General features: G+C 40.5%; 1 protein-coding gene across 1 annotated transcript; it reads right to left on the bottom strand.

Moving 5' to 3' along the window:
- Positions 1–21,485: 21,485 nt before the first annotated feature.
- kitlga (kit ligand a) lies at positions 21,486–50,630 on the bottom strand. The gene is made up of 11 exons (XM_046394282.1): positions 50,561–50,630; positions 50,287–50,406; positions 32,576–32,686; positions 32,002–32,058; positions 31,329–31,481; positions 30,538–30,718; positions 27,919–27,972; positions 26,732–26,829; positions 26,394–26,503; positions 25,246–25,310; positions 21,486–25,126 (listed from the first exon to the last, which is right to left on the bottom strand). The coding sequence occupies exons 2-10, from the start codon at positions 50,299–50,301 to the stop codon at positions 25,280–25,282; spliced, it is 810 nt and encodes a 269-aa protein (XP_046250238.1). The 5' UTR covers positions 50,302–50,406; positions 50,561–50,630; the 3' UTR covers positions 21,486–25,126; positions 25,246–25,279.
- Between the last annotated feature and the right edge of the window lie 8,787 nt (positions 50,631–59,417).

Raw genomic sequence — 59,417 nt, 5'->3', positions numbered from 1 at the left:
TTGCCATTCACACAGCTTGTGTGACTGATTTAGAGCAAAAAACATCAGAGCTTTATTCAGCATTTATTATTTATGGCAGAAAGTAAGAATTTAACTCCTGATATAAATCGCAGGGTACAAAACAACACAGAGGGCTGTGGTTGCTTTGAAATGAAATGAAAGATCAAAATAAGCTGGATCCAAGATTCAAGCAGCTTGAATTTTCAGTGTTGTGGCTTGTGGAAATTTCAAACAGGATACCGGGTCTGCAGTGGAACCATTTGAGAATAAATTCCCCAGGCATCTGCTGCACTGCGGACATTGACACTAATTGTCCAAACAGCTTAATGTTGTTGGAGAGGAAACAGGAATACAAAAGATTTCAATAATCATATTTTGATTTATGTAGCAGTTGTGAAAAAAGCAAAAGCAAGTAGCACCATGAGGAAAATTAAGGTTCAGACTGCAGTTGTTCCAACCACTTTTGTCTTTAATATGGACTTGGAAACGGTTATTAAATTTTCACCTGCTGTTTTTCAGTGTTTGCACGTAGGAAACACTACTAGAAACAATTATTATGTCTAAACCAATGCTACATAAACGCTGCTATGCACTAATTTAGCTAAAAAGTATCTCCTTTTCTGCACACCTGTTCTTAACGTACATACATGGCTAAAGTATATGGACACTTGAACATCACTGAGGTCGGCCATTGATGACATACAACTTCAAGTCTGACAGCTTTACACCCATTATTTAAAGCAAAACATTTGATTTTACTCACATCCTCTTTGGAACAACATGCCAGGTCAGTTTTAAATCATCAACCGTCAATCATCTCTCTCAATTCCTGACATTTACCAAACCTTTGCAGCAGCAGATGAAATCTGGGATGGTCTGAAACAAAAGAAAAAGTCTAGTAAGCAAATAATCTGCTGGATAGACTATCCAGGATAAGATTTTTAAAAAAGCACTTTTTCAATCTCTTTCAACCTGAAACTTTTTTTCCTTAGTTGCCCAAGACACAAAACAAAAATAAGATTGCTGTTTGATTGTCATTACATTCGAAATGTGGGTTGGATTATTCATTGTGTTTCATGGAGTAAGCAACAGAGATCAGTGCTACAGAGGGATCCTCAAAGAGTTTTGTGATGGAGAATGGAGAGAAAACTTCTGCATGTCTTATCACATCCTTACTAACCAGTTTGGTGTGCTTAAATATACTGGGAAGAAATTTGTTTGCCTTGTTTGCAAAGTCCTGGTTTCAGTTGTCACATCAGAGTGCCCACACAGGAGGAGACACGACTTTATAAACTGGTTTGAAACAGAGCACCACATTACACGAATGATGGTATGCATGTTCCTGATCTGCTGGAGACTGAACAGAAGAACTTCTCCAACCGCAACTGAAGAAATATATGGGAGGAGTATTTGTCTTATCTAACAACTGATCTAGAAAACAAAAAAATATGTCTACTAATAATAATGTCAAACTATTGCTTTAAAGTTCAGATATAAGAAAGATAAAGTCCCTGTAAGCAACAGGCTTATGAACTGGAAAGGGGCCCTTTGTACGAGACTGTCTCTGATGAGACAGGAAAAATACAGCCGTTAAACACCAGAGACCAGAGTTGAAGTGGAGGTTGTTAAAGCTGAGCTTCAGCAGCAGAATCTCTCAACTGGCTTGCTTTTTCTGTGTAGGTTTGCCAGTCAATAAAAAATGTTTTGGCCATTGAGGAACTCACCTTATTTCATAATGAAAGAACCCAGGCCACCCAGACAACATCATGAGGTGAATACATGCTGTGCACAGTAAAATAGTCCAAGATTAATGTTTCCTTTCTCATATCAAGCAGGAGACATTCAAAAGAATGGAAAGAAGAATCTCCAAACACAGTAAATATGGTGTTATTTATGTAGTTCTGTACCAAAAATTTTACTGCAACAGAACAGTGCAAGTCAGTGAAATACAAAACACTGAAATTGAGAAGAGGCAGTTTTAGAGGTTTAAGCATTCCAGAAAATAAGCACCTCTCATACCTGCAGGCGCATTGCTCCAAAGGGGCCCAGGTCATAAATGTTTCAGCACTTCAGAAGTTGGCTTTAGAGCGCCTGCAGACTTAAGACTGTTTTGTCTGTTTAATACAATTCACTTGTAATTATACAAAATAGCCTTGTCTGGTTTAATGTAAATATGTGTTGCCTCTGAACATTGCTGTCAGGATGTACAGCAGCCTATAAAAATCTAAGTGCCTTACTTTGACAAATACAACATGTATTTATTACATCAAACATGGCTGCCTAGTAAGAATAACAAACTAATAACAATAAGACCTGCAATAAAAATCTCCTAAGTTAATTGTCGGATTCCATAAATAAAAATTGGTTGACTGATTGGTTGATTTCATAAAGAATACAGACAAAATTGTTGGCCACATACTGACAGCAGCCATTTGACAGCCGGTAAACTTTCTTAATACTGTTTCAGGCTCTAAGGATAGAGTCCATGTTATACAACCCCCTGAGGCAAACTGTGGTTTGTGACATGGGTTACATAAATAAAACTGACTTGACTACGGCTCAGTGCAACACGATCACGTCAAAACACAAACCTCATCAAATATCAGTCCGTTTCAGTGCATTAAAATGGCCCAAATCCTGAACAGAAAAATGGGCACAAAATTGTGGCTGTCAAACCAAGTTCTGCCCAAAAACCTGAAAATCTCTAACATGCACGTGGTTAAAAAAAAAGTCTGATTCATACGAATAAAAAAAGAAAAGAAAAAGAAAAAAAAGATGAAACTGAAACAGGTGATTGTTACTAGTTAGCTTTCTGTGGTGGTGTGAAAAGGACGTACTTAAAGATACCATAATATTTATCCATCCCCATACTTGGATGGAGTGGGGCTGACATGCTCTCGATCCCTTGATGCCTCAGGGAGTTACTCACTACTGTCAACACAATCTGCTATCAAAATATTTTTTTGGCTATGCAGGAAAACTGTTTGCACAGTTAATTAATCCCCAGTGATATTATTTAACTAACCAAACAACAAGTTACTCGCTTCCACCATTCACCTGCGGTTTTCTGTAGAACTGCTCAGTTGTTTTCTTTAAAAATCACATTAGCTTTGATCCTATGGACACATTTGAGTTGAAGATTTCAGTTTGTGTTCAGATTGCTCACATGTGACAAGTGACAGGAAGAAAATTATTTTCCTGAAGAGCTGAGAGGCTCTTCAGGAAGTCCAGTCTGGACATCTGACTTTCCATCTTTCTCTTTAAAGATGAAGTCAGATGATGCCAAACCTTTTACAGAAGAGCCTCAGCACTAAGTTTCAGGTGAATGTTTTTTGAAAGAAAGAAAAGTTTTATATGAACTTGAATGAATAAAAAAAATTACAACTGTTTCAAAATGGAAGACCCACATGTACACAGGACACAAGGCATAAAATGAATAGACAAAAGTTAATTAAACTTGCTAAAAGGATACAGAAGCATGCAAACTGAAGGTGACTTGAAGTCTAAGTGTGAAACAGTCCAAACAGAAAATAATTCGAATCCTTTCTTCCTAAAAAGGGTTAAAAAAAAAAAAAGTTAAACAAAGAAAACAACCAACATGAGGAGATTCACGAGAAGCAGGATAAAGAAAAGCATGTAACAAACCACAGACAAACTGACACAAAGGGGAGACACAGCACACCTTATATACACAAGGAAGATTAAACAGGTGAAAACAATCAGGGCGGGGCAGACAATCAAATTCAGAGGGAAAGCAGACAAACATGGGGGATGTAAAGGTAAACCACAAAACTTTTACCTCACACTCACAAGTCACAATGAGACCAAATTCCTGGATCACCATCAGGGCAAACAGCTGATAGTGGAGGAGGTTAAGTACACACAGTCTGACAGCAGTAATTTAATAATATGTGTGTGTGCAAGAGGAGGACATCTGAAAACACTCCTCCCTACCTCAAAAAGTGGAGCAAGATGTGCCAAGTAGAGATATACGTGCATATTTTTACATATGCATTTCATTTTCCGCCAGCATCATGAATAAAAGCAATTTCTTGGTTGGAAATCAAATGCAGAAACAGTTTTTTTTTTGTTTGCTTGTTTTAAAAGCTGCAGAAGTCAAATCATGAAGATTCAAACTAACAACAACTAACAACTGTGACAGAATCTGCTTTTCAGTGGGAGCTACTCAGTCTGTCTCGGCTCTCACTTTACTTTAGATAAACTGATATTCAGGTGAAGCAGCACAAACCTCAGATTTTTTACCTTCCTGTGAAAAAGGATTCAGATGATTCTAATATTTCTGGCTGGACAGTGGCTGCGATGTCTAGTAATTCATTACCGTTTCAATTCATCAAAATCATACACACACAAAGTTCGAAAGAGTGTGACTCATCCATTCATTTTCTATACCACTTACCTGGCAGGTTTGTGGGACCTGGAGCCTATCCCAGCTGACTACAGGCAAGAGGCAGGGTTCACCCAGACACACAACCACACACTCTCACCTAGCAGCAATGTAGAGTAGCCAATTAACCCAACATGCATGTTTTTGCATTTGTGGAAGGAAGCCAGAGTACCCGGAGAAAACCCACACAGAAAGGTCCAGACTGGGATTCGAACCTGGAACCCTCTTGCAATGAGGTGACAGTGCTAACCACTGCACCACTGTGCCGCCCTGAGTGTGAATCATCACTCACCAATTCAATCAATCAGATACTGGATAACACATCATTTACATTTGCAGCTGCATGCCTGCATGCTGGGTGGTGGCTCAGAGCTGTCACCAACCAGAGCTGAACCAGAGCTCAGCTCTCGCTTGACTAAAGCAGTGATAAAATAAAGTGTTTCCTGTATATGAATTCCAGACGTGAACGTGTTGACACAGGTCCAATGTTGCAGAGATGCTTGTTTGTCAGAACGTTTGTATTTCTTGTCCAAGAAACAAATCAGAAAACATCCGCTGCCTCCTCAGCTACTGTAAATCTGTTTAACTGCAGAAACTAAATGGACACATTCATTCATTCATGTTTCAAAAAACATTTTCTTTTATGCTCCAATTATCAAGACGATTACTGAACAATGTTTTTGTCTTGGACTAAACAATTGCTTTATTTCTTTAGTTCCTGTTTGTGCTGACTGTAGACCAAAGTAGGTCATAGAATTTTGATAAATTCATGCCCAAGGAACAGGCACACTGAAATATCTGGTTTTGATTGGGACCGTTTCTTCTACAATTGTCCTGTGAACAGCAACACTTAAACACATTTTGCTCATGAAGCATTATAAGATGTTATAAATCTTTTGCTAAACGGCAGTGACCTGCTGAGCACTTAATTGTTTTTTTTTTCCTGGCTCATCACTAAACAATTCAATCAACCAATAACTGGGTGACATGTTTTCTATTTGTCCTTGCATGCTGGATGGTGCACCAAAGCTCAGATTCAAGATTCAAGAGTCTTTCTTGTCATTATGCGAGCATAACAAAATTTTGTAATTTCCCTCCATACTGTATGTTAGTTCCACCAGGCTGCCATGTGTCCAGTGTTGCACGAAGTCTAAGACACAGCACTGTGGTTCGTGCAGGGAGAAGCCAGGTGAAGACGTGTCATAATCAACATCTGCCTGAAGCTGCTCTCACACACTGACTTACTGATTTAATAATTTATTTTACCTGTCGGACCACAGGCTGAAGGAAATGACACCTTGAGTTTACCAAGAACGGTGAGATGTCACCGTTTGGTAGATCTGGTTTCTCAAAGATGCTAGCAAAGCCACACAGTGCAAACAATAAGCACAGCAGACCAGTCAGACCACTGTGTTTGTATCTCTCGAGCACCTGTGACTGGTTAACAGTCAAACACATATGTATATGTGTATATATGCATATATATTTCCTTGATTATTTAGCATTCACACTTGTGTACATTACTCTCATTGAAAAACACTGGAATGTTGCAAATGTGTGCAAAATGTTTAATCTTCTCAGACACAGATTCCCTCTGTGTCTGTCCAAATGACACATTATGCATGAGACAAACTGTGTCATAGAGAACATAATTTCATTCCAACCGTGAAGCTCAGGCTCTGCTGTTGGAAACTGCCAGCAGTCACTGCAGTAACTTAAAGCAGGCCTGTGCTTCATGTTCCTCTTGATTCCAGCTGTTCATTACCTCCTGTGGCTCATCCCTGCCAAATGATGCAAGATTTATTCCTTAATTTGAAAACTGAGCGAGGCAAAAAGTGTTTCTAATGCGCGTCGCTTCGATCGTGCTTTGAGACTTGGCTGGACAGCATCAGAGGTATTTGTTCTTTTTACAGAAGGAGACAATTACACCTGCTCAGATACTGTGAATGTGTTGAAGAGAAGAAACAATTAAAGAAAGAAGATTTACTGGTACTTTTTGTTTTTTACACTTCATTCATCTAAAGAATTACTTTGCAATGTTTTTTTGTCTTGAGCTAAACAATTGCTTCACCTGCTTGCCTACTGTTTGTATTTACTGTAGACAAAAGAAGCTCATGGATCTTTGATTGATTCATGCCCCAGGCACAGTCACATTACTGTTCTGTCTCCAGCACCGCCAAAAGACACTGTGGGAGTTTGAAGGAAGCACTTCAGGCATGTTCTCGATCCTTTGATGCCTCAGGCAATTACTCATTACTGTCAACACGATCTGTTATCAAAAACATTTTTTTTGTTTGCACAGTTAATTAATCCCCAGTGATGATATTTAACTAACCAAACAACTGCAAGTTACTCGCTTCCACCATTTATCTGCTGTGTTCTGTAACTGCTCAGTTGTTTCTTTAAAAATCACATTAACTTTCCTCCTATGAACACATTTGAGTTAATGAGGAAGATTTCAGTTTGTGTGCAAGATGTGTGCGCACATGTGACAAGTAACAGGAAGAAAATTATTTTCCTGAAGAGCTGAGAGACGAGAAACAGTCAGATGATGCCAAATTTAACAGCCGGTCTGATTTGTTTCCATCATCAGCTACAAAGTCGCCCGAAAATGCAATGAACAAGATCCTTAATGATGTTTTCTTGTTTTCGTGAATGTAATGAAATATCTACTGTGAAATAAGTCATCTCTTAAGTCCTGCAGCAGTTGTACAAAGTGTTTCATCGTGTTTAGAATTGAAAAGGGAAGCTGGAGGATTGTTTGACAGATGTCACGGTGGGCAGGTTGGTGGAGCAGAGGTGGGGCGACTCGAAAGGTGGAGGAAGTCCCACTGTGCATCAAACCAGCAGGCGGGATGCTTGGGTTGCAGTGGGTTAGCAAAGGGATGGAGGGGGTTTATTCTAAAGAAAGGTGGGGACATGGTAGGGAAAGGCGCTACTGCCTGACCAGTTTGTCTTAGATTTTTGGACAGCAAGGAAGCCCGTCTCATCACATATGAAAGCACTGACGTATTGAGAGAAGAGGACAGTCTTCAGGTTCAGAGAGTGCATGCGTTTTACACCTCGTCTACACTGACACTGCAGATAAAGCAGTGCGTCAGCGAGTGTAAGTCAACCCCAACTCATAATCAAGTTTTCACATTTTGGTCAACTGTTGATCAAAATGATCCCCTCACCGTCTGAAAAGACCAGAAGCCTCTGCATCATCAGCAGCTCCCTCTTTGATCAGGCTGTTGTGTCGGATCTTCTCACAAATATCAAATAATAAATTGCTGTATAATCTCAAAAGCAACAGTTTGCCTAGATAGTAATCAAATTGCATGGCATGTTCAGGGCCTGCCTCTGAGCGTTTTCTCGTGAGATGTATCGAGAGGAATTACAAGCTGTTTTTCATAATATAAAAATCAAAAAACAACTCGCAGGCTATAAATGATACAGCATTTATACTGAACCCTTTTTGCATGGAAGGCATAATGTTGCCGTTAACTCGCTGTTGGCTTGGCACAGCATCACCGCGGACGCTTCAGTGACAGGGATGCATTGTTTATATTTAATGGACAGAAATATCATGCATTTTTTGAAAGTCCAATGGCCCACCAACCTACCATTTTAGGCCTGTCCTGTCATTGAAAACAAGACATATATTTCATAATATCGTCTTGTCCGAGTCACGGAACGTATGTGGTTGACATTTTTTGTAACAGTTTTCATGAGAAAAATTCACTTTGGCTCTCTGAGACTTTTGTCAGGCTGTGACAGAACAAAGAATTGTTTAGGAGCGAATTCGTTATTTTGCAACTGTTTCTCTTTTCATGATTCTGAGCAAGAAAAAAAGTGTCTTTGGGCCAAACTGCCTCGCAGCCGAGCACTTTTCCCAGGGCACAGTCTTAAAGCACAGAAAATTAGTGTTGTTATTTTTGGCTCTTGTCCATATCTGTTATGCATAGCAACCCGATGTATTTTTCCAGAGAATTACACAGTAACAGGACATGTCAGGCCAATTTAAAGGCTAGCAGTTCGTTATATGTCATCGCAGCAAGCTGCACATGAAATGTCTAAAGCCAGAACAAAGGCACAAAGGAACAAAGAATTTACTGTGACCCTGCATGTATGTTTGGCACCATGTGTTCACAGTTCGTGAAAGTGAAACTCACACACACACACTCATGCACACACACACACACTGCACTACTGAGATGAGCCCCTGCAGGTGTAAAGGTCACAATCTGGCAACATCATATCTTTGGCAAATACAATTCAACAAACGGTGAAAAATTGATAGAACTTGGAACAAAACTCAACATCTGTCAGAAACTTACAATAAGAAAGGAAGAGGATCGTTCGAAGTGCACTGGTGATAGATCACTCACAAACTGACACACATGCCTTGTGTGTGTATGAGAACGCTGAAGGGCGTGACACAGCATGGATATTTGACATCCTGGGGGACTGGTTTGATTATTTAGCCATATGGGACAAGTCAGAGACTGCTGACTGTCACCTGTGTGGTGCTGCCAGGTGAAATCCAATACAAAGAAAATCAAACATGTTCTGTGTGCAGAGTGTGACACTCAAACAGAGGCCCGTTTTGTCACTAATACCTCTTTCACACTGAACAAAAAACTCACAGCCACTAACAACATGCTTTTGTCTTCAGTCGGGCAGGTTACGGTCAGCAGTCATCCTCAGGTCAAACGACTCCACAGCAGGTACCTGCGTTTGTCAGCTCCAGTTGGCGGTGACGTAAACGTCACACCAAGGAGGGCGTCCTAATGGTTGTTCTTTTTGTTCAAGGTTCTTCCTTCAAGTCCTGTGTGGAACTGAAAGTAAACAATTAGTTTAACTGATTTTCATAAGTTAAGTTATATACTGTTTTTACCTCACGGCATGCGTGTAAAGTAAGTAAACTCAACTTTCAACTGTTTTTTCCCTTAAACCTGACCAAATAAATTGAACACCAACCAAACTGTGACACCGTAGCCCAAATGACAGGACTGCGAGAAAGAAATCCTAAATAAATGAGTAAAAAGTAAAATAGAAGTAGTGGTGGTGCTGTTTCTATGCCATCTCATGTGTTCATGCTGCACCTTAACATTGTCCATGGCCTCCAAGCTGCTTTCTATGGATCCATTTTCAAGCATGTGTGTGAAAACAAATGTTGTGCTGCTAATAGGCGGGTAAAAATGGCCATCCCGTTTATTTGATTGATCAGTACCAGGATTGTTGCTATTTAAGTTTGAGGAAAGAAAAGAATAATCGTGTTACAGAGAATATCACCTTAACATTAGTTTGATCTTCTACAACAAATAAATGAACACAAATTATAATAATTAAAATAAATGCACTGTAAATCTCTTTGTACTTACCACAGAGATGAATTGACTGAATGATCAAACTGGAATAAAGATGCTGAAGTTTATGGGAAAAATAACTCCCATTCTTTTGCTGTATTTGATTTATGGTTGAAGGTTACTTGACAGAATGTGGAACTCCAGAATGAATTGTATCCTTGTGGTTTTCGACATGAGTTCACAATGTACCACATCAGTATAAGTTTTTTAAGGAGCTCTTGCCAAGACATTGCTTATTTAATCTCCAGCAGTAATCCTCTGCAGATTAAAGTGCTATGATCTCTTGATGATGGATCTCGTAGCTTTTTTCTCCTTCCTTGTGTACTGTGTGGGCCGTTTGTGCGTGACATGTTTGTAATCGACAGCTCATTCTGACTCACCCCACTGACTCACATGAATGCCTGACTTTAAAAAAATGTTTGTAGCCTCAGGTTGTGAAAGCAAAAGAGTCAATGTGACTCCTTCATTCAACAGTTGCTCTGCCGTACCAGACGTTTAACTCCCCAGAGCCAGTGCCAGAGAGGGAGCCAACGAGTGTTAGCTGCAGCAAGCAGCAAGCCTATGAACCTTTTTTTATACAATGACATGAAATATTTCAGGTTCGGTAGGCAAGGCACGGCAGTTTGGTTTAAAGTATGTTTGGCTAATTACAAAACTGAGTTAAAACAAGTGAAAATCACAAAGGTTTGAAAGTTGGGAGCGTCTGTCCTACCATCATGTCCAAACAAAAAGTGTCTGTTGCTTTGTTGGTGTTTCAAGGGCTGCGTTCTGCCATGGAGCAAAATTAAAGACAGCATTCACTTATTTGCATCTTTTGGTATATACAAAGAAATAAAGAAATGACAATGAAGTGAAAACATTCCCTTTTTTCACGAAAACCAGTATCTTCACTCAGCTTATTACATTCTGTCTCTGTTGTCTTTATAATGTTTTTTTGCCCCAGTTTTGGTTTTTTTTGTTTTTTTTTGCTCCGTCACCTGTTCTTCATGATATGTTGTGCTGAATTATGTTGCTTATTGATTGAAAAACTTAAACAACTTCAAACGGGCCAAAACTCTGTAGAGAAGCACATGTGTGAGAAACCACCATTGCTTACTTTCAGTGAGAAAATCAAACATTTTTGCCCTCTAATGGGCTGTGGAAATATTCAAGTCTTCACTTTTCTCACTGCTTTTTCCTCATAAATTCACCCGTTGGCAGACATAGGAAGACACATGGGCCTGTTGGGATGTTTTTGATGTTTCTGGATCCTTGTTATCTGTATTTGTTATGAGCGTTTTCTGCTTTGTCAGTCACACATGAAAAAATGTTAATGAGCTTCCCATACAAACTGCAGAGTCTGGACATTACATCTAAAACAAATGTTGAGAGAATTTGAGGAATTCCTTGAGAAAGAACATGTCAGGAGGGTGAGTCTGTAAAAAGTGCTTTAAATCAATCATTGCTTTTCATCAGTCCTCTCCTTCCAGTATCAACAAGTTGAACTTGGGACAATTACTAATATGAATATTTCATTACCTTCACATTAGTGTGAAACTAGTATTGATTGAAAAAGTTAGATTAATGGTATGTATATTTGCCCAACATCAGAACCTGTAGATGTGAACAAATGTGTACAAAAGCTGTGTTCAGTAAGTGGAAGTCATTTCTTGCCAAACCACGTTTCCCAAACCGCTAACTGTCTGCACACCATCCCTTCAGCTAATTCAAGTTACTGAGCTTGAACTCAGCTTGCTTGTTGGTGCCCTTTAGAAATTGTTCAGGTCAGGGGGCAGCTGTGGCCTAGAGGTTGGAGAAGCGGTGGAGTGATTAATGGGAAAAATGACCCCCCCCCCCACAGCAGCAAAAATGTCATTAATATCCACCTCCAAATTATACAATGGACAAAATAAAATAAAATAAGAGACTTGCTTATATTTTTGTCTTATAGCTAAGAGGCATCTCAGCCTAATCCTATAACTACCTTGTTCAAGTTTCTGTGGAATGCAGTCATGGATTTTCTCCAGTTACCCCTTTTGATTAATCTTTCCATAGAGCTTTGTTGCAATGCTCCAGAGGATCATCATGTTCTTTTTGGCCAACATTGGACAAGCATTCATGTATTTTTATTAGGGAGCAGAGATTCCTGCCTTGCTACTTTGACATGTGTATCGATTTCCCGAAAGGTCCTCTCTAATGATGAATGCTTACCTATGTTCATGATAAGAAGAAGGGTTGATTGGATACTGTGCTGAAACAAGATTCTGGTACAGATAATGTACCTTCTAATGTGCTCACTGTAATGTTTACCATGCCATTGCTAATTTTACAGACAATAGCATTGAAATCCAAAAATTGTTGTCACTGAATATAGTACAGTAAGTTTTACATTTAAATTTTTTCTTAAACCAATATCACAGTTGACCGAAATCAAGGTAAAACAGCATAAAAGTTGCTTGTCACAATATTTTATGCCAAAAAATGCATTTTTTATACAAAATTAGATTGTTTCAACTTCTCTGAGAAATCTGAATTGTCCATCATTTAGGCTTAATGGGTCCAAATGCTAGAATAACCATGAGCCAACTGGGAGAGTTTCATGCCCATTCATAAATTTCTCCTGTGAGTAACGTGACATTTTCCTAAGGAAAAATTAATCGTATTTTTATTTCTCGATCCAGACAAATAAATAGCCCGTCCCACCTCAGAACTTTCAACCACATATTATAACAAAATTTAGTGAACAAATTTTATTTGAGTGTACTTGGGCTGGTTAATTATCAGATGGTTGGTTTGATGCCATAGATCCTAGAAAATGAACATAATGTATATTACATAATAGATACATGTATCTTCAAGTCATTTTGCCAAATGGTGTCCTTATCTGTGATATTCATTACTTATTTTTTGTTCCACATCTGAGAAAGAACAGGTGTCTTTCATGTCATCATACTAAAAGAGGAACATAGCTTTTGTTTGCATTTTTTGTCAGTTAGCTTTCAGTAATATCATGTTTCACTTTTGAAATTGAAATTGAGACTGGATAGGGAAGTGGTGCGTTATTCAAGTCTAGATAATATGGCAACACCCATCCAACCCTTTTTTGTTAATGCATTTGCAAATAAAGTGCCTCAGCGGAGACAGTTGGTTTTGGCAGAACTCTTTAATTTCATATACTTCATACTATATTTCATATACATACACACACACACACACAATATAAATAAACCATAAACCACAACACAAAATGCACTTATGCTTCAAACTAGTGTTAAATCAAGCGAATGGGATACGCCTGTTCAGCCTGTTTCTCAGTTGGGTTTAGTTATTTTTAAAGAGTAAATAATCTTGTGCCGTGCATACTTCTATCTATTTCTGATCTATATTTAAAAAGGCACGTACGGTATCCTGGTAGTTTGCCAAGAAGTGCTTTGTAGATAAACAGAATGCAGAAAGCTATTTCCAGTTATGGACCTAAGCACGAAATGATCGAGTGCATCAAGACCTCGAAGAGTAGAGGCAGGAGAATACATATAAATTACACTGTCATAGCAGAAGAAGTTGACTGAATAATTTTCTTTTTTTATTATCTGTCTGGGTAATACATGCATATATTTCTTTAAACATATTTCTTTAAAGACACGCTAAATATTCTTTTAAGGATTTAATCAATTTATTCAGCAGTTTGTAATCAAGACAGAAACCAAGGTATTTATGATAAGAGAATACATTTTAAACTGTTGTCACATTTTTTAACCACCTGGGCAATAGGGGGCACTGTTATATATAAAATGGCATTGTATGCATACAATTGAATTTGATGAATTTGTTTTGATGAATTTTACTGTTTATAACTTTATAACTTTTTCATGTTATTCATTTAAAAGTAGAGAGGGAGAGTTGTCCTGGGATAGAACCCTGTGGCACACCTTTGTGAACACTCATAAAGCAGGACTGAAAGCAATTTTATAACCAATTTTACGTTTTTTTTCATGAAGTCCAATAGATTCAAATCAATTAGATGATCAACAATATCACAACCCTTACGTAAATCAAGAAAAATTATTAAGATTTGTGGGGGAACAAGTGTTGAGACAAAAATGTTCTTCGTTGTTTACCAGTTTTTCTAGCACTTTAGCTAAATATGATGGTTAAAGAAGCAGTTGATAATCAGTCATACATCAGTCACGTTGGATGTAGGCTGTCTTCCAAAAGTCTGAGATTCTTTTTGTTATGACAGTCACATTAAAAACATATGTTCAAAGTTGTCAGTTTTTTAAGAGTACAAAACAGGCCTTGACTTCTAACTAAACATGCTACCAGACTAAAGATGCGTGATAGTGTTAGCGCATGAATATGCTGTAGGTCTTTGTAATTCCATACACAGAAGCTAAACACAACAATAAAGCCAGTACAAAACATATTGTACAACATTATGAAAGCTCCTGTGTGGTTCATCTATCCGACTCTGACTAAAATAACAGCTCACCAGATGGTCTGATCAAACCTACGGCAGCCCTCGTGTGGGGGCGAGGCGCTGACCAATGTTCCCTTCGGAGCGGAAACACGGCTGCATAGAAACGAGATCCTCTCCAGAAATAAAAGGCTGAATTTCAGTGATTCATCCTCAAGTAGAGCTGAACAGGCCTGAAAGCAGCATTCAGGAGCCACTGAGTCACACTGTGGAGGGGGTGACCTTAGATCAGATGACGGGGGTGGACTCGTCGCATGCTCTCGCTCTGCACTGAGGTGACAGTGAACAAGAGCTCTCAAGGCCTCCTTGTCTGACCAATTCATCCACCTCCCCCTCCCCTTGGTCGTCTCCTCCCACAAAGGAGATCCATCTCCTTCTATCACTGTCTGTCTCTACAGCATTTTGTTCAGTCTCCCCATCTCTGTCTGCCTAACCATTTTATTTGCTGTGGTTATGTTACTGACCCTAATCCTGCTGCGTCTTTATTTTTGAATTTGGTGACATTTATGGTTCTCATACAGTATTGTTATGTTATGTAATATGTTTATTTACTGAAATTCATTTATTGGTAAGGGGCCATGGTGTGCAGCGATAAGATATTTTGTGTGTATCACAAGAGGATAAATTTAGTCAAAATCACACCTAATATGATGAAATTTATCCAAATTGTTTTCCAGTGTTTCACACACATTGCACTTTCTGTCTCAGCAAGTAAGAAGCAGATCAGGTGTCAATAGGTGACCTCAGTGTGGCACATTAGTCACGTCGTGCAGCTGAAACTAAAGAACTTATCAAGTTTTACTACACTGGAATTCTATCCTCGTACTTCCTTTTAAGCAAACTTGCTGGTGCCACATACAGGACATGCCAATGAGAGGAAAAATCTAAGAGGAAATTTTAGCATGATAATATCTTCGATAAAGATTGACCCAATGTAATGTTTGTAAAGAAGAAGCAACAAAATCCTCCTTTTAAATACCAAGTGTAGGCCATTCCACAAACACTGCCAGCAGCGAAAGTTGTCAAACTACAGGCAGACATGGTTGTGTTGCTGACATTACTGACTTAGTTTGCTGACTTTGGTCACAGTCTTTTTTGTGTTACTGTTTAACTGCATTTCAGCGTTCCACACGCAGATAAATATCACACAAATAAGACAACATGTAAATACATCTAACCTCACCAGTTGGCATGTTTGTTGTTTCCTGCTTTGGATCCATTCCATTCGTTCTCAGGCAGGTTGCTGCGTGTTAACAAAGAGACTGTAACTTGTGACCAATGCTTTTTCAAAGTCTCACTATAACTGTAGTGTTATTTTCACCTCCTACAGGCTGTAAATATTTATGTTATGTACATCTGTATGAAGTAACGTGAACTGTGAACTGATTAATGTGGTCAGGAAAAATTCTGTTGCCTGGTTTATTTATGGCATCTCTGACACTTAAGCTCTGGATATCAAAGTGAGTGCAAGCAGTTCAAAAGTTGAAAGCATTGCGTTGTTGCTGCCCTGCTGTGCACAAACACTCAAACATGTGAGGAATTCAGACCACACTGACATTAATTCAGTGTACTTTTTTCTTTAATGGTTGGTACAGGGGTTGTAAATCATAAAACTAATAATGTCTGTACTTCTTTTTTAGTTAGAAACTTGTATGTAGTCTATTAGCACAAAATAGTCTGTGGTGAAGTTATGCAAGTGCTTTGTTTCTAACAGACACAGATAAAACATTAACCCTGTATGGATGGGACCTCCATTCTGCATCCCTCTTGCTGCACCCCCTCCTCTCTCCTAACCTTCTATCTCTACCTGTCTCTACCTCCTGTCTCTACCTCCTGTCTCCTCCTCCAGCTCCAGTTCTTCTGAGGGGGCCTTCTCCATTTTCCTCCTGGCCAGAAAAATCAATATTGGGAGGCGGCCTGAAAGACCTTTCACAGGAGTATAACAGCACAGCCTGGCGCTCTGATAAGCCTCCTGTTACGTCCTCTCGGGACGGGGCTGGCCATGTTCGTGCTCCCCACCTGGCGGGCGGGGGGGGACGCATTCTCCTCTGGCCTCAGGGAAGGGCAAGACGTGGATCACAAGTCTATTGGTGTGGGCTATTAGTAACCTTAGAGCCCCTGACCTGTGACTAGGGTCCTGTGCTGATTCCCACACACACTCACAGACAGAGTGGGAGGGGACACGCACATAAAAGACGTTTATGATGATAAAGAGCTTTGTTATGCATTCAAGAGAGTGGATAATGCACTTTTTTAGTGTGTGCATGTTGTTGTTGTTAATGTATGCGTTAACAGTGGAGAGCAAAGAGAAGCGCATTCACAGCTCTGCTTTCATGACACCCTGTACCTGTCTTTGCCTGTAATGACTCTGCTGTGACTTGCCCTGCTAAACAAACGTGCACACATGCGCATACACACCTAGATGCACCCGAAAAAAATAATGCACATGTGTGATTAATATGCACAAATGGTGTTGTCCTGCCCATGCTGCAACATGCACAGGTTGTGGGGATTACAGAGTTACAATCACATGAGCGCAGTCATGCCGTTGCATCACTCATTCTCTCTTCTGGCATTCACTGAAATATTGGCTTTTCAAATATAACGCACCTTGAGCTGAACCTAAGTTAACCCTGTTTCAGACTAAACACACTGCAGAAATACAGTGAGATGGACTGAAGCAGTAGGTGACCAGCATATCACATGTTGTGCCTCAAATCTGGCTTTACGTAGGAAGAGAACCGACATCACATTTTGCGTCTGTGGTGGATAACTTGGACCAGTTCCAGTTATTGTGACTGACATATAACTTCCAGAAGAGAGAGAGAGAGAGAGAGAGAGAGAGAGAGAGAGAGAGAGAGAGAGAGAGGTCGTGATTAAACAAAATGAGAATAAATATGGAAAGGTTACTTCATCTGTGGACATCAACTTTGGCTAACCAATCTTTGCTGGATGAGGTAAAGTGTGTAACCACGATTCTGCCACCGTGGGAAAGAAGCCTCAGACTAGATTTAAAAACTTCATTGTACTGTGAAGTACAGAGAGATTTACCCAGCGTTGATAGGCTTAATCGGCATTGTGTGAACTCGTTTGACAAGGTCTTGAAGGTGACAAATGTCTTGTTTTGTTAATTTAGTCCAGGCTTGTTTCAATGTTTTGTAAAATTAACGTTTACTTTGGCACAAAAGAATTTAAGTGGCAGATCTCTTTTTAACCTCAGAGACTTAGATTTTTTGGACATAGTTAGCCAGACAACTTTTGGAACTACAGACCAAACCTATTTCTGTATTATCTTGTACATGCATATCAGGAACAGATAAATATTTGTGCCAGTGTTTGAACAGTGTAGACTTTTCTCGTTGTGTTTACTATTAACGAGCCCCTAAAGTTGGCAGTCAAGGCCTTCAAGCTGTTGCTGCCACTGTATAGTTGCACACATTGTTATTTCTGGACAAGGCCCGCAGTTAAATCCTTTTCCAAACTGACTCCACATGAACTGCTGTTTGTCAGATAGAGTCGTTTGTTCTGTATTATTTTTCACAACTGTTATCTAGACCAGTTGTTGGCGAAACACTGAGGCACATTTGTCTTCGCCTGAGAAAAAGCACGACTGAAACAAATTTTTCAAAAATAAAAAAACAACCTCCTTTTTGAACACATATCCAAGTTGCATTCATGGGTGCATCAGGGACGTATCTATCAAGTGCACTCGCACAAGGAGCCAGCGCACTGTGGTCCAAGTTCAGATGGCTTACAGTCACAAAAACAAGAAGAGGTCTGGTTGCTAAATGCTCTCCCTTCATGGGTTTGTGCAGCTGGGAGCCGTCTGAGGGGAGGACAGGAAAGCGGAAGCTCCTGGCTGTGAGGTGGAAACCAGGGAGATTATGAAAGTCAGTGTCGGGAGAGAGTACTCGGGGCCATGTTTATGAAAATGGGAGAACTACTTCAGCAGAGTCCAACTGGGGACTTGGGTCATTTCCTGCACTGGAGTGATGCCCTCAGTCAGCAATGAGCCATAGATATGACATGGCCTATCAAACCCTTGGGTTCTATCTGCTTGGGGGGGTTCTTACTGAGCATGTTTGTTTTTTGTTTTTCAAAACTGCCATGTCAACCTTTTCACATATTTAATGTAATTTGCCACATATTATGTGTTATCACACAAATCCTTTTTTTAGCCATGCTTCCTTGTTCTGTTTTGTTACAATCATTGCCTCCATCGTAATCTGTAATCAGTTTCCTCTTACAGCACTTGGGGAAAACCCAAACCCTAAGTCCTTCAGTGTGATTGCGGCCGGAGCATAATTATCTGAAAAGCAGTCGAGTCACTCATGGTCATAGGAGTGCCCTTTGAACCAGAACATTTGTTCTGTGCATTTCCTTAAACTGACACAGCATGACAGAACACCTCTGTGACCAGGGAAACAGCTGAGCCACATATCGTCCAAATACATGCTACTGCCTGAGGTCTTGACTTGCTTGTGTCACGTCTCAGACAGCACTTTATGTCACACCTTAGTATGCCTATTCACAGCAACACAATTGTACATTCATCGTCACATGTCTGTGGACAATGGACTTTCCACAGCTTTCCTGTTGTTTCCTGATAGCAAAGACAAAATCATAACATTTTTCAGAATGTCCTTGATGGACAGTTGATAAATCAGTTCTGTGGAAATCCAGACCACTGGATAGAAAAGACACAATTTCCTGCAATTTCATATAAACAGTATATATTTAAAGGCTTTAAATCACTTTTTGTAGCTCAACAAACTCCCACTTCGTATTTGGGTAAATGTTGTATATTTATTTTGATATTTTCATGTCGTTTGTGCTCATGGTTACTGGTTACTGAGCACAGCCAGAGGAACAGGCTTTCCATGCCTATTTGAAAATCTGCAAGAATCCAAAAGGTCTCACACAATAAAATGTGTATAAATCTGCTTCCATTTCATTTTCACGTTTGCAAAAGGGATTGACACCCCGCTAACCCCGTCATCAAACACACCGTAAGCTGTAGCCTACATCTCCTCCAGCACTGACGGAGACCACTAAGCTTATATAGCCAATGAATTTCTAACTATAGAACTAAATTTAAAAATTCTGACATTAGCATCTCCAGTGGTAGTATCAAACAAGACACTGCAGCCATTTTCTCCAAACAAAAACTTGCAGCACTGAAAGCAAAAATAATTTTTAAAAAATAATACAATCACATGGAGAGTGTATACACTATAAGCCCATACGCCTGTTTGTTGCTCTAATGTATGGCTGTGTGGCAACAACTGTGTGGTAAACCACATTTGGTTGATAAAGTAAGAAGATGGAAACAGCTGTTTTTCTGTCAGTCTATAAAACAAAGAACAAGTCTGGAACAGTCCTTGAAAAACAAACCATATGCACTCAAAATAAGCACTCTATACACACTATATACTATGCTATACTATACTATAAGCACTCAAAAGCATCAGCATTCTTCACAGCCACTGCAGGGGCGGCTTCAGCTCTATGCTGGGAGAAAAAGTTGAGTTGTTTTATTTATCTCAGCTTTATCAGAGTTTTGCAGACTGTTCTCCAAATGTGGGGAGCATGTTGAGGTGATAATTGAGATAAATGGGTTATTAATTAAATAATCAAGTATTAACTGTGTTACAGTACAGAGCTGTTGAAAAATCAAGAACGGTGTAGACCTGTTAGTTTGGAAAACATGGAGTGACTGGAGTTTGACTGGCACATCAAGTATAGACATGAGGATTGAAGGTCTGTCATTAGCGTTCTGGTTAAACTGACTCCTGTCATCAAAGTAAGCAAGGTTTTTGATGTCTTCTGCAAGAGCTTTTACTGCAGCTAACAAGCTCAAACAACACTCACTCAGAAAAGAATTTGCTGGATAATTCAGAGAGATTTATAAAGTTCATAGCATAAGCTATAATTTGTGCAGTTTGAAAACGGAAATTAGGATTATTATTAATATTATCATTATTTTTAAATTATTATTATTATTATTATAATTATAGCTCAGCCAACAGGCTGTTAGTCCAATCAAATGTAAAACTGACATTTTGCTTGTAATTGGCTCTACAACCTCTTTGAAGGCAACATATTCTCTAAGCATTAAAATATCTTGATTGTATATGAGAAAGAAGAAACATCACCATCACTAAAGTAACACAACAGTTTGATTGTGTTGAAAGTAGACCAGAACTATCGCAATCAACAGGCATTTCAGCCCTTTGATCATTACGGATATAAAATTCCTTCTTTTTTGCTCAACGGAAAAACATATTCATGAAAACTAAGATAAGTTTATGTGTTTATGTTGAACATGTCAAATGTTGTGTAAAAACCAAAACATACTTGAGGTTGTGCTGAACTGTGAGATACTGGCACCATTCTGACAGAAGGCTGAAGGCCAGTAATCCCTCTGGTGTGATTCAACAATGGTTGAAATCTATAAAAAAATCTATAAAAAATCATTCATTCCAACTGCAATCACAGCCCTCAACAGAAAAGGAATCTCTATAACCCGATAATGATTTTACTAATGGTCCTTTTAAGTAGCAAAGTGTGTGATTTTAGTTCAGGTTTATGTGATCTTAGGTCTTTGAATGTCTTGTATGTGTGCGTAGTGATGATGTTGAGTCCTGTCGAAGACAAATTTCTGTTACTTTTTGGTGTCAGACAAATAAAGATTCTATTCTATTCTATTCTATTCTATGGTCATGACTGAGGTAAGAAAAAAGGCTCTTCTGGGAGAGATGAAAGGCAAAAGATGATTTATTAGCTTTTAATTCTCAACATTTTGTCTGCATTAACTTCTCAACCTGACACATAACATATTATTCTAAGCAGTTATAGTTATCCTCGGAGCTCAGTGTGATTTAGTGAATTCAATTTGCAAAAACAGCTGAAGAAAAAAAAACTATTATCTAAAAAAGCAGTCAAGTGAAAAAAAGGTTATTCAGAGGCCTTAAATATGGAATTTCAGAAGCATTTTTAAAAATGCAAACTGTTTATGTTTTTTTTCCTCTTAATGTCAGGCTTCCACTTGTTGTTTTACATTGAAGTGGCTACGAACGTTCAGCCTGAAACCTGTAGCTTTCTTTGGGTGTGGGTAAGTGGATAATTGCACTCTTCACTCTTCAACCTAAACTATTTCACCCAAAGCCAATGTTTGCAAACTGAGTGCCTCCTGAGACTGATTCCCTGCTGATAAGCCTGCATTAAAAAGAAAAAGCTTGGTTAAAATTCCTGAAAAACAACAAACAATTAACAGTTGGATACATGTACTTTATTTATATCTCATATATGTTTCTTTACATTTATACAAAAATACAGAATACAGTAGAGATTTCACCCAGAATAGCAACTGGGCAATAATTACATTTGCTTTTTGGCACCCAGACTTATTTCCTGCCTTGAGCCATTTGATTCACCCACTGAACTGGGATGGACTGGATCACTCAAGCCCGAAAGCACTGATCAGGATGCAGCTCCGCTCACTCTCCAACCACGTAACAGCCCACAATGGAACAGTATTTAAGGGCGATCATTCTCTCAATGAATGCATGAAATTGCATCAGAAATCAGTTTCTGGCCTCCATGCATCAGACACACTGTTCGAGGCTCTCGCAAAGACAGGAAAATGGGACACCATGTTATTATTATTATTATTATTTTTCTTTTTTTGGGGAATTTTTTGTTCACAGCTTAGACCTGTTGCAGCTCATATTCGATATTTGTAGACTATATATATATATATATATATTTTTTTTTTTTTTCATTTGGGGCTAGACTAGCCTGTGTCTCTGACAGAATACTGGGCACTGCATGTAATGGTCTTCATGTAGACAAGCGAAACCCTAAAGGTGATAGAAGAGAAAGTCTCAGGTCTAATGTTCCATAGATAGTATGCTCCAATATTGTTCAAAAATGCATTTTTGAATAGAAACATTTGGCTAAAAGCTTTAAAAAGCAGTACTTTACCACACAACTAATTTCAGATATTCATAAGCACTGATGCTGTGGACTATATGAACACCAATGTGGTATACTTTTTCTAACACAGACTCAGCTCTAAAAGTGCCATTGAGAATATGGCACATGTAAGTCGCCATCAATAGGGAGAATAATAAAGAGCGTTCTTCAAAAATGCATTTTTGAATGACAAAAAAAGATCTTTCAGTTCAGCACGACAAACAATACTTTACCACACCAAAGAATACCAGCTATTGATGCTGAAAGGTACTGTTGCTTTGAACTATATGAACACCAATGTGGTATACTTTTTTCAAACACAGATTCAATTTTGCACAATATACTCTCGTCTCCTAGAAGAACATTTCCCAACATATAGTCCCAAATACACATAAAATAAGCAGAGTTACCAGTTGAAGTGTTTCCTAAAGGTTACAAAGGCTAAAATGGAATGTGCGAAATGTCACAACCACCGCAGTTTATTCTGATGATAGAGTTTTCACTTATTGAACCAGAAGACTGTCTGAATCATAACTGGGCACAGGTCAAGCCAACTAAACTGCTTTTGAGTTCATTTAAAAAACAAAGAAACAAAACACAATTTGAGAAACTGGGGATTATATCTATTGGGTTAGTGTGGTGAGATTATTCTAATCTGTAACGATCTCTCCACTTTCCGCTACCACACACAAATATAGACAGGCTTTTGACATGTATACAGGTAGAGTCAATCACACTAATCAAACAAGGCACGAAACCAAGAATGGACACGGTACAATGTAAGACCACAAACATGATAGAAATACTCCAGCTAGAGACAGAAACCGACGCTTGTGTCCTGCCACTTTGTTGTTGTCAGGGCAGCCTGATGGGAAAGGTCACAGCCAGCATGCCCTGTTCACACCCCTTCCTCTTCACTGATTGTCATTAATACTTTAGATGATGATCTTAATGCCTTATAATCCATTATTGATCTAATTTGCTTCGCGTGTGGGCAAAGCTCTGCGTGAGTCAACCCTTGTTTGGATGTTTTTAAACCCTTCTTTCCTCGCAGCTCTGATAAGATCTGTTATTGCTGAGACAGGGAGCATCTCCCAACTTATCAGAGCTGAGAGTGCACAAAGGAAAGGAGGCGGGGAGGACCACATTGATTTAACAGTGGAATGAGCCTCAGGGCTTTTGCAATTGCTGCAACAAGTGTAGATATGTGCAAGATCTCACATCAACTGTTTGGATTTTACTACCAGTAAAATGATTTCTAGCCCTTCGGATGGATTTTTGTGAATCGGAGAGAACCAACTCTAAAACCCTCCACGCTTCTTAAGAAAAAAAAAGAACAACAACTTTGAAAAGTTGCACCCATTGTATGACAGTTCAGTAAGTGAAGGAGATGACAGTGCACTTCCTTTCACAGTGTATTATGGCGCAACTTTAAGGCAAAACTGATATTTAGGTCTACATGGCATGGCCAATGTGGTGAGCTCCATAACAGTGGTATCATCTGTTTGCATTTCATTTGCATTTGGGTCTTGATAAATGCACTAACTAGCTTTGTCACATTGTGTATTACAGGTTTTATTATGCAAGCACAACACTGATACGAGACAAAGGCAAAGTCAGAAAGGACAGATAACACCACAGGAGTAAACGGTCTAAGACAGGAGGGGCTGATCTGCGAGCATAGTTTGGTCGTACAGGGAATAATAAAGATTTGATAGCTTTTTTTAATATCATGAACAACATTTGCATATTCAATCTTTTCCTGTTCACAAGTTCTCTGTTTTAGTGATTTAGTTTCTTTTCCTTTCATGGAGAAAGGACTGTTCAGAACTCTCTCCCCTGACTGTATCTGCCGTGCAAACATAAAGGTGAGATAAGTACAAAAAAGAAAGGCATTGTTGAGCTAACGTTTACTATGGGAGACCCATGGCCGTCTCTCACGTGTGTCTGACACCTTCGCATTGATTTCATTAGTTTTTTTAAAGAAAATCCTGGGTCCACGGGAGTCATCCCTGATACGCATTACCAGAATGTCACTGCAGATGTCAATGGTCGAAATGTAAGTTAGTCAAAGCAGCATATTTAGTTAATATGTGTTTTTTTTTTTCCACGCAATGCATTCACACAACCTAAATCACTCGCGTCATATACACCGAAACAACATCATAGGAACGTGTTTTTCTGGGTTTATGAAGTGTTAGTATGCAGATTAAATTTAAATGTAACTCATTAGTAGAGGTGCTCTTAAATGGTCGCATCAAACATTTCAGCGGTATCAACAGTAGCAGCTCAGGGCCGCCACAAATAAATAAATACATCATACACCCCCGTGGGTACATGCCAAACCAGACAACATGACTACACCTTGGAACTACAATGTTAAACATTATATTCATCGGGAAAACCCCAGACTAAGAGCTGTTGAGGATGTGGTTAACATGAGGGTCACCGGAGGTAGTATTTCATGCCTCAGTTCATACGAGAGATAACCAGTGTCAGTCACTCTCTGCTTTGCCGTGTGAAGATAAACTGGCTTGGCCCAAAAAACACAGGCAGACAGTAGCGACGTGTTGAGGGAGAAGCCAAGTTTTCCCCAAAGAGTTCATGATGCAGCAGGTTCTGATGGACGATTTGCTGGAGCCAGAGGATCCAGTTGGAGGAGGTGGGAGGGGTGGCGATATGGGGGCTTTTTCTCTGTTAAAATCTCACAGTTTTTTCCAAAAGCATTGGGTTATGCAGTCTTACAAGAAAGGCAAGCTTATCCATAAGGTAGCAGGAGGAGTGGTTTAACCAGAACATTCATGACAGTCGTGGATCTGCCACTGTCATTCTGGAGAGCAGTCAGAAACAGGTTTTTACCTCTGAGATCTCATTATGGAATTCGGCTTCATGTTTGTCTTTCATTATCTCTGGACAAAGACAGGAGAAAAGAGTAGAGCCCTTCGAGGGAAAAGAGTGGGCAGAGGTTTTAGAGTTCAGCATCAGGCAAGGATTCAAACGAGATTTTCTTTAGTTTCAAAACTTATAGTTCTAATTTATCGTGATGTGAAAAATCTCACCAATTACGCTGAAGAACACTGAAGGGCAGAGACGTTACACTGTTTCAATGACGTTCAGCTTGTTTCTGTGAATGGACAGACAGAAAAGTGTTAGACACCAAACTTCACACTGGCTGATGTTCAGACACTCAGCAGTTGTGTGGTTGACTTTTAACACCTCAGCATCAGAAGCTGGATGGCAAAAGGATGGTCAAAATTTAAGCATCAGAGGCTAAATAATCCTGACTGTTGGGGTCAAGCTCTAACAACACTGGATACCACCACCCCCCCTTCATTATGTCTGCTCTGCTGACTATATGCCGCCCTTTTTCAATGATGTCCAGATTTTACGCATTTGATGACATCATCAGGGTTATTTCAGGTACATCTTAAGAAGAAGAAGAAGAAGAATCAGCTTTATTGACAGTATATATATTTTTACATACACATACTGAATTTGTCTTCTGCATTTGACTCATCCTTATCTGAACACACACATGCAACACCCGGCAAATTACATGCAGTGAAACACACACAGGAGCAGTGGGCAGCATCAAGCGCCCAGGGAGCATATTGGGGGGTTAAGTGCCTTGCTCAAGGGCACATCAGCCGGCTAATGAAGGGGGGGGGGGGATTTTATCGCATTAATCACTCTACCACACCCAAATTTTTCCTGCCTGTCCAGTGGGGGAATCGAACCGTTGACCCTCCGATCACAAGCCGCTTCTCCAACCTCAACCTCCAGTGGCTTTTTAAGGATACAGGGTTGCTAATGCAGTAAAGACTTCACTGCGTGTCTCTCATTCCAGAGTGGTCCTGCTTTTAATTAAGCTGCAGCATTTCTGCTCTTTGTTGACTTTATTTTCTAAATGGTAAATGGCTCCAAAGTGCCTTACAAGGTTTATGCCGCTCATTGTTCATTTTTTATGATGATTATTTTTCTGCTCAGTTTTCATTAATCCTGCCAAAGTGCCAGCTTTTATGTCCACATTAATACATGGTTTTAAATGAATCTACACCGCAGTCCCGCATGCCCGCTGAAGAAAACTAGAGGCTCTCCCACTGTCTCGAGCCATTTGCTATGGAGCAACTTTGCACAGCCTCTTGTGAAGAGGTACTGGGTTACATAAAGTGAAAAGTTTACTGGTGAAATGCACATAAAAGCTCACTTTTCTGATATTTCAGCATCTAGTGGAGGTGCAGTCCCCTCTGTCCCCGTGAAGAGTCCACCTTCTCCAGGATTCGGCTCAGCATCCTCCTCACTCCTCCGTGATCGGACCTGTTTCAGGTTGGGAAATCATGACAAATCATGAGTTCAAGTTGAAATCACCACATCTCAGATCAACACAATCTGCACAGCATCTGGCGAAACTTGAAAGGGTGCCGCCGGCCGTCATAAATTCTATAGAACGAAGTCCTATTTCCCAACAGTAAAACAGACCGCTAACAAACATTTATATCTCGGGAAGTCAAACAGCCCAGTGTCAAGGGTCAAAGGTCGGCTCACCTTCCAAACAAGCAGAAATGCAAGGGCTAGGAGTGGAATGAACAGTAAGGAGAGAAGGCTTCGCTCAACCACCTCAGTCAGGGCGCTCGGCTCACGATCTGGGACAAGATGCAGAAAGCAAAGAAACAAAACACAACTTTCTTAATCTCACTTTAGTGTTGCTTTCACTGTCCATCTAACCTTTAAAGTCTGTATTTAAATAACGGTTAACTTTTTCTGTTTGATGATGCATGTTAAAGACCATCAGCAAAATGCAACTGCTAGTATCAACTTCTGTTGAAAAACATTTGGTGTTTCTTTGAATTATTGCTAATTATTGTTCATTAACTGATGACTTCAACAGATGGCAAAGCAACAATACATTTTCAACTGCTGCTTATAAACATGTAGGAAACTGCTGACTTTTAAGACAAGCAATTCCAGACAAGCCTTACTGATCGTCTACAGATATGTCTTAAACCATAAAAAATAATCTGCTTTGAACAATAATTTTGTATGATCCAGAATCTATAAATATTTAAAATAATTTCACTTTAAAAGTCTAACAGCTGGATGCAAGATGTCTCCTAATTCACTTAAAAGTCCACTCTCAATATGCTCTTGAGGTTCCCCATTGCACTCATGTGGTAGCGAGGTAGCTGTGATGTGCTGTAAGTGCACATCTTAAAGCAGATTTAAGTTGAGCAGACAAAACCCTCCACCTCTGGCCGATGAAAGTGAAAACAGCCTTCTAGTGTCAAACTCTCAAACACCGAAGAGGAGCAAAACGTGTGAAACACAATTTTGAGTTTTAAAGTTGTAATTAATCCATGATGACATAAATACATGACACCACACAGCCACAAAAAACTAAGATGGTCGCCCTTAGATGGCTGCTACAAACACTGCATGGTTGCAATTTTGTGTAAGCATTTAACACAGTATTGCGTGTGTGTTTGCATGCTGTATATGTGTAATAGAGAAAAACAAACAAATTACATTCTTTCTGTTCAAAGCACATGACTGTCATGTGCGAGGAATTTGCCCCGCAGAGGGTCGTTAATCAAGCAACAGCAGCTTCGGGTAATGGAGCGACTTGCTCTAGAATGTGGCAAAATACTGGAGCCAGCAAAGGCTGCCACTCTGACACACCAGCTGGACTGGTTTGACACTTGTTTTCTCAGAAATACCGAGAGTTTCAAACTTACGTGGTTTGCAGCCGGTTGCACATTCTGAGCCTTTACTGCTGGACGTGGTGGATTCTGGCGGGGGCAGAGAGAGTTACAAGAGTTAAAATGAAAGGAAGGATGAGAACTGCGGAAAAGATGTTAGCGTCATATGATGAAGACTTTTCATTGTCAGGTGCTAAAAAGTCAACTCAACACTGCCTCTTTTTTTTAACCCCCCCCCCCACACACACACACAAATGATCTGATCCCACCACTCTGGCAAAGAAAAGCCAAGCGCTTGGGAAGATTGGAAGATTGCTCTGTAATCAACACGTATACAGTCGGGTTTCGGCCCTTTTCTTCCTTTTCACATGCATTGCCTGGGGACATCTTCCCTCAGTCCAGTGACTCAGCCGTGTCTCAGTGGACCGTCTACGCACTGAGGCCGTTTTGAGTTTTTATCTTGCAAAGTTCTTGTGAAGAAATAATGGTTCCTGGATTAAAAGCTTCTCAAAATGGCCACAAGAGACCTGTCCTAAATAGAGCCTGTTCACAATAGTCCAAACAGAAGTGGAGCTGGTGACCGGAATGTTGCTGGTCTGAATCTTCTCAGAAAATTTGTGTGGGAAGTGTGACCTACATCGTCAAGCGCTATGATGCTTCCTCCAATAAAACGCTTTATGTGTCAGTTAAACATCACAAAAACACATGTGTTCTCATTCCTCATTCACGTTATCAGGCAGTGCTGTTAGTCTGGATTTCTTTGTTGAGGTTTTGAGGTTTCCACATCTGAGGTTTCACATCTGGTAGCGTAGAGAAATGTGATAGTGGCACTCAAAGCTTTGAAAATGTCTTTTTGACAACTTAACAATCTGACCAGAAATGATTTTCTGGTTACCGCAAATAATTCACAGACCTTCACGAAAACATTTTTATTGGATCTACTTTTTTTTTTGTCTATAAAATGTCAAAAACTCTTTCGGACCAACCAACAGTCCAAAACCCAAAGACTCTTCATTTACTATATTAAATGACAGGGAAGAGCAGCAAATCCTAACATTTAAGAAGCTGGAAACAGCCTGACTGAAAAAAATGACTGAAACAGAAAAACCACCAAATGTCCTTCAATCGACTAATCGTTGCAGCTATATTGACAGGGACGTCCAGAGACATCTCTCAGAAATCTCTCCATGGCTAAACTGGATCATACATACATACATTATGTCAAGTGGCTGGCAGCTATTCAGTGCTCTTATCTTTCCCTTGGAATCAGGAACCGGTTTCATTCCAAACTGGTCTACACTGTAAGACTTCAACCCACTGACTCGCAGACATTATCACCAAAAACCATAGTTCATAGACTTCTTGGAGATTGTTAATTCTCTGAGCAGTGAGATTATCATTTATGTGAAAAATAAAAAAAAATGCACCAGTCTGAGAACAAATGGGGCTCCACTCTCTCCCTCTTACCAGCCGCTTGTAAATATACTGTAGTTTGCCAAATAAAATGACCACCTCGAAACACAAATGCTTTTCTTGCCATTTTCTAGTATCCTTTGGCTTAAAGCACCACACACCAGATGAACACGAGCGCTCGGGATGCAGTTCATTGTGTGGTTTGCAATTGAGTAATCGGAAAAACCATACAGCTGCTTAATGCATGAAGAATGTCGGTTCAAACAGTTCACAGAAGTTTTCTCCGAAAGAGACGGGAATCACAGCGATGTCTTATTTTTGTTTTAGCTCTTGGGCTCTTTGTCTCTTTTGGAGCCTAAACACTTTTCTCAGCCAATGCTGTCACCCCCTCAGGAAAGATTCACATCATATACACACCCCGATTCAAAGACAACAAACTTGCCAGTTTATGACGAGAATTTTAACCAGGGCTGCTCAAATATACAAAAGACCAAACTTTAATAATCACAACTGGCAAGTCTTTAAGTAAAGTTGGAAAACGTTTGGAAAACTGGAGCGTTGCAATATGGACAGCAAAACCTGCCAAACATCAGTGAAACATTCAGGCGGCAGAAAGCCCTGCTGTGAATTGCTGGCACATTTTCTTAATGGCTATTTTCACAATCAATTATTCTCAGTTGCAGTTTACATCCAGCCTGTCCAGACTCATAAAATAAACACAGTGAAGAGTTTTAAGGAATCTAATAAAAGTTCATAAGTGTACTTCTTGGCAAAATTGAAGTTATTGTATTGACATGTGTGAAGAAGATCTATACATTCCTACGGTGTCATGTCCACGGCAGACAACCTGAAAACTATTAGAGTAGAGGATAGAAAGGACAACAATTCCCAGAGTCCAAGAAGGCAAATTTCTTGCTTTGTCTGACTAAGCATCCAAAAACAGAGCTGCTCAGTTTAAACTGATTAAAACATGAAGTGACTGATTGAAATGATTTTGATTTTTTTACTATCAATAATGAGGATTCCAAAAACAATGAAAATGGGGACGCTTTAATTGTTATTACCTTCATATAAACTCCAAGATCATTGAGGCCCTTAGTTACAGTTTTAAATGCTCAGTTCTCAAAGTGCAAGTTTTGTCTTTTTCATGTCAGGTCAATTACACGCCAACGATCTGCTAAACTGCCGAAACACAACTGCACTAACCCTGCTGAAAAGCATGGCAAAATTAAAAAACTTTACCTTTTAAATATTCTGCTGTTGTTACTGTGTACGGTGTGGTGGGACAGGGAGGAGGATCACAGTCATCTGAATTGTCTCTATTTTGTGCAGCTATAAGGAAGTCTTTGACAAAGTCAAAGTATCGCGCCGTCTGCCACCTCTCTTTCCTGTAGTGGCACTCAAAATCATACATGATCACTTCCTGCAAAGACACAGTTCAAAGACAATTCACGTTTGTCACAAAGCAGTTCAAGGGTGTAGCTGAAGGGATTAACTGGCCTTTACAACTGAAATCCATGACAAGAAGCAATTCCTTCTGACAGATAAAAGGTCCTATTTAACTGGCAAATCGTGCACAGTCTAAAGTCCATGGTGGTGCAAGTGCATTTGGGGTGTGTCCACCTCTCTTTCGCTTTTTAAATGGTGCATAATCTGTGCACAAAGAGGTTGTATTTAGTCCCCACATTAAAATTTAAACTACAGCCCTCATCTTCAGTGAAGGACAAGTATGTGGTCCGCCATCTGCCAATCGTACAATCGAAGTAATGTGCAATTCAAAAACCTGTAAAATACTGCACCACTGACTTTGGATGAGGTTTCGTTTGTCCAAAATGCCTGCTGCATTGTTACATCAGTAACATGAGTGTAATTTTAACGTAAGTTAATTTACCTCTCACTGCCACAAGGAATGGCTTTATGGATTTGAGCTTTACATACTTAAACAAAGTCAAGCTTCTGACACATAAAAGCACCAATGGCTCAATAAAGACACAGTTCATGCAATTTTATGGTACAACCAAATGTGAACTTACCACAGACTCCAAGTTGAAGCGCAGTTCTTGGAACATTTGGATGAAAATGCTAATATCTTTTCTGTTGGATGAAATATTTCCAAACTTATGTGCTAAATCTTGTAAACTCTGCTCCAAGTAGAAGACATTTAATTTTACCCAACACATCCCACCCTAGAAGGAAAAGGACAGAGACATGGCATGAAATGAGCAGTGGCGAGTACTGTGTGATAATTAAGTACATGCGTGCTAATCAGATTAAACAGTGTGTCAGCAAGAGAGGGTTCATATCCATCAAAGTGTCGTAATCCTCTCAGTCACATTTCACTTTGACAGTTAAGATTTTCAGAAACCACAGCAGTTACTCTGTACAATAGCTGTAAGGTCAGCCAAGTGTGACATGAAGGTGCAGCTGAGGAAACGGTATTTAAAGTCACTTGAATTTCTTCCAAGTACGCGAGCGTGACTCAGTACACATGTAAAGTTTGTGTGTGTAATGGTAAGGAGAGCCGCTCATTCGTACATTACACGGTTAACACTGGAAATTAAAGAGTTGCAAGCATGAATGTGTTTTAATTCATGCAAATCTGGTCATTCATAGTTGAGAAATGCTGGCCACAGGCCAACAAAAGGATGGACAAAAGGCTCGGTTATTCCCTATGATTTACTGTGGCCGGATACTGCGCTGTCTTACCTCTTCTTCTGGAACGTAATTCACAGGAATTTTGTAATCTTTAGGAATGTTGTGTTTCTGTAAAAATGAAAAAGGAAAAAAAACATTATTTTTTTTTGCAGGCAAAATGCATTCAAATCCTAAAAAGTAGTGATACGGTAACAATACAAATACGCCAGTGAGTTAACCGTTCTGACCTTTGTAAATATCAGCCTCACGAATAAAGCAAGTGGTACCAGACTTCTGACAGGAATATAAATTCTAACATTATATATCATATATGCCACGATTATGACCTGGTGTGGGACAAGGACATAACACAGCCCGGCGTCCAGCTGTCAAGGCTGGTAATCAGGTCTCGCTTGAAAAATGCTCCATTTGAGCACATTATGAGTGCTGATGTCTTTTCTACTTTTTGTTTTTTTGTTTTACTGTGCACATCCACTGAAATGAATGTTGAATGAATGAACGCACAGCATCTATAGAGCGTGAGATATTCAGTGCAGCTCATCGTTTTAGCCTGCGAAATGAACGGCGCTTTTAAAGCAACACAAAGTGATTACGAACAGAAGTTAGACTACAGTGTTGTCCTTACCAAAACAGAGAGTCTAGAGATGTCATCTGTCACTGGGTTGACGTCAAATTTACTTGAATGTACCCCAAGAGTGATGAACAGCAGTAAATGGACACAAATGCGTATCCAAATCTACAAGTCAAAAGAAGCAAAACACAAGACGTTTTGGCAGTTAGTCACATCCACTCGCTCCATACAGGGAATATAGTGAAACGATACATGAAAACAGGGCATTATCTCAGTGCATAGATCATAATAATCGTTGTACCCAGCATGCACACAACAGCCAACAGTTTGTAAAACTCTTTGAGCTAAAATAAGTCATTTGTCTGACCACACCTAACAGCTGTTTGCCTTCCTGATCCAGTGACTGTATTCACGGACATTTTAGGGACAAGCCAGCCTTTTATGTCATGCAAGTCATTTGACTAGGATACTGATAGTGATTTTACAGCAATTTAGAAGTGCAGCTGGAAATATGAAAAAATGTTGACTGGCCCATCTTTGTCATGAGGACACCACACGGTGTTTCACACAGTCTCAGAGACATCACAGCAGCATTTCAGAGAGGACGTGAGTGAATTAATGCAGCGATTGACTGGCATCCCTGCTGATCACTCCTGGACTATAGACACAACTAAATATCAGACTTTTTAAATAAGCGTTCTCTTGAACTGCACTTATGCTACCGTGTTCCAACATAGAAACGATAGACTCCCATAGCACTTAAGTCAACCAATGGGAGTTCTGAATGCACCAGTTAAGAGACAATAGGCCTTTTTAACAGCAGACATATTTACTTGTCATAGCAGAAAAAGCAATGTGTTACTCGTAACATTAACAATGTCTTCCTCCCATTCAAGTGCCCCAGTAAGCCGTGGCTGCGTGACAAGTGAGCCAACAAGGACAATACCAGGACGCTGAAACTGAAGCATCTAAATGGCATTCAGCCAACATTCATTCTATGTTTGTTACACCTGAGCCTTTTTATGAGTGTAACATGTCAACAACCCAATGATTTGTGTCCGATTTCCTTTGGATCCTTCGTGATAGTCTTTTCTTTAAATTAACAGTTTTGTGTCTGTTTGCTTAAAGTGGGTCCTTTTGCAGCTTTCTCAGGTGTAATCAAGTTACCTGTAAGGGCCGGAAGAGAAAGACAGACCGAGTAAATGAGCAAGCCAGTGAACGAAAATGCAAATCAAATGCTAAAATAAATAACAGCTCCTTGTACGCAGATGACAGAAGCTGCCTGAAACTGACAAATGAACAGCTTTCATTCTGTTTTCACTGGTCGCACCAGCATTTCCCAGGCCATCAGCGAGCTGCCTTCAGGTGCTGACATGCAGCTGACTCCCAGCCCAGGAATACTTCACATAACTGACGTTCAGGTTGGACAGCTCGTGTTACGTGCAGGCAGCGGTGGAATGCAACTGAGCACTTAAGTGTTAATTTGAAGCATCCATTCTTCATCTCAGTATTTCCATTTTATGCAGTTTTCTCCATCCAGACTGCAACTTATTTTCACAAATGATTAAGCTGCCGGGCCCTGCGATTGACTGGCGACCAGTCCAGGGTGAACCCCGCCTCTCGCCCGTAGTCAGCTGGGATAGGCTCCAGCTCCCCCGCGACCCTGACGGATAAGCGGTATAGAAAATGGATGGATGGATTAAGCTGCCGAAAAAATTGTGAAGAAAGTTCATCAGAATTTCCAAGAGCCCAAAGTGGCATCTTCAAATTGCTTCTTTTGTCTAAAAAGGAGTCCAAAATTCAAAGACTGTACCATCACATACAGCATAAAAAGAAGCAAATCCTTAATGATCTTATAATCATAAATGTTAACTGATTATCAGATTACTTTTTATATCACAACGCGATGCAACATACTTATTAATGCAGAAGAAAACATCCTTTATGATGGCTGACAGGAACCATTTTACTACACAATGAGTACTTTCACTTTTCATACTATAGAACAATTTAATGCATACGTAGTTTTACTTAATAATTTTCACAGTGTGCTTTTACTTCAATAAAGGGTGTGATGATTTCTTTCATCACTGCATGCAGGCAAACGACTTAAAAGTATAGAATAAATTTACACACAGTTTCACAAACAGATTTGATACTTTCATGATCTGCATGTGTAGTATCTCTAGTATTCTCATTTTGTTCCAGCCCTTAAAGAAAACCTGAGACTGTCAGACACTGAAAATGCAGTGATTTAACTACATCAGTTAATTACATTCAGCATGTTTATACTATTTAAACTAACGAGCAGGTGAGTGATATCCAAATATCTACGTTAGTTTGCTTAGTCTACTTGTAGTTCCTTGAGAATATTTGGTAAGAACGCTTTGTATGGGTGATCACTTAAAGGGAACTTCTGAACACTTTTGACTCTATTTAAAAAGATTTCAAAGCTTTGGCTTTGCAAATATTCCATGAGGAAGAAACACTCAACATGTTTGTTACACCTGAAGGAGACTCACAATTCCTTTTAGTTAAGAACAGTGACTGTAAACATACTTCACACATACTTCAAGGCACCGTTATTAAGATGCCTTTAGGAAATAGGAAACAATCTGGTGCTGAAGACAGTTCTCTCCCATGGATTTCAGGCCTATGATGGGTGTCTCAGTTTACTGCCTAATGGAGAGAACAGTTTATGAACAACTGCTGGTCATTTGGCTGATCTCCTTCTTCCTCTCTGTGCCAATCTGATCATGTTATACAATCAACCCACAACACTCCTCTTAATCGAGCTCAGCTGTCGAGTCCAACCCAAAACAATCCAGCAACACTGGTAGTGAAACTTGTCTTTGGTGAATAAAGCTTCAATGTTTCACAAATGGGAACGAGTGAGAGGGATAAAGAGGTCACAGTGAGCTGAGTCGCGTCTAATCTTCAGCCACTCCAGCCGCTATGAAAGGGTTTCGTTCTTTAGTTTAGTTTTGTTGATCCCCTCCTCGCTCGTTTGCAGATGTTTTTCATTCACATTGCATTTACATTCACATTACACACACTTTCCCTGCCAGTTTGGTGGTTTAGAGCTGTCATTTTCAAAACTTCAAGGCAGACTCCGACACCCACGTTCCTCCTGTTACCATATATTTGTCAAACGGAGCCACAACAGGAAGAGAATGGAACAATGATCCATCGGCAGCAGGAAAGGCCGAAGGAAAAGCTCCATGTTAAGAGCAGATGGTGTGTAATTCAATTGAGCCTAGCTTCTACTGTTCACCAAAACTAATCGTCTTTAGATCTGAGACAGGGACGAATAGCAAGTAGCGTTTTAGGAACAGCAAAGGACGAATGTGTGTGCACAAATACGCAACTCAGTTATGCCTCGACCTTTGCAGCTTTGTCATGAAGCACATTTGTACAGGATAATAACAGTGAACAAAATCAGAGATGCCCCTGCAGAACATAAGGTCAGAGATTTTGCAAGTTGTTCAGCAAAGCAAAACTTGACATTTGCCCCCCAAAATCTTTAAAGAAATCCTAACAGATTTCCTGGGTAATATTAAACCCTTACAGCTACTCTCTGTATTATCTCTACCTCACTGGTGCTCCACGCCTGAACTGACTGAATGAGAAACCAGCATATTGTCTGGTCTGAGCTTACACGTGGTGATCTCATCAAAATGAATTGCACTGAAGATTGTTACAAATCCATAGAGGAAAAACCTGTGTGGCTTCTCCATATGATCCGACACTTTTAGACTCAAATCTACTACTACCGTCTTGTCTCGGTCAAAATCCTGAGTAAGGCCACCAGACAGTTGGGCTTTAAGCAACAAAGCAGCTGGGCTGAAGGGTTATTTCATAACTTTGCAGATATTTTCACTGTATATCGTTTCAGTGAATGAGAATTTCACTCAACACTTTCACTGACGCTAACTTGTTTTATCCCTTCAGAGTTTATTTAAAGGATGACTCAGTAGCCCTCATGTCAAACATCAGAAAGGAAATGAAGTGGTATCCTTTGTAGATGATATAGAAAACTGGTTTTAACTGGCATGCAGTTAAAACCAGCAAAGAAAAGCTTTCATTCAGAAAGCCTGGTCCTTGTTGTGAGCATTGTCACTCCCAGATTAGATCTACCTAGGAGTCTGTCTGACAGCGTGTCCCCACTTTGTCAGACACATTTCTTCTTTTTTCAAACAAATATGCAAACATTTGCAGAACAATCAAGGCTGTTTCACTCAACAGTAGTTGGGTAGTAGTAGTAGTCAGTATGTGAAATCAAGCCAGTGGTGGATGAAAAATGTTGAGCACATCTGGAGCACAAGCTGGAGGTTCAAGTCTCAGAGCTCTTAATGCTGGAAAGTTGTAAAATGTCTCTCTGACACACTTATGAACAGATTTTCATAAAAAGCACAGACTGGCCTTGGGGAATAGAGCAACTCATTATATTTTGATGGTGGTCCAGATCAGGTATGTTCTTCCAGTGTCGACTTGCAGGTTTGCATTCTCTCAGTACCTTTTTGTTCTCAATCACAGGTACTATGAAAAGCCTGACTTAAAATATTCATGTCAAATGTCTATCACCAGGGTATAATTCATTGTGTCGTTCATCCAGGTTAATGGAAATCCATTCAAATTCAGTTTTGGACAGATGAACTGAGGGATACAACCTTTTTTTGTACATTTAAGCATTTTCATTTATATTTGTCGTACTCCTGTAGAGATATTCTACATATCTCATACTCACAAAAGGGTCAAAGCAGACCAGAGCAGATTTTACACAAAAAAATTGCTGGCTCCTTGCATAATTTAGCTATCATAGTATCGATCTGTCTGGACTGTTCCTGTTGGACTTTGTAAAACTTCATGTTCTCCATCATGTTGTCATCTGCAGCACTATTGGTTGGTTCTGCAAATGAGGTTTTCTGCTGTTAAGTTACTCTTGAAACTACTGCTGATTCTCATGTAAGATCAAAAGTGTCTTCAGACACACGTGAATGTGAAGTAGACTAATGACATAACCACCCAAGAAACATAACATCCTGAAAAGCAGACCAGAGCAACATCCTGAAGCGATGTGTCTCCCCTTGTCACACTTACAGAGACAGATGGGTCTGTCAGGGAGAAAATCTGACAAAAGTAGACAAGCTGGTAAATTTAGTCTGAGCTGTCACATTCATACATGCACACTCCATGCTAACTAGCTACAGCTCACATTGGTGCGCTGGCTGCTTGTGGCATATAAACCGGGGCTACAGAGCACTTAGTGTGAGTAAAGGGCAAAAGTACATCAAATTCACACTGAACACACCTTTACACTAGCCGACCACTGGAAGTGCTGCTGTAAAGCAACTAAATCTACACACTTCAGCAGGGTAAGCCAAACCTGTTAGCATACATTCCTGGCATACTGAAACCTAATGGGCTCCAACCACAAACTGTATGGAAATTCAACATATATGGGGTGTGATCACATGCACAATGGTTACAGTATCCATTGTAAAATATCCCAGTAAATTCAACAAATTAGCAAACAATAGACAATAGCAAACCAGGTTGGAAGAAAATTTATACCAGAAGCACCTGTGCCTGGCTGTTGGACAGGTGAACATGTATTTTCCCAAATAAATTATTATCTGACTGAACACTGGTGCTGGACTGTGCTGGGAAATGCACTGAAAAGCTAACCAATGAACAAGCTATGACAGATCTCCAGATCCGTGAATGAGCTGCATATTCTACTGAATATTTTAGGACATAAAAAGCATTTGATTTGATAATGAAGTCTTAAATGTTGCAAGTTTTGACTGAAAAGCCTTTGTAGAGTTTTACTGGGTTTTTCAAACTGTTTAAAACCTGATAATGAGCATCTCAAATTGAATTTGGTTGCTAAAACGTAAACTGATCCCACTTGTGTAGTTTATGTTTTGTGTGAAGGTGCCAGCTGACTGTGGGGGATGATGTTCTTCCCATAATCATTTATTAGAGCTGCACAAATTGCACCTACTGTACACTTGTAATGGGTGGCTTCCAGGTACGAATACTTGGCTGGGTAGTGCTGAGAAAAGAGTGCTCTGAGCTAACGTACTGTGGATAAAGCAATATCTGTAAGGAAATATGAACTGCCTCGATGCAGTGGGGTTAAACAATAAAATGCACATCAAAACTCCCCAATTATCAAATTAACAACATGACCTCAGGTTTTAATGGGGTCATCTCAGAGTTATTGGCTCTTGTGAACCCGTTTGTGTGTTTGATTGCTTTACATTGAAGATAATGCTGACGATGATGATTGACATTTCATTTCATTTCTACCGCTAAGAGTCTAAAGACTAAAATAATTCAGGAAGGTGAGGGAACCACTTCAGTTAGGTTTCTAAAATAGCTACAATGTATGTCCTCCTATCTGTCCTGAAAGTAAACATTCTTATGAACGTCATCCATAAAAAAAGCAGCTTGTAATTTAAAGACTGTTAATAAATGTATCGCTTGAGGTCAAAACAACTTCACATAATGCTTACACTGTTACAGTGTTTTCCAAAGCAGTTCACTGAAGCAAACACAACTTGCTTTACCGAGCAGTAATTCCCATCTTATGGTGAGCTGTCTTATTTCAACAAGGAAAGAGTTGGGAAAACATCTTGATTAAATAATACCAATAAAATAACAAACAGATCTTGTTTCTCCAAGTTCCAAGCATGCCCGTGGACTCCCAGCACATAGCTTGTGCCAAACATATCAGTAAACAACAAGGCCTCAGCGAGAAAAGCGAGATGACTTGTACTCACTCATCTGAATGTTTCCCTGACACTCTCTGAGTGACCTTATGAGACTGAAGTCACAGTAGCACTACAAGGGAGTGGAATTATTTCCCATGCTAAAAATTGTCCCCATTTATATCAGGAACATTGAAAACTGTGCTCTCGCCGTGCCCTTTATAAATCAAATAAACCACTTCTGTTCTCACAACAGCAGCAACCAGCTCACATCAGAGCAAAAGAGTTCAACATTCAGGTGCAGCCCTCCAACCTAAAGCCCTGTTGTGGTACGTCATCGTCAGGGCCTGCAAGCCTGCTCTCCCTCATCATATTGATCCTGAGGATAATTACACCCATCTCATTTTCTGCCATCACTTTGAACCTGAGGCATCATTAGCTGAACAGGCTCTCCAGACAGCCAGCCTCGTGGCCCTCTTAACCACATAATCTCATAAAAGCAGAACACAGGTCCTTGCATGACATTAGTCCACCATGGCAACATGCAGCCTGTTTTGTCCGAGGGACGGATATTTTATCCTAATCTTTTGTCTCGATCATTGTTTTGAGTTTTGCCCTGTGATATTAGTTCCCATGTTTCATAATGAGGATTAAAACTGGGCAGATGATAAAGGCTGCTGCTGTGGTTGTCCAGATGTTGCAGAGTTGATCCAGGCTAAGGTTGATAAAGGGTTTCAAATTAATGCTTTGTTCATTGCTTTTGACCCTTTGGGGCCCTGATGAGTCTGTGTTGAGGGCATTTTATGGGGATTTTTCAAAAACAAAATAACAATATCAAGCAGTTACTTTGCAACCTTCAGTGTTCAGTATTCCCACTCTTTTCACAGCCACAATCCTGCCCTCGACTACTGAAATGCTTACAATATTTATTGCTTATGACATTGTTTATGTCAACCAGTCCTTTGACTATGGTGCCAACATTTTCTACTGCCTCATCCTGTTTACTCAATTGAAAAAATAAAGTATGTTTCTCTCCCACACCAGACTGTGAAGAATGGACGGGCCATCGGGAAGGACCTTCGTCTTATTCTCATGTCAATATTTAACATATCAATTCACAAACTGCTCTCAGGATCTGTACTCTATACTCAGGAAGCAAACAGAAAAACTACAAAGACTGCAATGCAGCTGTTTAAATATCTATTTTCAAAATGTCTTTTCGGACTTTTGTGTTGAGCTTGCAATGAGTCAAATGTTTCTATGAGCAAATTATTGCCAAATCCATTAGCTTTATCGAATCTTCCACGTGAAAATATTTGTCAAATGTATTTGCAGATCATCAAGCAGAACAACAAAGCGGCTAAAGGATAAAATGCCTTGACACAAAGACTGGACAGGCACTAGATTTTCAAGCGACTGGAGCTCGCTCACTTCATGTGTAAATCAAATTAGCATCTAGCAACAGTCGGTCTGCTGCTGCTGTCTGCCGAGGTGCACTTAAAGCTGCTGGGACAAACAAAATACACTGCAAGGCAACAGAGAGGAGCCACACACGCGATTGTTGATTGATTGTTGTTGATTGTTAGAGGTAATGACTGTTGCACACTTTGCTGTCATCTCTAAAGATACATGGTAATTATTGTGCATGCATGCACTGAAAAATGAATGCAGCTTGTCTGACAGAAGAAGTGAATGTTATAATGACACGTTGTTGTGTCGTTGTTGTTTAATAAGGATGTGAACGATAACCAGTGTGCTCAATAAGATCAGCTGAACCTGCTCTGGCGGATTGGACTGGTGCGTCAGTGTGTGTAAAGAGCAATCCAGTCTCCAGAATCAGTGTTGGTACTGTCTGTTTCTGCAAACCACAAATCTGTTAAATTACTTATGTTTCATGTGTTACGCCTGTACATTTGTTATGCCTATCACATCAACATTTTTACAATATGTATCATCAGTGCTGTGGTTTAGGGTCTGGTTAGGTTTAGACACAAAGTCAACTTGGTTGGGGATGGGAAAGGATCATGTTTTTTCGGTCGAAATGCCATCTTGAAATGTGGTCTCTCGCAGCAGTCGATGGCTGGTTTGCAGAAATGTACCATGTCGACATTTTTATTCTGACGATGGGCAGCAAAAGTTTTAAAGGCTTGAAGGGCACATGACCAAAAATGGAAACAGATTTGAGGATCACATATGTTCTTCCATGCCTCATTTACTTAATAAAGATATTAATTCCAGATGTGATTTAACAAACAGGCGGGTAAGCAACCTGTCATCACACAGAAAGACATCCGCTGGTCTGGTATCTCTGCCCTCCGAGTAAAGCCATGCATAGATTACCAACACCTGGGCAGACAGAGACCCTACGGCCTGAGGTCAGTTAAAGCACTTAATGGCTCTGGTGTTCACAACGAGCAAGCCGACAGCCATGATTAATGAACCATTTAAAGTGAAATGCTGTGAACAAAAGAGAAAAGGCTCGCTTAAAACAACATGAAAACCACTTCTTTAATTGTGTGTGTGACTAAGCATGTGTTGTAGTGAAAAACAGGAAACAAACAAAGCTTTTTCAAATGTCTAATGAGACCAGACCTCACCATGGCTTTAGTGCAAATTAGAGAGAACACCCGTTGCTCCCTGGTTTGACGTTATTGCGTTTAACAAAGGGTTCAGAGGATTAATGCGACAGCCTTTTAACCAAATATTAGTGTGAGCGATCTGGAGGGGATTAGAGGTTGTAACAGTGAAAACATGAACAAAAATGTAGCAAAGGAAACAATGTGAACTGGGGGGAAAACACTCCAGAGGTTCTGTTTTTTGGGGACATGCACGAGATTCCCATTTCAAACTTGGAATCAGTGAGCGTCCCTTAGCTTGGCAAGATGTTGTTATCCCATGTTTCCTGGGAGAAATTTCTCCTAGCATTTCTTGCTTGCTTGAGGTGGAATGGTGGTTTAATCAGATTACCGTCTCTCTTGGCTCTTGTTATGACAGCTTAATGGACAGACAGTCGCTTCTGCGCTGTGAAATGTGCTATCTTTGATTTGCATGTAACTCGTGGGTGAACCCAGCCATAATTTACCCTCACTGGACGACATGCAGACTTGAACTACAGATGCTTTGGCTGCAAGCACATCATCCGTGTCATCGGTGTCCAACAGGAAATGTGATATCACTGCTGAGGACAAATCTGAAAGGGGGGAGGATTAAGATAAAATGCATCTGATGAGTGTATGCTCTCTGTTGTTTTCCTTGGAGAGGAAAGGAAAAGTGCTATTTTATGTTCCCCTTACAATCGCTTTATATAGCCGTATGTCAACAAATAACTGCAAGGACTGATCTGGTTAATATGCAACAACTGTAGGAGGGGACAACAAGGAAGAAAGTCGCACAAGGAGTTGTGCAACTGTGCTTTTTTATCAGATTCCCTCATGGATTTCCTGCCAGGCTCTTACCTTCACGAGTTCTCACCCACAGCTCAGTTAAATCTCAATCTCACCTTGCTCCGAATCACTGAATTGCACTTGCAAAGAAAGCACTTAACTGTAATAAAAGAATACCCTCTGAATGTTTGATCTTGTGATTCTTCGGCGGGTGTGAGTGTCACTCTCATGCACAGCAGGTTATTTAAGGCCAGTGATGCTGTTTCCTTGATCACACAGGAAGCAAACAATGGTGAGACATGTTCCTGTACTGAGAGGGAAGAAGGGAAAGAATGTGACACCCACTGAACAAATGACATTTCACTGCATATCTTAGGCCTATCTCTAGCCTTCATCTCAGGATTCAGTTACAAGCTACCTTTTCCTTTCTGCTGTCACACTGATTTGTACAGATGAAAATTGTTTTGTTTTGTTTTTTGAGTATTGGATCTTTTCAGTACAGAAAAAATCGGGTCCATACTTTGCCTGAATCTTCTGCTCTTCTTCACTTATTCTTTGATCAGACATTTTTTGACTTGAGTCACAACTTATCCAATTATGGCTGCTTTTTCTTAGTTGAAATTTAACATTTGAGAACTTTGGCTTCTTTTGTTTAAAACAAGGGGTTTCGGAGAATAACACATCCCTAAAAAAAAGCATCACGGTTAAAAACAGTCTACTAAAAAAACAGAGCAGAAAATTTCTTGTTGCCCCAAAGAAAGCATATGTTAAAATCACAAGACCAGTCATGCTAAAACTGACAGAACAAACCTTAAACCCTCAAGGGACATTTCCAGTTCTAGACTGCAAACATGTCTCTCTGGTTAAAACAAAGCCCACACACACTTCAATAAGGTTACAACAACAGTAACTACTTTCTGACTGTGTTGGTTTGTCTTCCATGGCTTCTCATTAGGGGGTTCTGATCATGTGGAAACTGGGATATGGACTATTGGGCATGAAAATTTCTATGAATATGAGACAAATCCAAACCATCTAAATGCCCTCCAGCAGCAAATGTTCTGAGTCAGATGCACACTGGGTTAGCTCATTGCTCACTGTAACTGTAAAAATAACCTTCTGTTAATTATTTGAGTTTACAGTCCCGAGGCATTTAAAAGAGCCAGAATGCACACATAGCACAACCACAACGTGTTGAGTCCTTATTTAATTAAATGCTCCTTTTGCTGAAACAGTGCAGGAATCCACCAGTCACTTCACAGTTTGCCTCAGATATCATCAATTTATTCTGTGACAGCACACTGCTGCTGAAAAAAAGTGCCACCAAATCAACTGAAAATGTCCCTTTCATACAATGGATGAAAAACCAAATTATGTTTAAGTCAATATAATTAAGCCTGTGTGGTTGTACTCTCTCAGCTTTGAAGGTAACATCTCATCCAGATGTTAGAATCTACTGTATCCTGGCTTGGGCAAATGACTCACAGAAGGCGAGCTTAAATTCCTATTTATCCACATGTCTGGTAACTTTCAATAGAAACATGTGACACTTACATCCACAGCTGCCTGAAAATCCTTTGAAAGATGTTACGCCTACTCTGCCCGACCTTGTAACTCCTAAACAACAACTTTTCAGGGTCCAGCAAAAACATATTTGTTTGATTTTGCTTGACTTTCTAGTCTATCCAGTGGATTGTTAAAAAAAAAAAAAAAAAACTGGAAAGACTTTGAGTGAAAATTTTCCAAACCCACAGCACAGCAATGAACACTTCAACAGAATTTAAAATCACTCATATTGTGGCTTTTGAAATATTCTTAAGAATGATTGCATGAGACAAAGGAGAGACAGGTTCACCATACAGAAGTGCTGGGAGCTTTTATGTCTCTTGGCCAAAGCAGAAACCACTTGACACAACGTTTTAACACACTCTGTTTTGTGCCACATGAGAACACTGCAGGGGAGAATATTTAAATGAACCGCTGGTACACCTACTGAAGTCGTTGCCAGGTTTCTAACGGCTGCAGTGAGTCAATCAAATGCTTTTTTATGAGAAGTGCTTTTATCCACTGAAATGAGAGACCCATAACAGAAATTTATCAAGCAAGAGTTGACTCGCCGCAGTATTGATCACATTCATTAAATACCAAATAGTTTGTCAAAGCAGCTCCTGTATTTATGCTATCTTTCCTCCAGAGCAACTGTGACAAACACAAATAATGCAGTAGCCTTCGACATTTTTTAAAAAGCAGTTGATTAATGGTGCAGACTACAGAGTTGCCTGGTGACCCATAGCAACCATCAAACCAGTGCTAATTTTTATTTGATATTTATTTACTTTTGATATATGTTGGTCATGCCTTTAAGCCAGCGTTGAAAAGTGGACATCGAAACCTTGTCCTTGTTCAGTATTTGCTAAATACAGCAGCAAATATTTTAAAGGGTAAATCGATGGGGGATTGGAGATTTACAACACTAATGAATCAGGCAAGTAGAGCAAGTTCTAAAGTCAGACTCTAAACTAATGTTCAAAATTTACTATAACACATTAAAGCTGCACAGTCGTAACACAAGCCTATTGTCAACGTGTTTATTACACCACAGGCTCCACAGATTATACATTTCCAAGATACTGTGAAAAACAGGGAGAATGATCTGGCAATGATCAGCACTGTGTGAACTCGTTTGGCAAGGACTGGAAGGTAATGGATGCTATATGTTTAAGAAGGTCCCGTACTCCAGCTCTGCATAGAAAATGTTTGAGATTTGGGACACAGACTCAGCTGTGTTCTGAGACATGAAATGAGAAGTTGCTGTGCTGGTAACTGCTGCTGAGAAACATATCACTGCTGCTTCTGGTTCACACACACTGCGAACTGTGTACCGCCTCCCAAATGACAGTGCTTTCCCCACTGTTTGCCTGAAAGACAAGCCCGAACCGAAGTCTAATAAATCTTTGAACCCATCCGACCAGTAATTTCAAGCTGGCACATCAGGTTTAAAAGGCTTGTAGAAATTGTCAACTGTCAGACCTTCCTGACTATTGGTTAATGGTTCAGACAACAGGAAACACTGTTTGTGAAACTTCAAAAGTACTTCTGTGTACATCCTATCTCCGTGCTGGCTTTTTGGATCTGTTCTGAAACTTCTGCCGCTCACTCGTACAAAGTCAAACACTCATGTGACCTCATGCACATTTCAAATGATGAGTTCATGTCGGTCTTATAGTCCTAATATTACAGAAGTCAGCTTCAGCTGAACAGCAGGATTTCCAAGAAGAAGACTGCAGGTGGGTCTCAATATGTTGCAGCTATAGAAGTAAGACATCAAATGTTCAGACACAGGGCCTGGGCTCTGTGACAAAAGAAAATCCTGTAACTGAAACCATGCACGCTTTGGTTCCTGAACGGATCCTGCGTTCTTTACAGTTCTGCAGAAAGGTGTTTTGCTTTTTTAAGGGCAAAGCCCACATTTCAGTCAAGGAATGAGGAAAGCTTTGGGGCTAATTGTAACACTTTCCACCAAAGACCATAAGAAAACATTGCAATTTATCTTAAATGCAGCTCTAAGAAACAATGTAGCATCATCAGAAAAAAAAGGTCCCACTTTCTTCCAAGCATTGACTTTGTATTGTTTGGACATTGATGATGCAGATAAGGTGAAAGTCCTTCATCTAAGATCAGCCATCAGCTTTGTGTGCAAAAATGGATCAGCCCTTAATTCGCTTCCCCATGATGCTGCTGAACTGTGCAGGCTTTGCCATCAAAATGTTGCTGCAGGCGACTCCCCACCCCTCCCACCACAGGAAGTCCCCCAAACTGCCCTGCAGCTCTGGACAGAAGGCTTGCTGATACATGTGTGTTCCACAAGCTCTCTAAGCTTTTATAGTTAATACATAGATAAGCAACTCTGTTAAAAGCGCGACATACCTACATACCTGCCTAAACGCGGGCAGGCGGGTGTGAGGGGGATGTAGGCCTTCCAGTCATTTCATTCGGTCTGAATGCTTGAAGGTCCTGGATTTCCTTTCTGTCAGAGCATTTTGTTTATTGACTTGAGCATATCAATTCAATTTTCCTAAAATTTAAGAAAAACATTTTACCTAATATACATTACCATCTGTAGCTTTAAAGTGTTCAGACCTCCCAGAACGCATGAAAACAAGTCGCACAACCCAGCCAAATGCATTTAGTTTTACCAACACGTGACCCTGAAGATTAATGTGACTGAACCTTTTCAACCCCACTAAACATCTTGTGGGTCTATCATCCAAGACGAACAGCATAACTGATGAGCTGGTTAATCCTTTCTGGGAACAAGCATTGTCCAAATCCACAGGACTAAATCACAGGAATGGTGAATTACTGAGAAAAGTGTGTAAATTCACATCCAGGACATCCAGTCTATCTGTTGTTTCATTTGACCCAGCCAAAACAGTACAACACAACAACGTTAACTGGTACATACAGAACATTTAGGGAACCATCCAAGTACAGACTGACATACAATAATGGCAGTGATGGATGCCACTAACTCGTTGAAATAAGTGCAGTCAAGCGTGAAGTGTGATTAAAACATGAGTCACAGGGTCTATTTGATATGCAGCACTGACAAAAGAGCATTCATCACTGATGCAAGGCGCTGATATATCTGCTGACAATTAGCAACTGCTGGCATCCCAGGGACATTTACTGGCTCCACTCTTAGCTCCAACAAGGTGTCATAAATCAACTGTGGGAGCTCAAGCTCACAGGAGAGAAGACAGAAAGTATTAACCGTGGGAAGGCAAAGTAGATCAAACACCGTTTAAATGTGGCTTTTAGGGGAGAAGATCCACTTAAGAGGAAGTCGTGATTGTGTAACGCCATCCTCGTTCTGCACTGATTGAACTTGCACTGCAAAGCAGGCTAGTTTTAACTTAATGTTTTGTGTCATTGTTAAACTAATCGTGAAAGTGAGACTTGATTATCAGATTTGTTTGTTATTACAAGCACTTTTTACAATCAATTTGCAATTGGTTCAGCTGTGAATTCTGCAGTGTAGTTCTGACACATCAACACCCTCCTTGCAACAACGCCTACCAGTTGCGGAGCATGTGACATATCATGGTGCAGAGCGGTCTGTCTTTTCTTTTCACGCTTGGCCTTCTGGTCTGTGCGTACCTGCATCTCTCGAAGCCTGAAACGACCACTGCTCGGATGGATCTAGTGTAAACACAGGAGGGCTCTGATGCTGCACCCTGGTTCTCAGCAGGTCAGAGGCCATAAAAACAAGGCAGAGGCGAACCGAGCCAACATTATTTGAGCAGTTGGCCTGTGGATTTACAGTGCATGTTAGAGCTCTTCTTTGACGGCTGGACTGTGTGTGTGTGTCTAAATCATCCCCCTGCTTAAGTCCTCCTAAAGGACTAAAATGTGCAACCTGGGCCCAGACCTCATCCACTCAGCCACCAGCTGTACACCATCACAGAGAGCGGTGATGAGTAAAAAATGCAAAAATAATAAATAACACAGAATGAATGAGCTGTCTGTACCTGTGAATTTGCTTTTTTTAGTTTGTGTCTCTGTCTGTGAGGTGGGCTCTAAAATGAGATGCTACATCTCAAAGGGATGTCCTTTCACTGAGTTCAAATTAACTCATCTTTCACTTGTGTGTCTCTGTCTTATGGGAGGACTGAGGGGCCCCAGAGACACACAGGTTCTCTCTAAACCTCCCACAGCATTGAAAGTCCTGAGTGACTGGTCTCTGCAGCACAGCGCCAAGCATCAGAAAACTAGCACTCCCTGCTGGTGTCAAACGCTCTGTGAAGGTGTGAGTTTCTGGGCACACACTCCCACGTTCTCTCGAGCACACGCCTCGTGTGTCGGAGCCCGTCTGAGAGTGCTTGTCTTGGGTTTCACCTTCTTTCATGTGGATCCAAGCCATTTCATTAACGGTTCCAACTTATGACAAACACCAAAAACAGTAATGTCATTACATAACCATAAACTTTGGGGTTTTTTTTGTTGGGTTAAATATATATATATATATATATATAATATATATATAATACAAAGACCAGTGCATCATTGCTGAAAGCTTGACTTGCATTTTTAGAACAAATTCAAGACAACTAACACAAAAACTGAGACACATCCTCACAGTGGAAGGCATCGGCAGCTGTGGTGAGGGCAAAGAAAAAAAAATCAAAGATGAAAGGTGTCTGTTAATGCAAGCTGCAACGTACTGTACGACATCATTAAAAAAGCAGAAAGGAAACTCTGCTCGGAATATGATCAACAGCAGCAGGGATTCAGAAAAGCCCACCCTTCCTCCAGCAAACTTCAAAGACTCGTACTCCCAGATGTGCACAAATGCACACACACACTAAATATGTGTAAGATCATTTCCTCAAGACAAACAAGGCTTTTCTGCATAATAAGGCAATAACTGGTGGCCTGTAGGTGATCTCCTTCAGGCGGAGGACTGAACCTTTCCTGTGCAGCCACAGTGATAAAACTAACAGCTGCGTAATTTGACGGGTTTTTCCCCATCCTAAAAAACAAGAACAATAGTCTTAAAAGAATCCCAAAGTCGTCAGTTTAAACATTTCTGGGTCAGCCATGTCAGAGGCCATAGATTATGCTGTCACGGCTAAGCGCTGCCTCAGACGGACAGCAGCAGCTTCAAGACAGGCTGATGACTCACCTGAGGGGCAGCTTTAACCGGTGAACACACGCTGAATGAAAGCGAGCTGAAGTTCTTTAGAGTGATAAATGCCACTTTCAGGCCACGACCGGGCAAAGAGGCCATTACTGACAAAAGCACATTCGGAGGAGCAGGAACTGCCTGACCTCACATCATGCCCGATTTAGAGCAGCTGAATTTACCTGGTAATTACTTGTGTCAGTCTGTGAAAATAATTACAATAAATTATGGTGTAGTCTGCATATCAAACAGCGTAAAAAAGTCAGCAGTTTGTTCAGAAAAGATAATGTTAATCAATTTAGATATCACGTCTATATTGGAAGACGGGCAGTCAGTTCCATCCCGTGTCAGCGTAAAGAAATCAGCTCTGGTCTGCAGGTTAACAGGCGTAAAGCGAGTCTGTGCTGGTGCACGGCCCCCCCAGCTGCAGAAGTTCTGATTTCAAGAAGAAAACCCAAGTGGCAGTTATACAAGGTGCGAGCCGTCGTCAGCGGCGGACTCTCTGCCGTGCCAGGCGGGCGCCGTTAACGCGTCGCTCGGGCAGACTAGAGGAGCGCTGCCCTTCCAGCGAAATAAAGAAGGCGTGGACGTGGACGTGGGGACAAGAAACTGCAGAAACTCTGGACAGGTAGACCCCCGCGGAAAACGCTTTGCTACCTCCCGAAGCGTGGACACTGAGCTGCGGCGCAGCAAAGCGAGCGCCACCGAACGGCTTTGATCCCGCTGGCACCAGTCCAGCCAATTCCGATCGCAGCCAGCCTGGTGTCTCTGTGTGAAACTGGGCTCCATTCAAAACACAGTGAGAATTTGTTAAAAAAATAAAATAAAAACAACTGCCAAATCAACAAGGCTTTTCTGGATTAAGTTTGACTGCTCGACAGCAGCAGGAACGCGTCCCGCTGCCCTGCGTCACACCACAACGCAAACGGTTTATTTCCTCAAGTAAAACAAACAAACAAACAAACAAGGTAAAACACTTACTTTTGGCTTCTTCATATGGAACGACAGGAGTAAATCCAGTGTGGTGTGCGAAAGCCTATTTTATTTTACTTCTACGGGGAGGAAAGGGGTTGTCATCATCCTGTGTGCACATATCCAATGCTTAATTCAGCAGTATCCAAGCAAAGGAGAAAAAAGACCCAAAAATAACAAAAGGAAGAAGAAGAAGGTGAGGAAGAGCGGCAAAAAATGGGAAATCAAACTTTTAACCTTTGCAACCTGTAGGCTAACAGCGTGTGGCATCAAGCCTATCTACCTCGGCTACACACCGACCCAGACAGTGAGGGCTCGCAGCGGCGGAGCGGGACAGCGCGCAGAGGGAGGGAGTTAAGCATTTATAATGATGCGTAAAGAGCGGCCAAAGAGCCGCCCTCTGACGAGCCGCGGTGTGAAGAGGTTCACTTCAGAAACCGCTGCCAGTGTAAACAGATCAAACAGGTTCAGGGCTTCTTCGCCAGTTGCTCAATACTGAGTTTATGTCCAAATCTGAGTGCTTTGACAAGGCATCCAGCCCATTCATACCCGCAGAACACGATTGCATTCTTTAATAACAATCTGAAACATTTAGGATGAACGGCATTCAGGCAGAGACATTTGGGGTTTTTATTGACTCACAGCGCGAGCGCATATGCGCGCCTCACTGTTGACTTTAATGAAATTATGTATTCAGAAAAAGGTTTTGCACATGACTTGTCAGAGGTGGAGTCAGATGGAGCTAAAACTCACAATATAACAATTCAACAGGAATTCAAAACGTGAATGAATTTCCAGTGAAGAAACTTTGAACTGTGAGATTGTGTGAGTGTGTGTGTGTGAGACAGTGTGTGCGTGTGACTGTGTGTGTGTGTGTGAGAGAGACTCTGTGTGTGTGTGAGAGAGAAAGAGAGACCGTGTGGAGGTGTGTGTGTGTGTGTGTGTGTGTACATGTGTAACTTATTGAATGAGTGACTCAGTAACTGAATGAGTAACGTGTGTGTGGCAGCATCTAAGGAAGCGTTCACAAGTGCCTGTAAAAAAACAGCAGATTGTTGTGACCAACATGAGAAAGGAAAGAAGCCAAAGCTTCACTGGCTGACGTGAAGTGACGGCCGTCATTCACTCTGTACTGCAGGCCACCTCCTTCCACATGAGGATGACAGACATGCACACATACCTGCCTCAGGTGATCAACAAAATCCATCTCTGTGCAACAAACACAAACCTCGACCTCAAACTTTACTCTTAGATCAATCATATATTCTCTACTTGGATTAAACCTGTTTGTCTGTGGTGCACACTGTAATGATGAGTCTGGTCTTGGGGTTGCTCACATTGTGTTGTTATTTTTTCCTTACTTTGCCTGATCTCCATTGACGGGTCGTTTCCTGACTCTGAAGGCTCAGCTTCCTCTGGTTTTTGTGTCTAATTGTACTTGCTGTTGGTGTCCTCTGCGGTTATTTGAGGATGGATAATCTGAGTGGAGCGATATCTGTATATAGGCCTTGTTTTGCTTGTAAGTGCGAGCTGTTGACAGCTGCTAAGCGTTCGAGATGGCGGTTCAACATTTGTAATCACAGAGTGTGTTTGTGTCAACAAGACTGCATCATTTTTCTGTGTGTCAAGAACACCGCTTAGTTTAAGCCAGTGATCGTTTCCCATCCCGAAGTGATTTTGTGCCTAGACCCAAACAGAACTTAACCACAGTGCTGTCACAAAATAAAATCGAGAATCAGAAAGGAAAGAAACATCAAACTGATGCAAACGTTTATTCTGATGGACGCACTGGGGAACGCACTGGTGGCACATCTGCTGTCCCACCACAGCAAACGCACCACAGTCAACCAGTGGCTGTCATTCTGTGCTTATTTGACTTTCTGATAGTACTGAAAGAAGGTCGATCACAATCCTGAATATTGCTGAGCACACAATAACACTGTCAGCATGAGTTTAATGAGACCGAAAATGCTGACAGGCGACGGATCTGAGGAGCCACTGACAGACACGAGTGCGTTAAAATGCTACAAACAGCTGTTCGAAAAGTTGGACCCATCATAAGCGCTGACAGCTTAAGTGAACATCATGTGTTAATGGGCTTATTCTGCCAATAAAAATGTGTACAGACTGTTTTAAGAGGTTTGGAGCCTGGTCCACAGCAATGCAGTCTGGGAGCTCTCATTAGTTCACTAAGTAATTTTCAGATGGCAAAGGTCCCATGCGTGGTGTAAGCTATTTTGCCTTTTTTCTTCTAAAATTACTCATCTTTTTGTTTAATCCATACTCTGTTCCACACAGTGCAGTTTTGGGATTTTTTTTCATTATACAACAATTAAAAAAATATTTTTTGTATCCCTTTGTTTCAATAATGAGAGCAATTGGCGTTCTCATCAAGAAAGCAAAACATCCACCAGAGATTGTCCTCACTAAATATCATGGATTCATCGTGTGTCTTAACCACATGGAGGACACGTTGAATCACCACCTCAGACCTTCTGGACAGTGAGATACAAAGACTGTAGTGATACATAAATGTTTTATTATTTAAACCCTGTGCTGTAGCATCACCCCATACCCATGGGCCTTGCACTGCTACTGAAATAAAATGTAAAAAATATATTTAAAAAAATAAAGAACAGAGTGTGTATTATAAATACAAATACAGATGTGACCAGGTCATATAAAAATAAAATTACACAGATGATATGATCGGTAAATAACCAATACCACAATACCATATAAACAGAAGCCAAAGTTCAATAATAAGATAACGTTTCTTTTTTATTTAATGAGCTGGGTGGAGGCAGATTTGTTGCGGCAAAGGAAAAACCTTTGATGACAGATTTCTAACACCAGCACGTGGCAGAGGAGCAATCACAGCCGTCTTGTGGTCAGTTGTGTGTGTGCACGTGTGTGTGTGTGTGTGTGTGTGTGTGTGTGTGTGTGTGTGTGTGTGTGTGTGGTGAGTGGTGGAGTGCAGATGATGTGCACGTATTTCATGCTTTCTCCTTTCAAAAGCTTTTGTGGTGCTGGCGAACAATTTGCAAAACACTGTGAACCGGTTGCAAAGAAATAATAGGATTTCCAATCAGAGACGTTTTGCCGCATGAACACCACCTGAACCGAGAAACGCGGCCCACCTACCTCTCACGCAGCGCCGCCGTCTGAGAGGCACAATTGCATAATGTGCTTATTTTGCAAATCTGTCTGTAAAATACTACGCCTCTGCGGATATTCATCAATGAATGTAATCCAGCCTAGCAAGAAACAGGATTTCCTGTGCTTACAGTGCCAGTCCCCTGTGGAAGGTCTGGCGAATCTGGCCACAGGAAAGCAGCGTTGATTGATTTTTGGCCCCAAGGGGCCAGAAAAGAAAACTTTAAAATATGCTAAGAGCTGTTATAACATTAGCTTACCTCGCAGACACAGAACCACATTATCTCGCATTTGTGTTTCTTTTCTGCCTTGACATATTCACTTTCTCCACCAACGTCTGAGAAAAATATGGGACTCTTTAGTAGCTGCTAGATGATCCGCTTCCTTCACCAGCAAGTTGCAAATATTGTGCATCTGCAGTCGGGTGTGGGGCCTCCGACGGACACGAGGATGATGGGAGCGCCGAGACTGAGCTGTGCCATTACAACAAAAACGCCCTGTCGACGACTTCTATGAGGTATGCCTCTTTGACCACATAAAAATATTGATTCATGAAGCTTTCATAATGCTGTTGTGATTTTTTTTTTTGGAGCATTACTTCCACAACTGTACGCTTCATTTCTCTTTATCACCATTTCATCCATCAGTGACCAAATACACAACTGATGCAGTGTCACTGTATGCAGTTTTGTCGATAGGTGTGTGCATGCCTTCATGTTACATGCTTGAAAACACAGCGTTTGAAGTGTGAGCTTTGACAGCAGGCTTCATTGCACAGCGTCCAAACACCACTACCTGCACTTCAATTACTTTTGGGTTTGATTTATGTTTCGAGTCAAAGTGAAATCAAATCAAAGTCAATTTCTGAGCAGAGTTTTGCTCTTGATTCTCGTGCAGCTGATTTTGAAATTCTTGAAGCAAGCTGATTTGTGTTTGAAGGAGTCTGCTCTAAAAGATTCAGTCATTTGTTTGGAATAAAAGTGACTTTCAAAGTAACACGAGAGGTTTCAGCACATTTGGTTACATCCACAAACTGAAGAAACGTTTGAAGACAGTCTGTGAATTTTTTTACATTTAAAATTTACGCCCCATGTGGTGTGTTCACATAAAGATCTTTTTTGGAGCACATTAGATCTCCCCCTGCATCCTTAACTTTCTCACCTCTCCAAATTTCTCATCCACTCATTACAAATACCAGACGCGCAACATAAATGCCTAAGAGCTGGTCCCTTTTAGGACAGGATTAAGCGAGATGTTTTGGATGCTGAGTGAACATCCCTGTTATTACCAGGGCTCCCTGAATGCATCCCCAAGTCCACAGCTTCCCAGCATGTGAGCTTGTAAAGTATAAATGCTCACAATGTATTCATCATCAAATCTTTATAGCAGTCACTATTGAATATTGGTGCATAATTTTAGCTTTTGGAATATGTTAACCATGTTTGTACTGTTGAGAGTTTGAGTTTGAACAGTTAGCTGTGTATCAAGTTCAAAAGCAATGAAAAACTAAAAAATAAAATAAATAAAAGATAGGAAATTAGATAAGTTAGCTGTTTGGGTGCTAAAGGAAGGATTTTGTTGGACTGGGAGATTTGCAAAACAAAAAGAAACATGGTCATTTGAATTTATTGGCTTATTTGATACGGAAGAAATAGCTGATATGATTACTAACTACAGTTCTGGAATGAATCGTAATCAAATCTGGAAATACTTTTCGGCAATGCAATAATACATTATATAGACACAAGTATTGGACAAGGACTGTGTTTCAGGGTCTGGGCTCGGCCCTTGACTTCCGGTGAAGGGAAGGACATTTTGGACAATGCTATGCTTCCAACTTTGTGGCAACTTTGTAGCCTTTGTTGAAGACCCTTTTCTATTCCAGCATGACTGTGCCCCAGTGCACAAAGCAAAGCTCCATAAAGACATGGTTGGATGAGTTTGGTGTGGAAGAACTTGACTGGCCCACACAGAGCCCTGACCTCAACCCCATCCAACACCTTTGGGATGAACTTGAACGGAGATTGTGAGCCAGGCCTTTTGGTCCAACATCAGTGTGTGACCTCACAAATGCACCCAGAGGAAGTTTTTTGCGTCATCCTCAAGTGTGATTCAGAGCATGTAAACACGTTAGCCTTGTGACATAGTCAGACAAACTTGTGCATTGTGGTTCACTGGTTCATGTGAGTTCTTTTGTGTTCTTTCTCTCTATTTATTCTCTTCTCTTATTGAGTCATGAAATGAACTTGTATTTCGCCACATTTTGCCATAACATGAACACAGCCAATAACCTGAAGGCTAATATAAATTTTATTTTTTGTTCCAGCTGAAGAAGCACAGACTCTGCGTCCTCTGTGCTCTCTGTTTAAGCCTTCTCTTCTCTCAACCTTATGTGTAGAACAAGGGGGTTAAAAGCACATTAAAATGATGCCATTAAGGGCCACCGAGTGCACATCTGTATTTCTGGCACAATAACTCAACATTAGTCCATAATGAAAACCTCACTTTGCCGAGCAGCAGTAGCCTGAGGGCCTGAACGTACTGAAATTGAAATCCACTCTCATCATTTGATGCTTCTGTGATGCACTGCAGGCATCACATTTGAATACTAGCACCACAGAAACTGCAGTGTTTTAGGCAAATTTTTTTGTATTTATAGATACCCCACATTCATTTTCTATACATTTATGATTGAGTAACTTTATATGAAAAGCCACAAACAGCACCACAGAAAATGTTACCATATGTAGTACTCAAATTCTCCCATAGAGGCAAAAAATACCACAGTTGCACACAAGGTCTCTCTCTCTCTCTCTCTCTCACACACACACACACACACACACACCCACACACACACCTGCAGCCTCTGCATCAAATCTGTGACTCTGTGACTTCCCCGGGCTCTCACTCCTTCTCCTGTCTCCTCACAGTGGTGACAGAACATTATTATATTTATCTGAGCATAACAGAACTGAAGTACCAGAATCTGGTCTTTCTGGACCAGAACACCTGTCGTGTACTTCTGGTCTTTCATGGCCAGAGATTTACTGGCCGCATCAGAGCGGTTTGACGTGCTTCGTAACACTTGTGATGTCTGTCCAAAACAATAGGTGTACTTCAAAATGTACACGTCAGACGCTCTCAGTGCATTTGGGCCTTGGCTGTTCACATGAATTTCTCCACGCCACTCTGTACTTTTGTCTTCATGGTGTAATTGTATCCAGGAATACTGATTGGTCAGTGACTGGACCTTCCAGACACAGGTGTCTTAATGCGACAGTCACTTGAGACACGTTCACTGCACTAGCAATAACTGGCTGGACCTCTGCTGAAAGTGGTCAGTCACTTCAAACGGGGTGAATATTTATGCTCTTACTTTATATATTTTTAATTAATTGGCATTACTTTGTTGGAGTTTTCACATTGACATTAAAGAGTTTTGGGGTTTAAAAACAATTAAAGAGGAAAACATTCAAAGGCGTGAATACTTTTTATAGGTAGTGTAAGTCTGTGCATGTCTGCTTTTCTCTTTCCCTCTCTACGTAGACACAACTGACAAATATGTGGAAAAAACACAAAAAATACAATCTGAAACAGATGTGATAATCTTTCCATTCTGATAGGACATGAGTGTGCCTTCTTGCCAGATTTTCACTCGGCAGACAGTGAGCTTCGCACTGGACTGTACTGACCTCTCATTCAGAAAGCACAGATTTTGTTTGGGTCATCCTTTATATAACTGCACAGTGAAATGATCCAAGTGCAAGAAGAACTGTGTGAAATGATACTGTTAGCATCAGCAGCAGATCTAGTTTATGCTCACAACCCTAACATTGCTATTCCGCTGGCTTGTCTGCTACACAAGCACAATAAAGTGTAAAGTTGATAATTGAATTTGGAACAGGTGTGCAGGCTTAATAATTGGTTTTAATGTAACACATATTGACACTGAATATTTATTGTTTGACTTATTGTGAGGGTGGCACGGTGGTGCAGTGGTTAGCACTGTCGCCTCATAGCAAGAGGCTTCCAGGTTCGAATCCCGGTCTGGGCCCTTCTGTGTGGAGTTTGCATGTTCTCCCTGTGCCTGCGTGGGTTTTCTCCGGGTTCATTATTATTTGGAACACAATAATGCTAAACTGCGTCTTGTTTTGGCGTTGTGCACCACCCCAGTAAAGCCCTTCACCACAACTACAGACCAGCAGCCCCTGAGCCGTGCAGCCAGTCAGACAGGATCAGTATGGCAGGAAGCTATCTGCCAACAGCTGTCCAGTGTACCAGATGGTCCACCCTGCTTTTGAGTTTTATAAGCAGTTTCAAAGCCAAACTTCATTCTACAGTGGAGTTAGTGTCTGACTTCTGGAGTTCCATATGTGTTTTATATAATCTTTTATCTGAAAAACTTCAAAGAACATCTTTTAATTCTCAGGTAAAATCAACTTTATGAAATGAAGTGCAGGCCTGCAGGACAAGTTTGAAATGCTGGTGCCAGAGCTGCAGGCGCATGTCAAAAAGAATCCGGCCAATTAGGATTCAAGTAATCCTCAACAGCAGCGAACAATATGATACACAGCTAACACTGTCAACACAAGTCTCAACTGCTCCTACACTAAAGCTCATTCAGAAAAACTCAGAGAAATACTTCCTTTGAATCAAAACAGTCATGAAACTTAAGGACTAAACATTTGTTTTACTGTGCAAAAAATCTTTCACCCCATCTAATGGACACCAACACCACTAATAACTGCTGAGTCCTCAGAGGTACTTCTTTAAAGTTCATCCAAAGCCCTAGTGTTTTCTTCTGAGACTGAGGATGATTGTCAAGAAGACTTACCCTGTCCAGACAGGGCTATACCATGAGAGGCCACAGGCTCAGGTAGACTAATAGCCAAGAAGGAATTAGACTGCGAACTGATCCAATTATATTTTCTTGAATTTAAATCCTGGCATAATGGTCTTGACAGGACGACAACTGCATGTAACGCCAAAGAGAAATTAAGTATTGTGGATATTTGCTGTGCACCAGGTTTGCATACACTTAAGGTCTACTTAGCACTTAGTGGACTTAGCACTGTGACCAATTGTTTGCATAAGTAAATTAAGGCTGTTACCCAAGACACACCCAACAGCAGCGGTTCAAGTCTCACAGGGCTTTTGTCTTGCAACACTCTAACTTATCTCCTTGCAATTTTCAATTCATTTTTCTTCAAGTGAGACACTTCATTGTAAACATAATTTTGTGAATATCTTACACTGTAACATCATGCATGGGAAAATAATGTTAAAACAGGAAAGCTGGATTGATGCCATGCAGTTAAATGTCTATTATTATCTCAGATTATGACCTACTTTCTCTTGTTAGCAGGAAGTGGAACTGCCATTGTGGCCAATACTAGAAAAGCAGCAGGATTAGCGGTGCAGAAATAAACCACACCACCTTCAGGGCAGCTGCAGCTCCTCAAAATTCCAACTCACACTGCAAATAAAGTATGCTGTACGAAATTTTAAAAAAATAAAGCTGAAAAACACTGAATTGCAGAAAATGACTTAATACTCATCAAATTATCTGTTCACGTATTAAGATTTGTATTATTATTAGTATTATATATTAGGAGTTACACTCAGCAGTCTAGAAATCAGTAAACGTTCATTCTATGCTGTGTTTAGTGCTAATTAACAGATGATAAAAAGCTAAACTAGATGGTGAACATGACAGACATCAGCATTGTCACTGTGAGCATGTCAGCCTCAAAGATCCACTAAGATCTCACTCACAAACAAACAGAGTTTCTGTCTCTTTGTCTGTTGATGGACAGTGAGAAACATTTGAGTTCAGTTGAATTGTTTATTTTTCATAACTTTTTTTTATGTAACCAGCGCTTGAAAGTAGATGTTTTTGTCTTCACACTTCTGCTTGAAGTGGATGTTTTGCAGACATGTTCCTTGTATCTATTTAAACTAACTCAATTTCATACAAAGTTGTT

This window comes from Scatophagus argus, chromosome 7 (assembly GCF_020382885.2).
Source record: "Scatophagus argus isolate fScaArg1 chromosome 7, fScaArg1.pri, whole genome shotgun sequence".
NCBI classification, from domain to species: Eukaryota; Metazoa; Chordata; class Actinopteri; family Scatophagidae; genus Scatophagus; species Scatophagus argus.
This window is presented reverse-complemented; position numbering and strand designations above follow the sequence as displayed.

Coding starts and splice junctions, on each gene's coding strand:
- kitlga (XM_046394282.1), bottom strand. Junction 31,482..32,001: donor ATTACGTTCCAGAAGAAGAG/GTAAGACAGCGC, acceptor TTTTCCTTCTAG/GGTGGGATGTGTTGGGTAAA. Junction 26,830..27,918: donor TGCAACCGGCTGCAAACCAC/GTAAGTTTGAAA, acceptor ATCTTGTCCCAG/ATCGTGAGCCGAGCGCCCTG.